This window comes from Magallana gigas, chromosome 3 (genome assembly GCF_963853765.1).
Source record: "Magallana gigas chromosome 3, xbMagGiga1.1, whole genome shotgun sequence".
In the NCBI taxonomy this organism is placed as follows: Eukaryota; Metazoa; Mollusca; class Bivalvia; order Ostreida; family Ostreidae; genus Magallana; species Magallana gigas.
The window spans coordinates 14,283,144-14,341,748 of NC_088855.1; the positions used below are offsets into that span (position 1 = coordinate 14,283,144).

The window sequence follows — 58,605 nt, forward strand, 5'->3', positions numbered from 1 at the left end:
TTAAAGTTGCCCATCTCCTGTGTGAGATGTAAAGACTCCACAGCAAACACACGCCTCCTTCCCTGTAAACACAAGGTACTCTGTGTGGACTGTAGCTTCAAATGTCGTGTTTGCCCGGTACGTTCCTGCAACGTTACTATCTCCGACAGATGCAACCTGCGTGGCTAATACTTTAATATTAATCACTGCCTATTGTTCATATTTGGCTGTGCATTTTTACTGCTTAATTCAGAGACGGATTTTTAAGAATTAACTAGACTTTGACCCGTGCGTGCACGAGTTGACATTGCATACCGGACATTTACGATATAGATACATAGACACACCGTATTGTTGACATTTAAATAACAAAGCAATGCTATTGATTTCACTACACTTTTCTTAGTTAGAATACATCTAATCTAACTGTGTCTTAGGAAAGGCCCTCACCATGGACAGTTAGAAGGCCTCCAATATTCCCGTAATATAACAGAAAATTGCATAATCGCCCCGAAACGATTTTGGAGAAAATTAATGAAGTTGCATTGAAAATAACAGTCAAATTAATCATGATAAACCATTTTGAGACTGACTGTAAATACCTTTCATCTAAACATTTAATCCATATTATGTAAAAATTCAACACTTCTTCAACAACGTACATGTATTTTCTTTGCTACAGAGACAATACACAGAACGCATTCTATCTTAAAACCGGGTCCGTAGGAAAAATATAATTTTATCATTTTAAAGATAAAACATTCTATATATAATATTTTCACTCTCCTAAGAAATATATTTTATGCATGAAATCAAATATGTTTTTGCCACCACGAAGTCAAAAGTAAGTACTTAAGTAGATATGTTTAATTGTTATTTTATAATTTCTCTCATAAGAAACCATAAATATATATGAACAGAATATATAGCAAATAAATTTCCAATGAAAATTTACAAGTATTTGTATTACCGTTTCTGAGTTTATTAATGCAAATATGATATTGTGGAAACATAAACTAAAGATCCCATTAGCGTGAATGTATTGCGCAAGCGCTAGATTGTAAAATCCAGATGATATCCGGGATTTTTTGAGGAATTCTCACTGATTATTAATTATTGAAGCTTAATTGAGAAAAATACGTACGGGGGGATGTTTAGAATATATAAAACAAAAGGCAGCACTCTTCCGATTTATCGGTATTTAAGCCCAAGAATTCGAGTCTATTATTCTTATATAGTAGTTAATATAGTAGTATAGATTATTAATTGGACCGTTTTATGTCTAATACTGTTTCTGTTACAGAGGGTCGGATTCTGGTCGAACTGTGCAGGGTTCAGTGAACAGTCAGTCAGTTCCATGAAATTAACTGAAGAGTAGATTGATTCTTGCATAACTTTCGTATGTGATGTTATTAACCCTATGTGGAAGAGTATAATAGACATTCATACAGTGTATATAATATCTTGTGAATTTTATATTGTCTTGGGAGGGCTTGATTTTTAGACTAATAATCTAATCTCCTATAAATGAAGAGCTTTGTATAAAGATATAGGAAAAACAAAAAATTCAAAGCTAGAAGATAAGAATTTTCCTTTACTTTGTTATTCTTAAATCAAAATACATTTAACCGTATTTGAAAATCTAAGGTAGATCTCATAAAAAAAATATTGAAAATACTACTTCCTTAAAATTTGTTAAATGGTGGTGGTCAAGGTCAGGACATTCATTGAAGTAAAAAAAAATATTGTATAATATTTCATTTTTGCAATGTTATAATAATACGGCATATCTTGGCTTGTCAAAGATATGCAAATTTATCCAAGGACCTATAAATAGTGTTTATGTTTTTCCGGAATTTTTCCGGTTGAATATACTCGCTTTAAAATTAGGCCTCTTTTTGCATCATTTCTGGATTCTTCTTGAAACTGGTAAGACATGTTTTAATTCTCTGTAATAAAGTATACTCTTAAGATTAATTTAATCGTTCAAATACTTTTATCAATTTTATTAAGTCGAGAAAAGGCATATATGCCACCGATTTCTGCTCGATGGCCACTGAGGTCCTTTGATTGTATGGATTTAGATGCAACAATCTCTCGAGTGCAATCTTCAATGGCGCACATTATTTTAGCTTGATCTTAAATTTACTGCTTTTTTCGGCTTAGTTACCAATATACCAATAGAATTTTATGAAATTGATTAACATTAATTTATTTACAAATTAATTAGGTAACAATTTTCGCTTTTGTTTTAAAATACCACGAGATCAACGGGGTCAATGCCAAGGCCGAAGAGACAACTTAAACGGGCGGCTGCCCGTGATACTCAAGATCCAGGACAAGCACGCAGGCCAGGCCGGCGCAGGGCTCAACGCCAACAGACCAACAATAACGAACAAGATGTCCAGGCTCAACTGGCACCCCCTCAGCCCCAGGCAGTCCAACTACCCCAGGCAGCCCCACAGCATCAGGCGGCACTGTTACAACAGGCAGCCCCACCACAGCAAGCCCAGGATCAGGCGGGTAATGTGATTTTTAATCCCCCTGTAGCAACATTACAACAATCCACCACTCTAATGCCCGGCCTCATTTCGCCTGTCAATTCTAGTCTCACATCTACATGCACAGATACAGGGATAACTTCCATTATCACCTCAACCCATCAGCCTACTCCTGAACCAATCAACTTTATTACAGTTCACATTGGGTATCATGTAAACCAACCAATTAAGCAAAAAATCATCAAGGGCGAATTTGTCAATCTGGGAACATTATTGGTAAGGGACCCCACTAATGCCCATGCAACATCTACTCTCACAATTGATGCGCAGGGTAACATCATATCACAACCAAAACCCACAACCAGAATAACATCTATCGAAAAATGGACAGATGCATTTCTCATTTATTTTAGCATTTACACTGCAATGCAACCACTTAGATCGCAACAGCTTATTAAATATATGCACGACGTTCGCTTAGGGGCACAGAATTCTAATGGGTGGGTTTCGTACGATGAACAATTTAGGCTAAGGATTGCACACAACCCGTCACAGAACTGGGGAATCATAGATAATGAGCTTTGGTTATTATACATGACTGCCAATTCAAATAAATCTTCTAGTACCCAACACCACAAGTGCTTTGATTACAATCTCAAAGCAAACTGTTACAAGCCCCATTGCCCGTACATACACCGATGCCTTAAATGCAATGGCACCCATCCATCTATGTTGTGCAACAGTGCTAACCCACCCCCGGGTCATGCAAATAATTCCTTTCGGGCATCCACTCCAGTCCGCAACAACTCTTATGCCACATTCAGGTATCAGACACCAGCACACCAAACACGCACCAACCAACATTGGGCAGGAAACCCTCGTCAACCCCAGAGACATTTGGGTCCTAGGGTATTCTCCCATAATCATTAGCGCAATTAGCAATTATTTGAGTCAATACCCAGATAGGGTCTCGGCAAGGTATTTAGAGGATGGTCTAAAACATGGCTTTAAATTGCAATACTCTGGACCACGCATTTCAGTTTTCTCAAAAAACTTGAGTTCAGCTTCCGACAGCGAGGAGGTTTTCTTGGAAAAAATATATAGTGAAGTTACGGCAGGTCGAATGTCTGGCCCATACTTACTCCCACCCATGCCTAATTTACACGTATCTCCCATAGGTGTTGTACCCAAAGCTGACGGTGGATGGCGTATGATAACACACTTATCCTACCCACCCTCTTTCAGTATTAATGAACACATAGACCCACAGTTCACTACAGTTACCTATACATCTTTTGACACAGTGGTCCAAACCATAAGCACACTAGGTCCTATGGCTCTATTAGCTAAGGTGGACATTAAAAATGCTTTTCGTCTTCTACCAATTTACCCAGGGGACTTTGAACTTCTAGGAATTTACATTAATGGGGCTTATTACATCGACAAATGCCTCCCCTTTGGGTGTTCAATATCATGCAAAATATTTGAAACTTTTTCCACTTTCTTAGAATGGGCTGTCAAATTTAAAACACAACTCGATACAGTTCACCACTACTTGGATGACTTTATTTTTATTGGCAAGTCCAATTCAGATAACTGTTCAGCTCTCATGCACACTTTTCAGGACATTTGTTCAGAAATAGGGGTCCCCCTGAACCAAGACAAAACTATTGAGCCAACCACTAAGCTTACATTTCTTGGTTTAGAAATCGACACTGTGAATATGCTGGTCCAAATTCCTGTTAGTAAGGTTCAAGAACTTAAACTTTTGTTGCAGCATTGGGTCACACAGAAAACAATTCTTCTTTCCCAGTTAGAATCTTTAGTGGGCAAGCTCAATTTCGTTAGTAAAGCCATCCCAGGTAGCCGTGCATTCAATAGGAGATTTTACAATGTTATGTCCGGGGTGCCCTCTCCCTATCATCACATCAGAATTACGAACCCTATCCGTGAAGACATGTTCACATGGCAACAATTTTTAGACAACTTTAACGGCGTTGTATACTTCCCAGACACTGAATGGGTTACACTAGATACTTTGCAACTTTACACGGATAGTGCAGGTTCTGGCCACCTTGGTTGCGGCAGTTTCTTTCAGGGTCAGTGGGTTCATTTTACCTGGCCATCTTCATGGTTAAACAAGCCAATTTTGCGGGACATAACTTTTCTCGAATTAGTACCTATTGTATTAGCCTTCATGATATGGGGATTGCGTTTGCAAAACAAAAAAGTCATCCTCCATGTAGATAATATTTCCCTTGTACATATTCTCAACAAACAGTCAGCCAAGTCCCCAAGAGTAATGGTACTTGTCAGATCGTTAGTCTTAATGGCTTTAAAACACAACATACAATTTAAAGCACAACAAATTCCGGGAAAATCAAACATTATTGCTGATTCTATATCTCGCAAACAGTGGGAAGTCTTTCGAGCAGCAGCACCTTATGCAGACCTTCATCCGCAGGCCATTCCAGCCCTATTCCAGACATTACTCTCACAAGTCACATCCAATCATTGTTCAACGCTTCAGTTGCTGTAAACACTAGGCAAACACACACAGCAGGCATCAATTCATTTGAAACATTTCGCCGGTCTCATAACCTGCCCAGTCTGTGGCCACCTCTCGACACTCACATTACAAGGTTTATCGCTTACCTGTCACTTTCAGGTTACAAATACTCCACAGCTCAGTCATACATTGCAGCCATCAGTTTTTACATCAAAGCAATTTACAATGTAGATCCTACTAATCATTTTATTATAAGAAAGCTACTTCAGGGCATGCAAAGAACAACACTACACAAGGACACTCGTTTGCCTATTACATTACAGCTCTTAAACAAAATTATACCAACATTGCAAACTGTATGCAACACCATATACGAAACCAAACTATTCACTGCAGCTTTCACTTTAGCATTTCACGCCCTCTTGCGCATAGGGGAATTCACAGTGTCTAAAGGCAACACACCAGCAACTATCATCCAATTTCATGACATAACAATGCAGCAGACCAACATTCAATTGACAATTTGTCATTCAAAAACAGACCAATTAGGTGTGGGGGCAAACTTGCAGATTCTTGCTTCAAATGGTGTTGCTTGTCCTTTTGCCGCCATGCATGCCTACTTACACATGCGCACATCTCAAACTGCCCCATTGTTTATTCATTTTGAAGGTCAACCATTGACCCGTTATTAATTTATCACCATATTGAAGCGTTGTCTTAATGCAATAGGGGTTGATAGCTCCAATTATAATTCCCACTCATTTAGAATAGGTGCAGCTACAACCCTTGCTATTCAAGGCGTTCACAGTGACGTCATCCAAGGGTCAGGACGATGGCGCTCTAATGCATTTCGTACATACATTCGGTAACCTTATCATTCCAACAGTATCTATCTTACTAACCATAAACAAGATAATTCTAGGTCCTGTCAGAGTTTGGATTGTCGGATCTTCTATCATCAAACGAGCAGCTATGAGTGCAGTATCAAGACAGGGGGGGCTTAATCTCGAGAATACTTCAGTCTTATGGCAGGGATATAGTGGCATGAAGCTACAAGACCTTAATACTAGGCTATCAACGTTGCTAAGGTTAGAAGATCGTCCTGAGTTTCTCATCATTCATTGCGGAGCAAACAATGTTGGCCAGAAAACCACTGAAGAGCTGCTGGAGCTCCTTTCCACAACCTTGTCACGAATTTGTGACATGTTCCCTACCACAACGATAGTTTGGTCCTCTGCCCTGCCTAGATTAGCTTGGCGCTTTTCAGAGAATGTTAAAGCAATGAATGAAATAAGGGGTCGAATGAATAGAGAAGCGATAAAATTTGTAACATCCAGGGGCGGTCATTACATCAAATACCCTCAGTTTTCCCAAAAACCACCTACGTTGTTTGACCCTGATGGAGTTCACCTGTCCCAGCTGGGTAATGATATCCTTTTAAATACCATTAAAGGTGCGTTGCAAGATTTATTAAATTGTGGCGGTGTTGGCCTTCCGGACTAACCACATCACAATTAACTACTACTGGCTCGTGGTGACCATTGGAGTTGCGGTCCTGCCGCCGTCACCAATGTTACTTTTGGAAAGTGGCGCACTTCATTGGTGGCGGTTGCAGTGTCATAAACAAACGTTCATGACCCTTGTAAGTGGCGCTATCGTCGCACCCCAACTCCAATGGAAGAGTGCAATCATTCAAATTATCATAGGATACAGTTTTTTACTGTCAATATAATGCTGTTAATGTGTTTAAAATGCTGTGTATTCATGCTTGTGCATTCGCGCACATACTTGCTGCACAAGAACTTTGACAATTTTAATGTGTTTTGAACTTTGAAACTTGTGCATTTGCGTTTACCCATTCGCACAAACATTGTGTATAACTTTGTCATTTGTATGTCTGTGCATTTGCACTTACCCACTGTACAGAATATTATATTTTGTGACGTTTGTGCATTTGCGCTCACCCACTGCGCAATGAGCCTATTGATGGGCCGTCACGTATTGTTGTATTGTTTGAATTGTTGTGAGGCAGCCCATTGGTAGCCTAAAGTCACTGCGCCCAGTAACGCCAAACCATAATAAAGTATTTCGTCCTAATCAATCTCTCTTAGTTTATTCATCAGGTATCTTGGATAATTATACAAAACATGATTTACAAGCTGCTTAGAGTCGCTCTTAGCTGTACTGTGATATGTGTTTCTAATATCAATCCAAATAAAATGTTTTAATGTACTTGACATTTTGATGCATTCTTGATTTACTACTATTATTGCGTTTTGTGTGATGTTATTATGTATACGTTTACAATAAAATGTTATTTGTTTGAGTTGCTTGTATTGTTTCTAGATTGAACAGTCACCAGGAATTCTTCAATTGCAAAACAAAATACGAGATGCAGTAACTAGTCTTTAGATCTCAGGTCGTTGGTGATAAAGACTGATTAAAAAACACTTGATGGTTGTTTGACACAAAATATAGACCTACATATACGGACCCGGTATTAAGAAAAAGTTACATTCGCCAGCACATCTTTATAGTAGTATATTGATGTAGGGATCTACATGTAGGTAGATTAAGAAAAAAAAATTACAAGCGGGATACATTCATCGTTATGTAAATAAAGCTCAGTCATATTTGATAACGATTAAGGTATGAAATTGGTATTTCTTTTGACAAAATGACTGTGACAAACGATTTAAACTCATCTCATGTGTTCATCAATGCTATTATAAACAAACTTGAAAATTATACAAATACAACGGATATGTAGCAACATATATAGCTCATACTTTATTTCAAAAACAAAGAATTCTATAGCATGTATGTTGCTTGTAACACAATATTTGCCTTTCAAATTTTGATGAAACATTTAATACCCATATAAGGCATTTCATACATAAAGCTCAAATCCTGTCTAGGTTCCTTTAAAGCTGACATAAATTAATAAATACGCATTATTTCCCCTTTATCTTCGACTGCCGTCATATTAGTTGTCGATTTCTATTGTTCTGCTCATCGCTATACATCCCCTATATAAGGCTGATACATGTAGCACTATTGATGCTTCACCGCATTCAGGTACCGTATATCCGTTTTTTTCGCGTGTCACAAAATTTGCGAAAATAGTGTAGCATTTTCAATTTGCGTCAGTCATTTTTTGCGATTTAAAAAGTTTCCCATAGAAAATGATACAGAATGTAATATCTGCGTATTCTATAATTTGCGGTTTAAAAGACACTGTGGTAAAAGCGAAAATTACATAATCGCGAAAATTACCGGACATCTTATCTTATACACCCGAAAATAATATGACAACCACTGCACTGCCAAGGAATATCCAAAGAACGACAAAACAAGACAAACTGAAATCCAGACAAACATACTAGTATCTCAAAAATCCTTGATAAATGTAGGCTCGACTGTTTTCCTGTGTATGTTTTAACATCGTACATGCGCAAACCACACACTGTGGCAGATCGAGTAATGTCATTGATCACATGCATTTTAGAAACGAAGTGTTTTTGTACAAACCGATTGAAACGATGCAACGTTGTTAGTTTCTTGGATTTACTATCATTTCCGGTGTAATGAAAAATAATGACCCCCGTAGAATAATGACCGGGGGTCATTTTTCGACGTAGAATAATGACCCCCCTAGCTGAAGAATAATTGGATTTTTCTGAAGAAAAAAGACCCAGGGGTTATTTTTCTTCATGTTAAACATGAAGAAAAATGACCCCCATAGAAAAATGACCCCCCCTCCCATAAATAGAAATTGGTTACACCGTATCCGAGATATGACTTTGAAATTACTTAATTTTTCACTCTGTTCAACTGATTTTGAAGTTATAACACCGAATTTGTAAATACATCGCTGTATATAGTTTTTCATATCCGTAACAAAACACTCTTACATTGCCACAAATTGATTGTTAATAGTTACGTCACTTCTCTCATTGACATACGGCGGGAAATGACGCAAATAAAGAAAGATTCATCCACAATGAGGATATTGTGTTATAATTAACAAACAATAATCATGAAAAATTAATTGTTGTAATAATATTAGCAATATTCATTGGTGAATGAATTGTCATGATACATGTATATATTTTTATGGAAAAAGACTAAGGGGAAAGGTAACGTAGGAATATGAATTCTTCATATTTACATTTCTTGAGGAAAGTGATTTTTAAAAAATCATTTTGCGTTAGTTTTTTTTTCTTCTACGTAATACATGAACATCAATATTCTAAACATTTGTTGTAATGTTGTATTTGTGATCATGAATAGACTTTATTATTTTAAAGCAAATGTGGGAAGAGTACCTGACTAAAACAAATTTTAATAGATAATATCACTGATCGATTATAATAAGAAAAGATTGTTTCTAAAAGCGTTGATAAGAGGTTAGGGCCCATGTTAGGGGTTTATATCCCCCTTGATTTTGATCACACGATCTTTATTGTATCCAAAGTTATTAATGCTCATACAAACTATTGATGCATTATTCATCTTGATATTAACTAAACTTACTAAAGTATGCCGACGATAAAGTAAAATATATTTTCTGTACGAGTACTCTCAGTACTTTGAAATATTCATTAAATTATTTCTTATTATCTTCTATCGCTTCTTCGCCTTTGCAACTTAACACTCTCGCCTTCGAATCTTCGCGCTTTCGACTTTTTAGCTCACCTAGACGAAGTCAAGGGGGGCTTATGCTATACTCCCGGCGTCGGCGTCCGGAGCTGGTTAAAGTTTTTGGTGCAGGTCCTGTATCTAAGCCATTACTTGTCCTATCTTCACCAAACTTGCTAACTTCACCTAACCTGAATGGGTGATGAGTCTTATGATACAGATGCACCTGATAGGCATGGATGCTGAATCAGAGCCATAGGTTTGGGATGCTTGAGGAGGTAAAGGTTTTAATTGCTGGTGCCCTCTCCTGATGATATCTTACTAGTTATTACTGGTCCTAAATTCACCAAACTTGCATGGATGGTGCGTCTTATGATACTGATGTACCTGACAGGCTTGAATGCTGAATCTGAGCCATAGGTTTTTGATGCTTGATGAGGTTTAGTTTTCCGGAACAGGTCAAATGTTTTATAGATGATAGCTTGCATAGTTGATTTAACTATATTATGAATGAAACGCAGGTGTTGCTTCAGCTGCAGAGCCTGATCTCCATTATCAAGGATGTTAAAGAAATCTCCATCCTCACTCAAACCTGCTTGATAGATAGATGTGGTTGTTGTTAAATGATATAACATGATTCCTATTATATAGTATTGTATGCTATGAAACACTATCGTTTAAAAGGATACAATATAATACCATATGTTATATTGTAAAACATTATATGATTCGATATAATATTGTATCATTTTATTTTATTGTATGATATGATATATCATGATATTGTTCTGTATAGTATTGTATTTTATGATACAATATTGTATAATATTATATTGTTTTAGTAATCAATTATTTAATCACATGATACTATTACATATGATATTGCAATTTACAATATTGCTACCTATGATATAATATCTTATATTCTATGATATTGTATCATACAGTATTGTATGATATGATATTGGTTTTTGTAATATAGAATTATATAAAATGAAATTGTGTATATGATATTGTAATATTATGAAATATCGTATCATACGATATTGTATAATATAATATTGGTTTATAGGATATAATACAATATCATACTATATTATACAATATAATAACACATGTGTCAATGTTATGATGTTTTATTGCAATATGATATTGTTTCATATAATACTATATTGTATTATGTTTAATGATATTGTATTATACGTTACAATATCATATCTCACAATTTTTGTACGGTATTTTATGGAATTATATGATATATATTGTAAGTATGATAGGATGCAATTTTTAATTTTATATTATTGTATTGATTAACATATGATCATATGATTATCATACAATTTTTAACAGATGATATACGATAATGTGTCAAAACAGAATCCATGAATATCCAAGATCATAAAGGATGGTTTTCATATAATATGATAAAGGTGGTCTCATAAAGGTGATGCCTTATTAAGGTGATGCCTCGTCTCGGTGAGCTTTGTAATCTGTGATTACCTATGTTTTATAATTACGGAGTTCTCTATCGTTTAAGTGTTCCGAGGCATATTTTGAAAATTTTATTTTTATAAAATTATTAAAATAAAATTATCCAGGGGGATGGGGTCCGGACCCCCCTCTCCCCGTTTACTGCTTGAAATTATCAATTTTGAATTTTCCCAGGGGACGGACCCCCTCTCCCCCTCTAGATCCATGCATGAACAAGAACTGTCACATAATGAATTTTGAATGTTACTGTGCTTGGTCCACGGTAAACAGACGGCTGGTAAGTGACAGGAGTCTGGAAATGCATATGTACACATTATGGTGGACATTAAATTTTGTGTGGAGTATATAATGATTAGGCATAGCCAGCACTGGTAAACATATATGTCACATGTACACATTAAAATATTTATAAACATTCATAGAAAGCTCGATGGCCTAGCGCATGCGTACCAATAATAGCCTGGATTAATCGAAAAACCTTGGCGAGTACGGTGCCTGCATTAAATTCTATGTAATCGACCGAGACTTGCTGAATGCAATCAAAAAAGGCGAAGGCGAAAGTGCGGAGATGCGAAGGCAAGAGTGCGAAGTTGGGAAGGAGCGATAGTTTGGGCATCACATCTTCGCGCTTCGTCGTCGCATCTTCGCACTTTTGCTCCTTCGCACTATCGCCTTTGCAACTTCGCATCTTCGCCCTAAGGTCGGAGTGGCCCTATCGGAACACCATAGATATATGTAAATGTAATTGTTAAAGGGGAATGGCCACGATTTTGGTCAAATTCTATTTTTCTGTTTTCATTATTTACAATGCTTAAGGAAAGCATTTCTACTGATCAAATGAAATTTGAGGATTAGTTGTAAAGTTATGAGCAAGATACAAGGCTCAGAATTCAGAATCGGAAATTTTTTTGGACTAAAATCGTGACCATGCCCCTTTAAGATGACAACCATACCCCGATGCAATTCGTCAATGTCTTGTTATAATGGAAGGATTTTTATTTTCTAAGCTATACCCCTTCTTTCACTTTAAGTTTATTTGAATATGAATTATAATTTCTGTTACTTTCTGTAAACTGCAGCAGTGAAAATTACAATAGTGTAAAGACTATTTCACAAATACTAAAAATATACTGAAAAACTTTAATCTACAGGGGGTCATTATTCTACAGGGGTCACTTTTCTTCACGTGGAGTGTGCTCTTTTTTATGAAAATGACACTTATTCTTCAGGCAAAGGGGTCATTTTTCTACGTAGAATAATGACCGGGGGGTCATTTTTCTGCGTAGAATAATGACCGGGGGTCATTATTCTACGTCGAAAAATGATCCCCGGTCATTATTCTACGGGGGTCATTATTCTTCATTACACCGGCACTTTCAAAAAGATGCAGAAGTTGTACACTCAGTATGAACAACACACGTGTTCTATGTGCCTGCGAAGTAAGGCAGCACTATCTGCGCAAAATAATACAGATACCATGGAAATTCTTTCAAAGAACATATATATTTTGTGTTTTATTGATTGTAGTTTCCTTTATTCTATATTACAAACTTTTTACTACAATGTGTAGTTTATGCATTTAGAAGTCCGTGCAACCTAAATACCTCGATCGGAATGCAACTGGCCGTTACTATCTGAAGCGGTATATATACCCCAGTGGTAGTAGAGAAGCGATCAAGACTAATAAGGCGATCAAACGCTTTTATGAATTCATGTCAGCTTTAAAGCTTGTTTACGTTAAAATTTGGTAAATGAAATACGAAACAAACAAATTGATTGGTGCTGGATGCTTTGCCTATGAAAAATAGCTTGGGAAACCCACTTTGTCATAGACAACGACCTTGGGTGGACCCCGAACCCCAGATAACTTCCATAATATTGGATGACCTTCATGATATCTATTTCTGTCTATATAAACTAAATACGCAATGGTCTACTTGATATAAATGTCTCATACTATCAATACAAATTATGCGCACTAGAGATTACAAAGGGATTTTAAACCTCAGTAGTATTTTAGATAATGACTGATAATTGTATTGTAATAAAAAATGATTTTACTGATAAGTTTGCACGCTAGGGCGTGGTTTTTTTTAAAATGAATAATATCTATTGCAAGATGGAGAAGACCGAATAATTTTTGCAAGTCTGTAAAGATTGAATTTTCGAGGATCAAAAAGTCCGATTTTGTGATTATTTTTACTGTCAAGCCAATTTTAAAGCCTCTGAAAAGAGAATAATGTTACTTGAAAGATTAGTATCTTATTTTTTGAATGGGTTTGACAATCTGAGTAAACATCATACTTTGGTTTCCAACTGTTGGGTGGGGTGTAATGGTGAGAATGTTACAATCGACGCTTCGCAATGAACAGATAAAAAGCAAATAAATAAATTGTAAACAACACAAATGTACGAAAGCCAAGTTTGTTCGTTCGATACAAACATATTCTACATAATTTAGAAACTTAACTTTTACCTTTTTTCATTTAAATTTAATATTATATTCTATATTATATATCACAAATATAAAAAAAATTCCAGATATTCTTCTCCATTCGATCCTTTATATGTGCACATTTTACTCTACACATGTAAATGTACCAAATATTTCAGATGATGATTATAAATATGGATAAACTATTTCACGTTGAGCGAATCGTACATTAAATAGAATGACATCGCTTCAACTAAATGTTTTAAAATGAAAAGCAGTTTAGAGATAATTGCTTAATCTCTGAATTAAGAATTAAGTTCAATGTTTCTGGTCAATCATTTTTTATTTTACCAGCACTGAGATTTGTGTAAGACAGATTTGCAAAGGGGGGGGGGGGGATTGGCAATTTTTTTTTTAGCAGCAGATGTTTGCTACATGTATGACCTTGTCAAGTGAAATGGAAAATTAATACAGGATCACTACAAACTTCTTTTATAACTACAAATCTTTTATAAATATCTACGCAAGATCTGGTGAAGAGGAGGAAAATTATGGTCAAAAATTGGAATTCAAAGAGATCTGCTAAGTCAATATGACCTTGACATTTGACCAAAAACTTTGTTCAAAGAACTTCACATCTTTTACCTAAAGACACTCGATCAGTGAAATGCAAAATTAAAGGAAGGGTATAGAATATATGACTAGTTTGGCAAGGATTTTACACGTACATGTAAGTATGATTTGACTTTAATTCATATACATAGAACTTACGTGCAATTAATTAATTTTACTGAAAGTTACTTTATTATGGGTATAGAATTACCCGGGAATGGGGACAAGGGTAGAGAAAATATGCTCCAGAAAGATAAAAAAAATCATCTCTACCCTAACAAGGCTACGTGACAGCCTCTGAATAAGCACAAGGTAGATGCTTATGAACCTTCTGGGTTTTTGTAGGACATTTGATCTGCAGTTTAAAATCTAAGATACAAACAGCTAGTCCATATCAGCCATTGTCAGCCAAGAGTTAACATATCTCACTTATAAACATGTGGAACAATAGCAGCTTTCCTGCCGACATTGATTCAGCTGTATCAATAAGCCTCCCTGATTCTGTTGTCATTATACCCCCCGCAAACAAAGTTTGGGGGGGGGGTATATAGGAATCACCTTGTCCGTCCGTCCGTCTGTCTGTCTGTCTGTCCGTCTGTCCGTCTGTCTGTGCAATCGTGTCCGGTCCATATCTTTCTTATGGAGAAACATTGGAAGTTCTTACTTCACACAAAGATTGCTTATGACCTAAGGGTGTGTCATGACCTTGACCCAAGGTCATTCGGGCAAGGTCAAGGTCACTGGCAGAAAAAGTGCAAAATTCGTGTCCGGTCCATATCTTTCTTATGGGGAAACATTGGAAGTTCTTACTTCACACAAAGATTGCTTATGACCTAAGGGTGTGTCATGACCTTGACCCAAGGTCATTCGGGCAAGGTCAAGGTCACTGGCAGAAAAAGTGCAAAATTCGTGTCCAGTCCATATCTTTCTTATGGGGAAACATTGGAAGTTCTTACTTCACACAAAGATTGCTTATGACCTAAGGGTGTGGCATGACCTTGACCCAAGGTCATTCGGGCAAGATCAAGGTCACTGGCAGAAAAAGTGCAAAATTCGTGTCCGGTCCATATCTTTCTTATGGGGAAACATTGGAAGTTCTTACTTCACACAAAGATTGCTTATGACCTAAGGGTGTGTCATGACCTTGACCCAAGGTCATTTGGGCAAGGTCATGGTCACTGGCAAAAAAAATATGCAAAATTTCGTGTCCAGTCCATATCTTTCTTATGGGGAAACATTGGAAGTTCTTACTTCACACAAAGATTGCTTATGATGAAAGGGTGTGTCATGACCTTGACCCAAGGTCAATTGAGAAAGTTCAAGGTCATTGTTTCGAAAAAGCTAAATTCTGTCTGTGTCATATGTTGTATTAATGGAAATATTAGAAGCTAAAAATTAACAGTTTTCAAAAATAAAGCAGTTGTTATTTATAGAAAATGGACAGTGAAATAGATTCATCCAATATTTTCTATAATAGCAAAAATACACGCGTTATGATTTTTTTCTTAGCGGGGGGTATCAATTGTGAGCTTGCTCACAGTACCTCTAGTTCTTACTACCATCAGCAGTGTCTTGTCTGTTTTTGGAGCCATCACCATTTTCTTGTCTTACCTCATTGTTCGTGAAGCTCAGAATTCTACTAGATTGCTGCTGGTTCACGTAACAGTTGCGGACCTATTCACTTGTGTTGGTACCCTCGGAGGGTCCATAAGGTACTTCTTACGAAATGAAGACGATTACATAATTAAAGAGAAGACTTTGGCAATCAACTGTACTGGGACCGACAACGTGTGTCTTGTACAGAGTTTTGTCAACACGTTCTCTGCTATGGCGTCTTTCTTCTGGACCGCAATCATAATGCTTCATATTTTAATGACGCTGCACAAAATGGAAGACTGGACGAACCGTTGGAAAATAGTTGCTTTTAATATCATTTCCTGGGGAATACCAAGTAAGTATCCATTGCATAGATATACATAAGGATTTGAAATAAACGCTTACAAGTTACCTGAGTCACAACCGTCCAAATGTTATCTGCTTTTGTATTTCGTCCACATGTTCATTTAAAACTCAAATCTGCAAGAGGCCTTAAGTTTGATGCAGTTTTTCTTAAATACTTTTGCCAGACGTGATTGACTGGCAGAAAATTAAGTTTTTGATTATAATTAACAACTACTTGAGTTTTGAAAATGTGTCGTTTTAATATGAAGGTCGCAGTTGTTTTTCTATATTTCGTGTAATGATATTTCTACCCTTAAATTGAGTAAAATCATATGCAAACTAAGGACATTATTTTAAATCCCCCAAGTCATTTTTTAATTTTTTTTTGGTCAAATTGCTTGCAGACTCTTCAGGTAGCTTACACCAGCCATTACAATTTTAGAATGCATTATGCTTTATCTGATTTTTTGTTTGAGACAGTCTTTTCAAAGATTATCATAATATCACATATTTTCGCAAATCGTACAATATCCTAAATGATAGGTTATGCAAGAATCAAAATTATATTTATTTTCAATATAACTAACCAAGATTATGTATGTACATGACAAAGCTGTGATTAATTCACGAGAGTTTTAATCGTTATGATACATGTAATATTCTATTTTCTTTACATAACTGTTTTGCCTTAACCTTGCAGTGGCAATAACAATAGCCGCCGCAGCGGAGGGAGCTTTAGGGGAGGATTTCTCAATAAGTACAGGCCCGTGGTGCTGGATCAAAGGTTGCCTTTCTCCAACCACAGTGATCATGTGGATGTCCGTGACGGGAAAGTTCTGGGAAGTTCTCACTTATCTGGTATCGATGCTTTTTTACCTGGGTTCCAAATATCTAATATGGCGAGGAACAAGAACACAGGTGAGTATTTTATGATTTTTGGAATTTAGTTTAATTTCCTAATATAGTATTGGGGAAAAATCGCCTTATTTTTGCAAATATCAATGATCATAGACAAAATGATGCACCATCTAGGTTTCTAGTCTGTAATACATGATTAAAGAAGTGTTATACTGAAACTAGGATGACTAAATAGTGAATCATCTTTATCTCTAACCAGAACAATATTTCTGGTTTCTTGGAGATTCGATATAAAGAAGTTATTATTAATAAAAACAAAGAAGTTTTGACTTTTAACTCATCTCGACATATTCAGTGTATCGAGATAACAATGTTTGAGAGACAGAAGGAAGGCTGTATTACCGTCATTTGTCCTTTTCAGACGTATTCTTTTGGAGAAAACAGCAATTACAACCTCCGTGATGAGGACCAACTCTATACCATGATCTTTTTGGTTCTTGTTCCTCTCCGAATCTTTGGAACCATTAGATTCTTTATCGCTGTCCACAAAAGTATATCAAACGACAATTTGGTTATTTTTAACCATATTGATCATGTTTTGCTGTATTTCCAAAGCGTTGGTGATAGCGGCCAAGCATTCTGTAATGCCATTTTGTTTTGTTTAAAAGATCAGGTAGTACGTAGAGGCTTGTTAGAAAAACTGAGGCGTTTTTGTGGAAGACCAACACATGGCGAGTCAGAAAGACTTTTATCAAATAATTACGTCAGTTAGTTTTATCACGCTTTATAAAAAGTCATTATAGTTGTTTATAGGGAATTATTTATGATAAAAAAGGAATGTGTTTTTGAAATGTAGTATTAACCAATGCGTTGCTGTTTTATTTAAGGAATAAATTCAATAGCAAAACAATTTATACGAATATAAGATGGATACATGTAAGAACAGTTCACGTTTATAAACCGCGTTGCGGTTTATAGAAATTCCTTGTTTAAATAAATGCTTAAACTGCACAAAACTCAAACGTAACGTCAGGCGGGTGTATACGGTTATGACGTTAGTCTTACTGTGACTTAGGCAGCACTCTTTATACGATATAGAATATTTTTTCAGCCAATCCGAAAGCGCGTTACAACAAGAATTAAATTATCCGGTAATGTTTCACCCGAGCGCCAGTCAGCTGCAGGCGACTACAAGGAACAAATATGAAAAGTGTGAGCTGTTGTGTGTTAGTGTTGATTACATGTTTCTATTGTGAGAAATAGAACGAAGCCATAAATGCATATGGTAATGTGTTTGTCAAAACACTTTTTAAAGCATTACTGTACATTCCTGTTATCCAAAAGAAATTTTTTAAAGAAAATGTTTTACTGTGTTAATGCATCAATACCGAAACCGCCACACAATAATACGATACTTCTAATAATATCTGGATATTGTTTTCTTTCTAATGTTTTATAATATATCTTCATTTGTCATTTATATCAATTTTGCAGAATACGATATTTTTACTTTTGTTTTATTGCTTTTTAACATGCTATTTTGCATTAATTTGTTATATAATTCCTCATTATTCAAACTATTTAAACATGTATACATGGTTGTAATAACACTCAAATGAACATAAACCTAATGTTTGGACTGTGTACTTAAGCTTCCACTTTGTGTGTACACTTCAAATTTTCTACGGAAGATCAAACAAGAAATGCACTTGAAACTTATCATTTAAACATTTTCTGGTGGTATTTCTCTCTCTTACAACAAAGGCTTATCTTTTCTCGGTTGCTCTCTCTTTATTAAGAAACCTTAAATGTATATTTTGTTATTATTTTATGTTTGAAAATACTTCAGAAGAATCTGAGTTCGAAATATTTTATTTTTACATTTGTACAGCAGTGATATATAAATAAAAATTAATGTTTACAAAGATTTTTTATTTGACAGTTTTGTATGTTGACAAAAATTCATACTGATTTAATTATACATCTACGAGTATAATATACATACGATATTCATAAGAGCAAAAAATAAACAAATTATATATATTCAAATCAACACTGTTACATAACTGGTCTCCAGTTAAGCATGAAGGACAGCATCTTGTGTAAGACGTCAAGATTTTTTGATAATCGAACAATAGAGAGGCAATGTTAGAATACACAGACGTGATTTTAAAATGTTTGTCAGCATTCTGTCTTAAGGTTTGAAATATTTAGCCTTTTTTAACTTTTCTTAGGGATTTGTTAATATTTTTTGCATGCTTGTGTCTGTACTGTTTTTTAAGATTTAAAAATTAAACATTTATTATCTTAGTAAGAATAACAACTTTTTTCTTCCTTAAATATTTTTTTTCATTTTGAACATAGCTGATAGGAAAAACGTACATGCACTTTATCTACCGTATATTTATGAAAAAACGTTTATATTTTGTTTCAACCAAGCACAATTGTGAAAAGTTATATTAATGAAATATATTTATTTTTTATAGAGGACTCTCTTGATAAAAAATGCAACGCATTCTATATTTAAGTCTAGTACAAACTGTAACAAAAGGAGAGCTTATTTTATATATTTTATTTCGTGGAATTAAACAAACCGTTTATTTCATAAGAATCAAAAGATATAGTCTAGGAAAGAAACGTTTTACAAAAAAAACATACAAGCTTATCAACACACACTGGAACAAAATTGGTTCACTTAGGAAGGAACCTGTTGGATTGAAGTAGCATCCACGTGGTAGAAGCTACCCGATGTGTGTGGCCTCGCCACAACGATAGTTGTTGAACCCAGCAGGGCATGTGACAAAGGATGGAAGATCTACGAGGTAGAATTTCGTCAGTACGAAAATACTGAGACGGACTGAAGCTTCAATATAACAGGTTATATTTACCACTGTGATATTTTACGACTTTTGGTTAAAGGTCGGACGATTTTAATTTTTACGCATTGTATTTTTACGAATTGGATATGTCCGTAAAATTTCAAATCATCAGAGGTGAAGTCCTGGTCGTGGCAATGTTTGTAAATGTACACATTCATTGCGTTTACATACAAATCTTATGTTCAGAAAATCGTCTTCGTGTTAACGCGTTCATGAGTTATGATATTTTTTTATTTACCTTTATTTGATAAAAAAAAATGTGTCCATACTTATTCTTGTAAGTCTAGGTAACATCATTATTGCACGGTTTGAACTCGTATTTAAAAACCAACCACTAATTCTAAAGCTGGACTATGTTGAGGGTCAATTAACCTTACTCTCATACAGTAACGCGATGTTAAAAATTAACGCGCGCTGTTGCTACGCGCTTAAATTTTAAAGATTTATAAATCTCGAAAAATTTAGCAACCCGTAGAAATGTCTGTCATACTGTAAATCTACTACTTGCCGCATGACGCCAACCGACTTCCGTAGAACGACGAGTAGTTACTGCGTTGACCGAAACCGAAAGTTGACTTTATTTTTACAGACATGTCTTCCAATAATTCTAGCCCGGTGAACATTACTGTCTCCGACCGGGTCTCGCTGCTGCCACAGTCGGTGCTTATCTGTACATTTGTGAGTAGTTTTCTGTCCATTATTGGTGCAGTGGTTATTTTCATTACGTATTGTCTAGCCACAGTTGCCAAAAACCAGACGAGGCGGCTTCTGGTGTACTTGACTATAGCGGACTTAATGACTGCGGTGGGAAACCTTGTTGGAGCATTGCGCTACGTCCTCAGAAATGAGACGGAATATCTCACAATCCGCCATCAAATACAAAATACTTGCATTAAAACAGATGCAGTGTGCGAGGTACAAAGCTTCGTTACGACGTTTTCATCCTTGTCTTCTTTTTTCTGGACGTCTATCATCATGATTCACATTATGATGACCCTAATCACCCAGCGAGAGTGGTCCACTCTCCGTAACAGGGTGATCTACCATTGTGTATCGTGGGGAGTACCACGTAAGTTTGTTTTATTGAGTGGGGGAATGGGAATTTAAGTTAAAAACAGTTTAAGTTTAAGGTTTGTTTCTTGGTATAAAAAATGAGACACGGATCTCGAAAAATTCCGAAATGGCCCATGGAATAATTTTATTTGTCGGGAAAGGGGGTGCAATGCCTTCTTTCAGTATTTTAAATAAGTAACGTTAATAAGTTTGAATTTTCCATGAGAGGTTGGGGTCGGGATCACCATCCTCTTTTTGTTTGCGCATGGTAATGATAATTTTATAATTAATGTATATAACACATGACATTTTTTATTACAACGATAACATCTAATGTTATTGCTCTGTCCACAGTGGGTATAACCTTTCTAGCTCTCTCATACGACGTTCTTGGAGAAGATTTCTTCACTAGCACCGGTCCTTGGTGCTGGATTAAAGGTTGTCTACCCAACGTTTTCCTATGGATGACGTTGACCGGAAAAGGCTGGGAAATCCTTACCTATATTCTAACCATGACATTTTATATAATAATGAAAATCTACATGTGGAAAAAGGTACCTCTTTTAAGCTCTTTGATTTGAAACTTTAAAAATACACTTTTTAGTGATAAAAATATTCAAGCCAAAAAAAATAAATTTGTAATATTCTGTAAAATCTTCTCTATGCTATTTTCTCTTGAATTCTGGCATAATATTGGAACAGAAGAAAATGATCATGATAAGTAAAATGTGAACATTTATTCGAAAAGATGAGTTTGAATTATCTGATAAAGAAAACTGCGTTTTGAATGCTTACGAAGTATAAGGATTAAACTGTACTGATGATACAAAATTGAAATATATTTAATTGATTATTTACAGCTTATCAAACATTATTTATATAGATTTTACTCTTATATTTTTAATAATAAATAACTAACCTATAATTTCCCTCATAGCGTTTGCGCTTTAGAGATCGAAGCCACCATCATCTGAGGGAGGAGGACGAGTTGTATATTATGATCTTCTTCGTCATCATCATTCTCCGCGCAACAGGAACTATCCGATTTTTGTACGCCAGCGTCGAAAATATCAACGACTCGCCAGGTACCTTTGATATGGTTCTTGTTCATATCCAAAGCTTTGGAGACAGTGCGCAGGCGTTTGCTAACTGTATCCTTTTTTGCTTCCGAGACACAGCAGTGCGTCAGGATTTGTGGAATCGAGTACGTGGGATAGGTCAACCTATGCGTGGTGAGGCGCCGTTACTTGCAAATACGATGAATTAATATTTAAAGTCGCGAAAAGCAAGAGGACAAGACAGTACTATGACAGTATTTGGTGTTTTTCTAGAACTCGGTGCCAATTTAAAAAGTCGGTGCTTAAAATGCATTTTTTGCATCAGTTTTCAAGATGCTTAATCATGACATGTACGTAAATGATTGTCATGAAAGTAATACATGTATCAAATGTCCAACGTGTAACAGATAATCAATTTGTTATTACAAAGTTCTTAATCCTTTTTGACAACTATTACTTTGATATAGATTAAATTTCAATCTATCAATATAGATTAAGTAAACAGTTACCACTCTATAAAAAAAACAACCCTCCTTACAAAAATAACCACCTCAATTAAACCGGAGTGTCAAAAACATTTTAATCCTCGAAAAGCACATGTAAACACTGAAAACATTTTGATTTTCGTTCTTGAATTCAAATATGTTCAAATTGCTTTACTCATGATTATAAAGGGTTATAAAAGCACCATAATATCAAAATCTCAAAATGTGCAAAGAGGATAAAAAATGAAATGTAATAAAATTATATGCACTTTGTTTATTTAAAACTGGTTCATTATACGATCGTTATTATTAAAAAAAAGGAGAGAAATTAAACCAATCTTCGGAATCTCAAACTTCAAAATACATGAAAATAGTTTCCCGAAAAAGATATGCCGATGAATTTTTCATGTATTTTCTTACTAAAGTTAATGCTTGAATCTCGAAGTTATTTTTTTAAGCATTTAACAGCAATTTAACTAATTCCACCAGTTGGTAATAAAAAGAGCTTTTTAAAGATATTTTGTGGAATAATACAGTCCTGAAGATATTTTCTATACATTAGATACTCAGTTTATACTCTTTGGCGAGGTTTATTTTTTTTTTACTTGTCAATAAGTGAAAATTAAGTCTTTATGTCCTCAAAATCAATACTTTATTTTTACTGTGTTCAAACGGCGATCTTTATTTTTTGCAAAGACTTTTATAGGTTACCAAGTAACCCAGCCTATAACACCCTTTTCCGAAAGTGTTCCTAAGTAGTTTTTATGAGCAATTTATATTAAACTAAAAAAGTTGTAATAGTATGCAGAGATTTTTAACAGTACTGCTTGTGCTCAAAACATGAATGTTACAACTGTAATATTATTTTTTCTATTCATGATGAAATTGATTTTAGTCTGCATTTATTTTTACAGATGCAATTTTGTTTTATTAAAGTATTCATAGTAAATTGTAATATGTTATATTCGAAGGTTAATGAAAATTTGTTGATTTACACACATTTTAAATACATTGATAATTTAACTTACAAGAACAAAAGTTTTTAAATCGTTGTCTTTTCCAGCATATATTGAACTGGAAGCAGGACAACTCGCCTCTGTGACAAGTTGCCCTCAGTAAAACCGAAGACACCTCGCCCCAAATTTAGGACAACTCGACATTACTCAAGACAGCTCGCCCCAAACATAAAAATAACTTGCTCCCAGTATTTTTGTTTGTATTACAACAAAATATCTAACGAAAATTTCATTTTTTCCCTCATATACCACAACCCGATTTTTTTTCTTCAGGTTTTTTTTTCAATTTTTGATATATTTTAATTTGAAATTTAATAGACTTTCAAAACTTTCGATCACAGTGTTACTTGAACAGTTTTATTCAAATGCATCTATAATCAGCAAAGGTTGTATGTATTGTGATTAAAAATATGTTTTTCATTTTTAATAAATTCTGTTTCCTCATATCAACTCGGTCAAATGAATGTAAATGTACTTTAAAAAACTATGATTTTAGAAACCAGAGCAATTTAAATTAAGCACATTGTTTTAAGTTTTAAAATTACTTAATTATGACCAACGTAATTAAAAAATCAGCAATCAAACAATCGTGTTATATTATTCATGTGATAATGATAATTAGTTAAAATTATGATGAAACCCAAGCTGTAAAAAATTAGAGTGACATGTACACGTTTAATTTTGATTCTTATTAATGTATGCAATCTCTGAATCTTTCTATGTATTTAACAATTAAATTGAGTTTAGGTTCTAATATTTGGCTTCCTATTAATATTTTCGAAAATCATTGAAAAATAACACTATATGTCGATTAAATATGTATAAAATATATCTTTTTCATTGGGGGCGAGTTGTCTCGACCGAGGGCGAGTTGTTCAAATTTGAGGGCGAGTTGTCTTGAGCTGGTGCCGAGTTGTCTTGGGGGTGAGATGTCTTGGGGCGAGTTGTCCAGCATTCATTAAACTTCTTCAACGTAAAACGTCACTTTGCTATCTTACAGGATATTATTAATATATAACCTTTTAAGATATCCCCCTAACGGTTATGATTTTTATTGACATTTGTTTTTGTCCATTTTAAAAGTTTTAAAATTCATAACAAAGGTTAAGGACATTTGTCAAGTAATAACCTAGATATATGACTCACATTTTTTGTTATGTATATCTCGTGCCATGTTTTGTTTACATTTCTGTTTTACGTCAGTTTTTACTTTCTGCTGAATGACTATGTATGTAAACTTTAAACGATTTGTAGTTGTGTTAGTTTTGTATATATATTGCTTATGTACCAGATTATTTGGTTTTAGTGAATAAACTTAACTTGAACTTAAACATGGGTTGTACATTCTGGTAAAAACATTCATTTGTTTTCTTTACGTTATTTTATTTGCAAGGTAATTATGAATATAATTAGCTTTTAATGTTGTCACTTGTTATTTTGTTATGGATAATATATTTTCCATTCAGCAACTTTATAAATATATGTAAACAAAATATAACAAAATCCTTTTTAATATAACAAAATTTATCGTCAGACTCTTTATCTCAATTACATTTTGATAACTGACTGAAGAAAACAGTTACATGTATCATAATAGGCATTGTAAATATTTACATTGGGAAAGTAAACTTTGAGGGAAAAATATTGTGAGCATGCTCTTCTAATTTTGAATTATACGTGTATATAAACAATGAAAATATTTTAATTATATAAGTCTGTGTTGTCTTTTATGTTTCATTATTAAATTGCGCTTAAGTTTTCCGTCTTACAAATAATGCAGTTGTAACGAAAGTACCGTGTTACAGTATCCGCTGGCACAAAACTGAAATTTTGACAAATGCATAGATCTCAGTTCATACCTCGTGAAAATACTGTTTCAATATGTTAAAAAGCTTCATCTTTAAAAATGAAATACCGCTTTTGAAATAGATAATACACTATGTACAAAATGACAGCCCTCTAATTTTCGGAACGTCTTCCCAGATAGAGAGACGAAAAGCATTTCTTTTGAAAGTGGGGGGGGGGGGGGGGGCTAGAGTTATCATCAGAAACTTTACAAGCAAAAATGAAATAAATGAATAAATAAAAAGGATAATTGCCAAAATCATGAAAATCCTAATCCGTGGGGGGGGGGGGGGGGGGGGGGTGGGGGTAGTTGTAGTATACCTATAACTCCAAAAAAATCTTACCTACCAAAGACAAATCTTCCAAATATCATATTCCTAATTCGTTGCGGGGCGGGGGGGGGGGGTGTTTCCTGATACTGTATTTTAAGGAACAAGTTTGTTTGCTGCAAGAATAAACTGGGGGCTGCCCCCCCCCCAGCCCCCAGCCCCCCCCCCCCCCCGATGATATATGTGCCTCATGGTTAGGTCTAACTTTTGCAAAAAAATTGTGGGCCCCCCGTTTCGACGCCTAGTTATTAGTTATTAACAAAACATGCAGCACTGTTAAGGCATGCTATGACATTGTTCGTTCTATTCGTGTTGAATCCATCAAATTCAGCTAAATATCTCTGCATAAGCTGAAGGTGCAAGCATTTTGAATAATGTTGCTGTTATTGTTGTGTATTCGTATGCGCCGCTTCAGTTACATTAATTACATATTTGATCAATGACACTTCATGTTTTATGATTTGAATTTTTTTTTATTAAACAATAAGAAATTAATTAATTTTTTTTTTCTTTTGATCGACGAATCAAATTAAAAAAAAAACCCAGAATTTTTTTTATAGATACGGTACGCGCATTATGAAGGTTTTTTGATCATTTTTTCCTTTTATACGTCGATCAAATGAAAAATTATTTAATTCATTCCTTAATTCAAAGGTTGTTTTGGAATGAATAACAGTTTTGTGGTTGTACCTTTCAACATTGTTCATCATTATGAAATAACGCCCCTATAATGTTAATAATAATACGGAACTAAGTCATTATCTTGATCCTCCACTTATGTATTGTCAGAACGGAAGGAATAAGGATATTGATACAAAAATATCTTAATATATTTGCGCTATGTGGTACCTTCAGGAACTATGTTTTATTGATATAATTATACTAAATAAATATCTGACATTTGCGCTATATGATATATGCAAAAACTTGTTCGTAAACATTCACTTCTTGTGTATATGATAATTTTAAAAGTTTGTTGTGCTTTTTTCCCATAAAATTTAAGCCAAATTATTATTATCATTAATTAAATTTTTCCTGTTAGATCACTTTTGTCGCAATATTACAGATGTTCTCCATTGCATTGTAGCATCTTTACAAGAATTCAAAGATAAATCCTCGTTGTTTTCTTTTCGTTTACTTCAACTTCATTTTAACCAGAAAATCATATTAGAATTTGAATAACTCATTCTTCCCAAATTCCCACAGACAGATTATTTTTGCGAGAATGTTTACAGACCATAGCTTACTACAGTCATACATATTTGTTATGTTGTAAGTTTTTAATGTGTTTTAAAGAAGTTTTGAATAATGAAATCTCTCTCTCTCTCTCTCTCTCTCTCTCTCTCTCTCTCTCTCTCTCTCCGGATATTATGCATATATATATATATATATATATATATATATATATATATATATATATATATATATAAAACATCGATATCCATTTTATGATTTTGATCGTTAACATTACCTCTTTTGCATCCTATTTTGTGATTACAATTTGTAATGTTACAGTTGCATTTAAATAGACATCTGTGTCCATAGTACGGGTATCTACACGGAGAAACACAGTCCTTCCCGTATTATCCATCTAAGCATTCTTTAACACAAAACAGGAAAAAAAAGCCTTAATATTTGTAAAAGCTTAAATGTTGGGAAAAAATCTAAATTATTCGATAACTAAATTGGTTCTTCTGTTTATGAAAAACAAAACAAACAGATTCTGTCAATTCTTTTTAAAATGTATACTTTAAACACATTACAATTTTATCAGAAAGCTTTGTTACATGTAATACATTTAAGTCCGACCAGTATTTTAGATTTGTGTTAGATTTGAATAAATTGCATATTTCTAAAAATAAATTAATATCATATGAATACTAGTAATTGGAAAAAAGTAAATGTTTAGAGAATGAAAATGTTGTACCTTCAACCTGCTGAAAACACCCTGTGATGTGGTTACACAATTCATCTGTGCAATTGCAGATATGTTGACATAAAATTCCATAGTTCGGATGTCTGCAGGGTTCTAAACAATTTAAACCATGATAACCAACTGGACATTCTGTGAACACTACAAAGAGATTCACGTCTGTTACAACAATGTACATGGTACCTGTTTAAGCATTTTGATTTACCTCAATTGTAGATTTTGGCAATGCCATAAAATATATATTCTTATAATGAAAAAAAAATAAAAAGAGAATCTATAATGTAGAAGTCAAAGTATTTACCGTTTATGAATCTCGTGGCAAAAATGAATACACATACATACTCAAAATCCATTTTGAAATATGAATAACTCATTGCGGAAGGATTGTAAACGACCTACTTCTGGTAGTTCCTGTTAATCTGTTTTTAATCACGTGTTTTTTTATTCGATGAACACAGAATTACAACTCATTACTAATTTAAGTTAGCATTGTTATGTAATTGTTTGCACTCGATATTAAAATTTAAGCTATTGTCAATTAAATTTAGAAAAAAACTTTATTTACGGAATCTTCCGAGATATCACAAAAACATGTATTCTAATGTGTTTTATGAATAAATCTGCACTCTGATCACGTGATTTACATATTAGTTATCATAAAGTTGATATCAACCAGGAATTATTACACTTCATTTTTTGCACTACACTCGATAGTAAATAGTTCATCATAAAGCAATTGCGCAATGTGGTACATACAGGAACATTCTTTAATTCTGATTTGTTCGACACGCCTGGTTCTTGGGCGTATGATACTTTTAAACTTGATATGTGTGTTTTCCCCATAAATTCTAAGCTAACATTTCCCCCTGTTCAATCACATTTGTCGCAATATCAAGGATGTTCTCCATTGCATTCCGTCATCCATAAAATTAATATATTAAGTTATATACCTGTAATTATTTTTCGTTCAATTGAAAAAAATTTAAATATATTTTGATCAATCAAAAAAGTTAATGAGAATCAGCAAAATTCATCATCTCTTTATGACACAGACAGGTTTCATTTGCGAGAATGTTATTCATTTTTGAAATATCCCTCTTACAGGATGTTTGAAATTTGTATTAAGAATTATACAACAAAAGCATCTCACTTATAAATATTCATAAAATATATTTGTTACGCGAAAGCAGAATTATAAGTTTCAATGAAATGTGTTTTATATCTTTTTTTAAATGCACAAAAAATATTTTTTTAATGTGCTTTACTTCAAAATTACCACGTTTCTTAAAAATTTTAATGTTGTTTCCGTTTTGGTCTAATTATAATTTGAAAAAATATAAATAAGGAAACTATAGAGAAATAAATCTGTCGGGCAAGAATTAACAAGATACATTTTTTTTTCACAGACAAGGTATCGAAAGGGTATTTTCCAATCAATGTGAAACGCTTTTGCTTGATTGTAGAACCAGATACTACAAAATTATATGCAGTTGATAACAGATTGGGACCTTTTTATGATTTTTTAAGAAACCACAGTCTCAGTAAAATCTCTATTTTCAGTGTTTTGCGCATGTGCGACGGCATGGCTTTAGTAGACAACAGAATGACCTAAATTTTAGTATGTGTTGTTTGGGGTTTCGTTGGAAACTCCATTGTTATGTTTCATTCGAAACGATTTATATATCTGTGCGTGAAGTTCTCCTTCAGAGTTGGGCTATCTCAGGTTAAACAAGCAACTCTAATTCAATGACAGGGTATTAAGTACGATATATGCTTCAAAAAGTTCTGTATGAAAAGAAAAATAGACCGTTCTCGCCCCTAACGGGTCTCGAAACTGATATTTTTCTCATACAGAACTGTTTGAGGCTTTACTTCTACATGTATGTGCGTAGTGTTATATGAATAGGTTAAAAAAAAATAATTATTTGACCATATAGAGAATTTTAAGTTATTATTAAAATATGATTGTAATTTACATTTAGAATTTAGAAGATAAAAGAATACCAGCCGATAGTCTAGATAGTCTCCCGTCGATATTGTACAGTCACCCCCTAATACGAAATCTACAATTCACAGTAAGTATATACAGTATCACTAGGCGGAATAAAGTCTTTTAGGCCGCCTGAGTCACTCAGAGGTTCATGCCCTAGGGCGCGGCCAATTTAGCCGTATAGTACAAATGTATTTAAAAATCTAATGTAATCTTCTTCACAACTTCCACATAGCTGGAGATAACTGACTGCATAAATCTGATGTTTATGAAGACCACCACTGAAATTCTGAAATCCGTGACTTCTGGGCGGGGCCAATATATATGGAATAAGGAATCATTCTTTGAGTATTATGAGGTGTTAATTTCGGTCGGGGTGTGATCAAATCCAATAAAGCCCGAAGGGCTTTATGATAGATTTGATCACACCCGACCGAAAATATCATCTCATAATATTCAAAGAATGATTCCTTATTACTTATATTTATATAATATTAAGCCATCGTACGATAAGATATTTAAATATTAATAAGCAAACTCTGCTGGCGCCTCGATTTGGCGTCATTTGTATTATGGGTTATATAGTACAAAATCGATACGTAGTGTTATCACAGGCAAAGACACTGGAAAATGTAAATATAACCATATAATGAACTTGTATTAAATCTTTTAAAATCGTCTTCTCTATTTTCACACAAGTTAGAAAAATACAACATGCATGGTTATGATGTCCATGAATGAAGCCCTTTACCATAATTGTGAATTTGGTGGGTACATATTAGCTCACAGTGAATATGTATTGAATTTTATATTTTCTTCTGTACATTTAAGTCGTTTTTATTTACATAATGTCCTGTTGTTCACTTGTAAAATTCGCTGCCCATGGGACAGGGGTTGGGGATTTTGTTTGGAGGTAGTGACATATATGTTCAGTGGATATGTATCTTTTCAGGTCAAGTGAATCACTGTGGTATCCTATTGACGCGATTGTCATCCGTTAACAATTATAATTTTTCAATTATTCATTTATGTAAACAATGCTCGAGTTTTAATTTTATTTCCAAGTAATGTAAAGTATAAATAACTATTTTTTTGACAAAATAACTCGTAAGAAACGAGGCAAACGTGTTGAATGTATTTATAAAATATATTATCAATCAAAGATAGCTACATTTGATTGAAACTCATACCAATAAAACACATATGTAAACAATAACAACGCTCGAGCTTTGTTTACAAAACAAAGAATTCCAAACTCTGTATCTTGCTAATAACTCAATATCTGACTTTCAAATGTTGATAAAGCATTTAAAATATCCATATTAACCATTCTAAACATTAAAAATGGAAAAATAATATTTAAAATTTTGAGCTCAAATCGTGTCCAAGTCCCTTTAAAAACCACAATGTAAATTGTTGTGAGTCAGACGTATTGTTTATCAAAATAAACATGAACAATAAAATCAAGTGTAATTATATAAGTTGTTTCTTTCACAATATTGTCACCTAACAGCGTAGCGCAGTGGGTTAGAGGGTTTACTACATTATGAGTTCGAATCCCGCTGGTGGTTCTACAATTTTTACCTCTCCAAATATTTTCAAAGGCTATTTTTTTTGGTTAAATATTGTAAAATTTGGAAATTCCTTAACGGTGATGTCCCATTCCTCTTTACGAAATATACTTTTATTTCCTGTAAAATTAAATATAAAGCTGAAAATGCAAAAACGAGACACTTTTACTGGTCAATCTATGGGTTATGGTACTCAGATGACCGCCAGGGCCAATAGGCTTCTTGCTTAAATTACATTGTTTCCCTGGGCTTTTCATTGCTTCAATTTATATTGTAAAGTGATGCATATTGTATTATCAAATACTTGACTTTACAAATACCGTCAAATTTTTACTGGGTATATATTTCATATTCTTGAACATACTTAAACACAGAAAACATTTGTGGTCTAGCCTAAACAGTCTTTAATAGTGTGGACTATTAAAGCTGTCGAACCGAAATACACACCGGAATACTTTCAATCGCGGATCTCTGGGGGAGTCGATGAGGAGAGGGGAAAAAGACCCCCTCCCCCTCTGTGAAATTTAAATATCGTAAATGAACATAGTAAAATTATTGAAAATTTGCCGTGGACCCCCCTGGCAAACCTTGATACAATGCCAACCACAGGTTTTCGTATCTTATTTTTTATGTGTTTATGCTTAAGATTTTTGTACTTCAACGACATTGGAACCGATATAAAAAACTATAATAAACAAACTGATCTAATAAATCGTCGATAAGTTATCCAAAACATGCATTTGACTTTTTAGTTTACGATGTAACAATGTATTTTTTTCAGTCAGACATATCAATGAGAACAATATACATAAAAGACTAAGAAAAGTTTACAATATTTAAATGTTTAATATTCAAATTTTTTTCAAAGTTTTAATCATTTGATATTTAAAATGTTTTATCTCATCTTAGCTAAGATCTCAGTTAGCTTCTCTGATAATTTTTTGTTCGCTGTGCGTGCGTCCGTCCGTCCATCTATCTGTCTTTACGTCTTTAAACTTAATATGTTTTCGACTTCTCAAGAACCACTCAGCCATTTTTAACCAAACTTTGTTTAATGCATAACAAGTATTACGTGAAGAAAATTGTAATTTCTTAAAATAAAGGAACACGTCCTCTCTTAAAGGGAGATAATAAAGAAAAAATAAATAATTGTTGGTATTTAAACAAATTATTCTCAAAAACCATGGAAAAAATGTAAGGGGGCCCACTACACCTTAAAATTGTTTCTTAAATCAGCAGAAAATTACTTGATTATGATAGATAGCATAATGGATAAGAAATGTTTAATAAAGTCAAATAGGCGAAAAGATATTAAATTTCTAATTAAAAAATTATTTTTAAAATTTGATTCAGTTAATATGAATAGATGTCCCAGGCGGGTTCGAACCCATGATCTGCGGTTCGCAGGCCTGATACTTTAACATCTGTTCTATGGTGACATTCAACCAAACCGATTATATAGTACAAATAGTTAAACAAAACATCGTGTGTCTAAAAAAATATTGATGTAATGAGGTACTCGAAATTATTCTTAAAACTCAAGTATTATAATATATGGTATTACTTGTGTGCAAGAATTTTGACATTTTGTTGATACTAAATTGTTAAGACTACACTACAGAAGTCGGGGCGTTTTTGGACTATATTTATCTCCTATGAAGAAGAGTTTTATATAAAGATATAGAAAATATTCATTTTTATTTACAAACTAAAAAACTGATTTTTTCTTTAATGAATGATAGTTGATATCTAAACAAATGATATCTGAATATTTCTGGAGGATCTGACGGTGAATATGTTGACCACCCAGTATCCTAATGAACATGAAAATATCGGGAAATAAAACTAGAAATAGTTTCATACTGGAACCATTCTACTACTCTGTCATGAAATTTAGTATATTACTCAGCTTAGCGATGTGGCTAATGTGCCCTTTTATAGTACTTGTATTTGACATTCTGGTTCCATGTATCAAGGAACGCCTACGTACACGAGCATCTAATTCATTAAGATTAAAATATCTGGCTACAGCTATTTTTTTTTATTTTCAGGACCAGGCAATAAGTAAACAAACTTTGTAAAACGATTAAGTATGATTCGATCTAACTTCTTTTGTCTTTTTTTTCTACAAAATTCATAGAATTATTAACATATTCTATTTATGTTACAATGCGTTTATACCAAAAACGTTCTGGTTATATTATAAGTAGATCTTAAGTTGTTCAACAGTATAAATATCTTTGAAAAGGAAAAATAAACTTCCGCAATTGTTGTTCATCATCAATGTTTGCGGAAATTTCTAAGGTCAGCTTAGAAGCTAGCGAAGAATCTAGCTAAATTGAGAAATTATTCGTCAACCACCGAGAAAGGTAGGTTTAATGCAATTTCAAAAAAATGCTATTAAATTTACTAATAGAACATCAAAATAATCTGTCAAATTTGCATGATGCAAATTTCAATATTATCGTTTATACTCAAAATGTAACCGTTTTATTTTTGACTATATGTACTTTCAATTTATAGACTATGAAATTTAAATATAATAGTTTTTGATAGTACGATATTTAATCAAGAGTATTTCATTGAATAGATTAATTACTAACATTAGAGTTTAACATGATGATTAAAGTAAATTGTTACTCATTACAATATATGGCAAAGTTCCCAAAAGTTTTACTGCATTCTAATAAGTTAAACATTTATTGTATGGTAGCAACATAGAACATATTCTAATAATTCATATGTAATGTAATGAAATTTCTAAAAAGGCCAAAAAGAAAATAAATAGTTAGCGTCTAAGCGGAACGTTAGATTGGTATGCGTATACATAATTTTTTCTGATCAGGAAGATAAGTCAAATAATTTAAAAGTAGGTATATCCGTGCAGTTGTTATAAAATATTTCGAAATATTCTTCATATAAACCGGAAAATTTCCAAATGTATATAGTTAATCCTTGATGATTTTTGAAGGCATTATTTCTCTAGAAACAGTATTTCAGACAAGTGTAAATACAATAGAAACTAAAGTCAATGTACTTGAAACGGGAATGTGGTAATTCAAATTAATCGCTGTCCTTAGGTAAAGACGGAGCAAGGAAAATGGCCGAGGGATTATGGGTCGTGCGTAGTCCTGACTTGAACCTTGAAAATGACGATAAGGAGGAGGATCACGTGGGCACAGTTGTCAAGGACAATGGAGAACAAACGTATGACGTTTTCTCGGACATGGTTGGAAAGTCCACATATCGAGTCGGTGAAGGCGGGAAATTTGACCTGCACAGTTTAGACAATGCACCAGTTGGTATGTGGGTTTTTTATATCCTGCATGTACATGTATAACTATTGCAAGCAGTTCAATGGAATAAACTGAAATATACATGCACTCTTTCGGCTAATTAGATTAACGGTTTTAAGTATTTTGAGATATACTTTTAAAATGACTTGGTTTTGACAAACATGACAAATAAACAAACCTACATGTAAGACCTACCCACTGTACTTATGAAAAGGGGTTAAATATAATCATTATATTGACACTTGTAAAGGATTTTGCGTTTTGTCTTTTTTTAAGAACAAGCTAACCTCATTTTGAGCATGCATATTAAAAGTAAGAGAGACACGCCAATACTTGTATTTTGTGCAAATATTTTCATATCTTTCACTGCAAGATTACCCTTTTCCCTGAATTTTTTTTTTTTAAGTTTTAAAAGTGTTGTGGTCTCTCATATTTAACTTAATGGTTATACCTCAATATTGTAATAATCAATCCCTCACCACTGACCTAAACCTAAGGGGAAATTTTATAATTAACCAGTGTGCCTTGCATTTAATAGTAATACATTTTTGTACCTCAACTTACGACCAATAAAAATAATTTTGAAAGTGATTAACCAATACCATAACCCTTAACGTTTAAATAGAGAGGAAAATTTCTTTAAAAAAAACTGTCCACTAGTATCAAAATGAAAGCACTTGGGATATTCAAATAAACCTTGGGCAAAGGTCATAATTGGGTTTTGGAACACAGGATATGCCTACAATGTACCTTTAAATAGTATGCAAAGATAAAAACGCTTATGACACATCTCAAGACAATATATACACTCACACTATCTACGCAATATGAATCATTATTTAAGGTGGATCTGGAAATACAGGAAAGGTAGAAGACCTCCGAGAAAATGGATCAGGTGTAGGCGGAAGAAACACAGTGCGCATGCGTTTGGAAACATCAGGGGAGGCAAACGTGAATCGTGTTGGGTGCCACGGGAAGGTTGACCAACAATGTGTAGAAGAAGTTCCTGGGAGCTCTTATTACCGAGAACTTTCCAACTTTTCGGTTGTTGGTAAAAAAAAAAAACTCTTACCAATGAATGTCGTTTTTTAAAATTTTTCATAAGGCTTTAAAATGTTTTATGATATCGATTCTTAACCAAATGTAGGAAAAGTTGAAAAGAAGAGGGAAAAGTCGATATCTATGGAAAAATCACCTGAGTCATTGCTAAATAAGGGAGATAAATGTGTTATCGACATACCGGAGGAGCCATTAAAAGAACTACAGCGGGGACATGGAGGATGGTCCATTAGAATGTCAGAGGTGTTGAATCAAGTTCATTTTTATTGACCCAAAACATTGAAATTTCGCAGAACGATAATAATATAATAATATTTAGAACTTTTTATAGTGCATAGGCGAAATTGGAGTAGTGAAAAATTTCCCCGACGACAACACAGTCGAAATTGAATACAAAGGAAAGACTTACCAGTTTCACGCAGGCGCAGTCAAAAAGGTAACGGCTCTGGTATTTAATTGATTGAACAATTATCAAAACAAGCTTATTTTTTGATAAAGTATACATGTATATGTAACCTCGCGAAGTTGAATAAAAATCACGGAAAAGTTAATTTGATTTTTAAAAAGAATATTTTCTTGCCTTTGTTTTACCTGTATATATCTAAACAACACAAAATCACGACAGTATTTTGCAAAAAGGTAAGAAAAAAGTATTTTTTACTAAACTAAGTTTTAGAATACGTATGAAACTTTATAATAAATTTGATGAAAACTTTATCATAGAAAGTTGTCTAACTGCACGGTGCGTCTGTTTGTTAATTGGTCAATATTAGGTGATGCAAAAAAAAATTACAATTCACGTTGAAGACCAACACATTGAGTCTAACTAATTTACATGCAATAATCGTATGTATTTGTATTTGAATAAAACACAATAAACAAAAAGTTTCGGTCACAATGTTGATGTCTAAAGTCAACAGAAATAAAATTTTAAAAAATTAAAAAATGCAGTTTTTTATCAGTACCATAAAATAAAGTCTTAGCTCTGCCTTAAATGAACGTAAGGTTGACATAGCATCCATTGTTTGGAGCGATACAAGACAAGGTTAGCGCGACATTCCTATCAACTTTTGCTGTGTTATTACCCCGTTACATGACAAGGGGTGGGATAAAGCCGGACCAAAAACAGGATGAAACTCATAGTTACGAATTCCTCGAGCACGAGTGCATGTTTCCAAGAATTTCTACTCTAAATTCTTTGCATGCGTAATTCAAGTAAAAAAAAACAACAACAAAAAACAGCGAAGAATCTAGCACCAGAAGGCGTTAGTAATAATAGGTGATGTTATTAAATATTTCATGAATCTTAAATTTTTGATATTGTTAAACAGGTTTACAAAGTCAAAGTGGGAGATGTGGTACAGGTTCTGAAAGATGAAACAAAGGCAATTCTCCTCCAAAGAAATCATGGTGGTTGGAATGATGACATTAAAAAAGCAAGGGACTTGCAACGTTGTTCAAATCTTGAGTTTTCTTATAAGAATTGACTTTTATATGTATACTTTTCACATTGCACATACGCAGTATCTCAATAGATATTTGCATTGTTATATACATTTTAGTCGCTTGGGAAGGTGGGTAAAGTGATGAAGATAGACTCAGATGGTGACGTAGCTGTTGCCTTTGGTTACCAGACTTGGGTATATAACCCTGGACTGCTGATCCCTGTTACAGAGGTCAATGTTGATGTTTTGGATGACGAGACTGACAAAGAAAGTGATGAGGAGGATGAAGATGACTTCAGTGGTAACTTTTTTATTTATAATTATTACAGGACTACACAATTTCTAATGACGTCTTACCACGTCAAGTCACTTATGCACGTTTAATAATTGGTAGGTTCACAAAACCGTGATGAAAAACTCCAGGAAGGGACAAATCTTACAAAGCTGGTGGCACATTTGTTACTCAGAAAAGCATCGGGTGCTCAAAAGCCGACTGTCGATCCAGAGCAAATGTTCAATGCTTGCGCAGATGGCAATACCGGGGCAGTAAATCAGTTGATTCAGAGAAACAAAGATCTGGTAAATTCATAGAATTTATGTTGCAGTAAGCAAGATCTGACCAAAATTCCTTGCTCACAAAATTAGACAAAATATCATATGAGTATTCCTGAATATATTCAGGATTATATTATATAATGAATTCCTATATAATTGGATAACTTATCTCAACCTGAAGGTTAACAGCTGGCATGAGAATCTGAGTCCATTAATGGCTGCTGGACACCAAGGACATGAAAACGTTGTCAAATTATTGTTACAAAATGGAGCTCGTATAAACGCAAGCAATAAAGACGGCATGACACCTTTGATGGTATCAATAGCAGGGTAAAGACGAATGGTTTGATCTGTCTCGAATAATACCAAGCTATATTGTCAAACACATATGATTTGCATGTAGTTTTTACACAATGATGCGATTTTATACATTCTTATTGTAGTAAAGAGACGGACAGTTCTATTTGTTTGATAAAAAACAAAGCCGATGTTAATGCTTGCAACAAACAAGGACGAACTCCTGCACATTTTACAGTGCAGTTTGAACTTTATTCGGTTTTGAATACAGTTCTGGAAGCAGGGGCAAGTCTAAATAAACAGGTCAGAATTGGCAAAGCACAAACACTTTAGAATTGGTATTTACATGTATCATAAGTACGCAACTCAAAAGTTTTCATTAATTAATGCTTATATCATTCAGAAAATTATTTCTTACATTAGGATGTTAAAGGCAACACCCCGCTACATGACGCCATTGCAAAGAGAAGTGACAGGGCCGTCAATATATTTCTGAGTCATCCCCAAATAAACCTGAAGTTACCGAACAAACAAAAACACACACCGTTGATGTGGGCGGCGATGAAGGGCCACGAGTTGTAACTATCAGTTTATAGAAAGACTACAAGATATCGATATTAGTTAAATGATGACCGTCTGATGTTTTTCAATTAATGTATTTTACAGCGCGGTTGAACGTTTGATCGAAATGAAGCCCAGTCTGGTAAACGCCCAGAAAAAAGATGGATACACCGCTCTTCATATTGCTGCAATAAACGATCGCCAAGATTCTGCTAATATCTTAACCTTAAAGGTGGGACAACTGCCTCTATTCATTACTGAGTCACTTAAGTTTTATTGCCCCAGATATCATGACTTTGTTGGGCCAACGTTGGCCCGATGCTATCAGTTACACTGGCCCATTATTAGCGAATGATGTCCCAATGTAATTTTGCTAATTGTTCCAACGTTGGCCCCACATCTTGGGCCAATATCGACACCATGTCACATTTGTCATCTTCTGATATTGAACCAACGACGGTCCAAAGTGCGTAGAATATGAGCGTTATTGGACCAACGGTGGGCCAAGGTACGTACCATATGACTAACATTTTACAGTTAGTATATTAAATAATACTTACATTCTGTTTTATTTGCTAGGCTATGGCTAAAAATTTAGCAGACTGTTTAACTCTAGATCTGTCCTACAAAATGCTAAATAGGAGCAGATTTGGTCATCCCAACATTTGAGATATCACAACAAACATGGAAACTCGCCAGTCTAGCACTGTGAAAATTTTGTTTTAATTGCTTTGGGCAGTATATTTGCTCATATCGCAGGATCGGCAACTTAAATTCTTCACTTTAGAACAAATAAGCAGCAGAATAGATTAGCAGAATCTCTTGATGATAATTTTAGGCTTTTAAAAGCTTCTTTAAAAAAAATTAAACTTATCTTTAATTTGCATATTTTACATGGTTCTGTTATTTTAAAAAGTGTATAGATGTAACTATTGACATCATATATTTAGCTTTAAGTAATGATTTTATTTCTAAACACGGTAAAAACTAATCAAAAAAATATATAAACATTTAAGCACTGTATAAAAGTTAATCGCGTTTTAGCGGATGTAATCGACCAACAGACTTTTCAGTAAATAAAAATGTAATTTACATAAGTTGCATCCTTGTTTTGCTATTATCATGGTCTCAACTGACATTGATGGTTTTACAAAATGTGGCCCAACTTTGTTTGCCAAACTAACATTGACCCTCAAGTTAGATGTGTCAAGTGTACATTGGTCTCAACTTACATTAATGGTAAATTTACAACATTGGCCAAATGTTGGCCCAACGTTGTTTTCCCTACTAACATTAACACTCAAGTTAGATGTGTCAAGAGTACATTGACACAATGTTGGCCGAACGTTGTTTTCCCAACTAACATTGGTCTCAACTTACATTGATGGCAGATTTACAACATTGACCCAATGTTGGCCCGACTTTGTTTGCCAAACTAACATTGACACTCAAGTAATATGTAAGTGTACATTGACCCAATGTTTGCCCAACATTGTTTTCCTACTAGCATTGACTCTCAAGTTAACTGTGTCAAGTGAACATTGGCCCAATGTTGGCCCAACTTTGTATTATAACATTGGTTCTCAAGTTAGATGTGTCAAGTGAACATTGGCCCAATATTTTCAGCTAATGCATGTATACATAGCCAATGTTGGCCCAACAAAATCATACTATCTGGGACAATATTAGGATAAACGTCCGATGCAATTTTATTAAAATATCCAGGGAGAAGCCCAAATTAATTTACAAAATCGTCAGGGATTATCACCGCTTCACATAGCAGCCAACGAAGGATATGACAAGATGGCTAAACTTTTGATTGAAAACGGTAACTGAAAGAAATTTTGATTTCATTACATCGTTACATAGAAAATACAATATTTTTCATCCATGCGTTTTTTGTTCGTTTTGAAAAAATGTTATTTATTCAACACAATAGTCGATGCTTATTGTCAATATGATTGTTTCTTTAAATTAAAAAAAATGTATATATTTACCTCGCATTAAGCAAAATAAAAAAAATGAAGCTGTTTAAATTATTAGAGCTTTTTTGAACATCAAACTCACTAAAATATATGTGGCATGCGGCTATTTTTTTATTTTTTTGGAGAGGGTGTAAATATATGGTTAACAAAATTCATTCAATGTTCAGGAGCTGACATGGATTTACGAGATAATGACGGAGACACCCCCTTACATCTGGCTTTGAGTGGACGCCGACAGACGGAAGGAATTGGCCCAGTATGATACTGTGTATCTAAAATCATAGCATTCTAGAATGTATCAAATAGGAAAAGCGCTATACTTGTTCATCTACATGGGTTCTTATAATAACACAACCAATTTACAAAAAATACATATTGTATGTGTGTTTTTCTTTTTGATTCAACAGCTTTATGGACTTAGTGTTAATCCAAATGCACAAAACCAAGAGAGATATAACATAGCTGTCTCGATGCTTCAGAAGGGGGCCGACTACAACATTTACAACAAGAGAGGTAACTCTCCCCTCGAGGTGTGCAGGAACGGCCAACTGAAAATTGACGTTACCAACTTTATCCAGAAAAAGTAAAATTATGTTTTAAAAATTTTACACTTGGGGATTGATTGCAAAGAATACCTGCAGTGTGATTAAAATCAATCATAACTGGTCAAGGTTCTGTATATCCAATTTCAAATATTTTAAAAAAGAATCCTTCATTTTGCACGGATAACAAATTGCAAGCTGTAATAAATACCGATATATTTTAAAGTAATTTTGATTTTGAAGTTATCTTTCATTCAAATTTTTTCATCATTACCATGTTTTTGAAATCTTTTGCATAGATCATGCCGCCGAGTCATTTTTTTTTTATTGTACATGCATATCCTAAATTTTGAATAATTTTAAAGCAGATCAACTAGTAGACCATCAACCAGGTAATGTTATATCATGTCGGCTCTATTTTAAACGTCTGTTTTCGACTTTCATTTATATCCATCGCACATCTTTTGAATTAATGACTTTATCGTCTTGAAGATTTCTACTTTGGTAATTGATAATCTAGAATTCTAAATGATATAAGACATGGTTAAGCGTTGCATGTAGACTGTCGTATGACCAAAGCTTACATACATCAACATTTTTCTTTCATGTAATTGCTTGGATGAATTTACATGGAATTTTGACATAGCTTTTATGTATAAATAAACACATCAACTATAATGTCACAAGGACATTAAGCAAAAATATTGTATATTTGCTACAAATACAATTTTCATGCTGACCATTGCAATCTCCAATGTATCCCCTGATAACTTTATATCTATTAATTATCATGTAAATGCAATAAAAGAAAAAAATAATATTTGAAATGCTATTCCGAATTTTAAAAGATGTATATTTGCTTTTATTGCTTATATATAAAAACAATCCCTCGATATTCCTAATTTTATTTAATTTCCAATTTGAGTTAAATCTTAACATTCACATCCTAAGCAGATTTAAACTAAGAGTTTTAATTCAGTTTGGTGCCCAGCAGCTGAATTGGGCAATGATATTGTACACAGTTTGTTTTAGATCTTATTTTTTTTATCATACAATATTGTAGCAGACCAAATTGTGAACAAACAGCAAAGTAATATTACTTAAGTTCGATGTTAATATCGGACTCATTGTTCATTCTTTCGTTCCTTTCCTTACTCTTTTTAAGCGTATTTGGAATACTGTTTAAAAGGCTTTCAATTCGATGAATGAAAATCAGAAATCCACAATTACACTAAAATCCGGTATGATTACACATATCATGTCTCTTGATTTTTTTAGACATCCTAAGTTAATTTTTATGGCAATGCTTTTAATCATACATTTTAAGCTCGCATATGAGCATAGAAGATGTTATATGCCAAGTACATGAATGTAAAGTGATGCACATTTGATTAACCTCTGACCAATAAAGTTACAAATATGTTCCCTGATGAATTTGACTATCACTACATGTAAGCATGTAAATGTAACACGAAAGATTCACTATAATTTGAAAAGCTATTGAAAATTACGACACACACTTTCTTTAAAATCTCAAAGCGGAAAGCTTTCACTGCAAGTAAATACATCATAAATAACTTTTTTTTCTTTCAAACTAACAACTTCATTTACAATGTCTGCGGATCGTGATTTTATATAATATTATTAGTTTGGTGTCTGTCAAACTTAATTTTACTGAAGATATAATCCTTTTCTTTTCATCATATAATTAAAATTGTATGATGTTTGTTTTTTGTTAGTAATAAAATATCGATTTTTTAAAATTTCATTATGATCATTTTGATGTGTGTCAAATAAAATTTCCCCCCAATAATCTGTATTTTGTGATGTGAATTAGAATGTTTAAAAATATTTTGAAATTCAGTGCACTTAGCCACGTCATTTATTATTTACGTTGTTAGCTCTCGTATGTTTTATTTTCAGATATTTTGTAATAAATTTTATCTTCAAAATTTATATCTTACTTCAAACAATTTTACAGCAGACAAAGTAGCAGACCACCAAAAGGGTAACGTTTCGTCAATTCTGTTTCATTTTCGTCTTTCGTTATGGTTGTTAGATTTGTTAAGCTTAAATATGTTCGCAAAGACTTTATTCATACTTAAATCAAATATGGTAACGCAATGCATGGGTGCAAGTGTTATCTGGTTACATACACCAAAGAACTGCAATTGTCAACTCAATACATCAAGGTACAAAACATTATGATTAAGACGTGGTCTTTTTTCTTTCTTTTTTTTTTTATCAAAATAACAATTCAATCCTTCACGACCGCGAAGAATAAATCATGTAAAAATTGTAAAATCATTTAACAATTTTTTTCCATTATCTCTACAATCTTGCTGGTATGAAATTTCAAAACACAGGTTAAGTTAAAATTAAGATGTTAATTGACTTCTTAAAGTATAAAATTAATTTGTATAAAATTATCTTATATAATATGAATTCTTTTTATGATATTATTTTTAAAAAAATGTTTTACCTAGGACACATCGCCACTTTAAAAAGTTCTTGTATATCTTATCTTGTTCTTTTATTTTGCACAATTTTAAAGCGGACGAAGCCCTAAACCACCCAAGAGGTAATATTACTTCAATTTCAGACTCAGGACCTCCGTCTGTCAAAGCCGTTTTTCATCAGCATGTTTTAAAATCTCAAAATAGTTATCTCAAAGATTTATAAGTTTTGTGTTCGAAATACTGGAATTAATAATAAAATTGGATATAAGTGTGCAATGCATGTGACGCCCGTTTTAATCAGATATAAATCACAAATTAATTTCTGCTCTGGGAAAACTATATGATGATCTTGTTTAACTCTTTGATTTGAATTAATTGTTGTTAAATCTTTATATTTGCACTGTTCTGTCAAATTAACACTATATAGTATTGGCCCTGTCATTAATTGAACAATAATTCCACTAACTTTATATTTACTTGTATTCAGTTTGTGTTAAGCAAGGTGGAAAATACTTTTTAACGAACACTCGCCATCAGTAATGGTCGGATTGTAATTCATTTCCAAAAACCATTCATAATCAATTTGTCGATTCGAATTTGACTCAACCATTTTGAGAAATTTCCTTCATTTACTTTTGACACAAAAGCTCATTAAGAAAACTTTTTTAATAGTAGGTCCGGGGCTAGCAGACAGTGTACTTCGGAAGCCCATGCCCTCCATAAGCTGTTAACAGAGCTGCCCATCCTCTGTGCTAGATGCAAACACTCCATGGCCGACACACGCCTCCACCCCTGTAAACACAAGGTCGTCTGTGTGGACTGTAGCTTCAAGTGTCATGTTTGCCCCCTGTGTAAAGTTCCTGTCTCGAACAGATGTAATAGGAGTAAGTACTTTGAGGTTGATATAAATTATTGTATTAAATTGCTTAAAGTTTTCTTCGTTTTTTTTTTATTTCTTATTAGAGTTTCAAGATTTTCTAAATATAAATTAAGAATGTTTAATAAAAATTTGAACCGTTTGTTTAACATATCTAATACTGATTATGTTGCAGAGGGTCGAATCCAGACCGATCCTTGCTTTGTGCAGTGAACAGTCGGTCAGCTCCATGAAATAAACTATTGTAAATTGATATTCATTTTACTTTCTTATCACGTGATGTCGATGCAACCTATATGAAACTGTACAATAGACATTGGTATAGTGCATAGATTATCTTGTTAATACAAACCTGTCCTAAGAGGGTCTGACAGTCGTGGCCATTCTTGACCAGTCCATCATATTATTTTTCTTCTTGAGATGAAGAGCTATGTATAAACATATGCTTGGAAAATATTTAGATTTGAAATCTTAAATATTTAATTAGATATTTTAAACTCAATTATACTATATGGCCAAAATGATAAAATCTAAAATTTCAGCCTAATCTGATGGATAATTTGTTGAAAATACAGCTTAACAACTTATTTTAAATGGTGATGGTTATTAATGTGTGAGACATCGTCAAAGTCAGAAAATTCATTTATCATTTTCGGTAAACAAAAGTTGTAATTTTTTTTAATTTTTGCAATGGTATGATATACAACACATGATATGCAAGTCGCTCAGAGTCGCTCTTGGCTGCATTGTGATATGTTACTATCAAACCAAATGAAATGTTTTCTGTTAACTTGAAAATTTGATACATTCGTTAATCACTTTTATTATTGTTTTTGAGATGTTATTATACATACATGTAGGTGTACATTAAAATTAAAAAAAAAATTGAACTGTTTTTAGTTGAATTGTCACTAGTGACTCGTCAATTTTTTGTACAGATTTTAAACTGAATGAGATCCAGTAATAAGCCTTTCTCCGATTGCTAAAGATGAAGATGATCAAAATATACTAGGTGGTTGTTTAGCTTCAGGCCCGTATGAAATACAAATTAAAGTGTATTTTACGAATAGTTTTTTTTTTTCATCAAGATTGTTCACGCGTATGTACATAATAAGTTGGTATATAAAATACAAAACAAACTGCTTGATTGGTGCTGGATACTTTGCCAATAAAAAGTAGTCTGGGAAACCCAATTATCAAATGTTCAGATAAACTGCGCCATTAGGTCGACCGGTGACCTTTGATAAACTTCATGATGACTAGTATCCTGTCTAAATATTTTGATTAAATTCGTAGTAGTGAACTCGATACACATGCGGCTTAGTACCAATTAAATTAAGTTAAATAAAAATTTCAAAGAGAAATTATACATCAGTTTTTCTTTTTTGATCATGAATGATGATTATTTTATTATGAAAAAACACATTTTTATATTTTCGACGAATTCAAAAAGCTTGATGTTACCCTTTTCATTCAAAATTTAATTTCTGATTATAAACTAATATTTTTTTTAAGAATTACAATATGCTTCCCTGCATTTTACAATCAGCAAAATTGATCCTCTACAAGTACATTTTACCCTCACACATTTGCATGCACAACTGTTTTCAATATGATATTTATGATAAATTTTGATAAATTATTTCCCAGTGAGTTAATCATACATTAAAAAGAAGGGCCCGCTTCAAAAAAGGGCATTAGAATAAAGCACTGTGCTTTTAAAGAACATTGTTTTGAACTTAACCTTTGAATGACAATTTAGTTCAAGATTTCTGGACAATCATTGTTTATCCAACAAACATTGCTTGGGTTTTGTACTTATATAGACAGATTTGCAAAAGGGAAAAATTGTTCGAAAAGCATACTGTATCTAACAGAGGTTTGTTAAGACTTTGACATTAAAAAAAAAATTAATGACAGTCACTACAAACTTCTTACCGACAGTCTATCTCTTACTCGACTGAGAAAAAAAACTTCTTGGTTTCACAGAGATTTAACATAAAAAAAAAAACCATTGCAAGAAGTTTAAATGCATTGAAGCAATCGTTTGGGACCTTCAACCCAGCTTTACAAATCCGTATGGATGGTATTCGAGATAACAGACGTCTAACTGTATTAACGTCTATTTCCTTTCTAGACTTTTTTTTATAGATAAAACAGCAACAACAGTCTCCGTGACGAGGACTAACTCTATACCATGATCTTTTTGATTCTTGTTCTTCTGCAAATCTGAATTGAAATGTTGTCATCGCTTTGTATAAAACTATATCAAACGACAATTTTCAACCTGATTTACTATAGCATTGAATGATTTATTTTTGACGTCGTCGTGTCAATAATTGCCGTCAGGTGAGCAGACAAATTGAATAACGCGCGTTAGCGCGTTATGATAATTTGTCTGCTCACCTGACGGCAGTTATTGACACGACGACGTCAAAAATAAATCATTTAATGCTTATATTTACATTCCCTTACTGAAGAAATCTATTATTTACTTAAATAAATCGATATAAAGTGCAGATCACGGAGGGAGTGAATAAGTAACAGCAAGAACAGCTGTTTTGTAAAACCGGTTTAAACTGGTTTTCACATAAACTGTTGAGATGAGATCCACGAACATGAAAATATAATCCACGATAAATAACTCTTGAAATGTTGCTTTTAACAATAAAGTCAAATTTTTTGTTGAATAATTATAAAACATGGTGTTTTGACAACATTCATGAAATACATTTTTAACCGATAACATAGAAATCACTGTTTGAGAACTACTTATGTAAATTACTCGTATATTCATACACAGTGAATAGGTGTTGCATTTACATGCATTTAAACATCACAGAATTTAATGAAAAAACACAGTAGAATGTAAATATAATGTTTTACTCTATTTTCAAAGTGGTCAAGCATCCCGTAACGTCATTTTGTTTCGTTTCTAAGACCGTGTTGTACGTAAATGCTTATTAGAAAGACTCAAAAGTTTCTGCGGAAGACTCCGAAAAGGCGATACTAAAAGGATTTTATCTTATAAATACGCCAATAAGTGGTATCAATCTTTTTATAAAATAAAATATTTTCTACAGCCTAAGTCAAGTGTATAATGAACTGTGTTTTGCTGTTTTATTCGGTAATCTTTAAAGCGAACGCTAGTTCGGCGTTTATAAAGTACGGGGAAATTAAGCAATGGCGTGTAAGTGTGGAGAAAATGTGATTGTTGTTTAAAAAAAACCCTGCCATAAACGCATAATTTTTTATGATAGTAAATCGTTCGACAAAACATTTACTTAAGTATTTATGATATTTATAAGGAAGCGTTTTTACAACCCCATTTTAAAGTGACATTAGTTTATTAATAACGAATTCTGCACGAAGTGCAGTTAAGAGGAATATCTATATAATATTTAAATTCCTTTCTTCTGTTATATAATCTGCAATGGTCCTCAAATAAATGTTGTAGACGTTTGTTTAATTGCTTTTTTATGATACAACATTTTTTTTTTTAAATGTACAAAATGCATTATGTATTTTCTCACTATTCAAATATTTATTTGTATGCTGCGCTAATTGCACGTAAACCTTTGAACATAACCCTAGTATTCGGACTGTGTACTTGTTGTAAGGACACCTTGTGCAGACACTTAAGTTTTATACGGAAGACTGAAAACCGAAAGTAAACTTCATTTTGCAAACATGTCTTCAAATAATTCTAACGATACGACCCCTACTAGCCAACTACCACCATCAGTGCTTATTTGTACATTTGTGAGTAGTTTACTGTCCATTGTTGGTGCAGTGGTTATTTTCATTACTTACTCTCTAGTCACTGTGGCCAGAAACCAGACGAGGCGGCTTCTGGTGTACTTGACTATAGCAGACTTAATGACTGCGGTGGGAAACCTTGTTGGAGCATCGCGCTACGTGTACATTTACGTCATCAAAAATGAGACGGAATATCTCTTTAATCGTCAAATGCAAAATGTCACGACAGATGCTGTTTGTGATGTACAAAGCTTCGTAACGACGTTTTCATCATTGTCTTCTTTTTTCTGGACGTCTATCATCATGATTCACATTCTGATGACCTTAATCACCCAGCGAGAGTGGTCCAGTCTCCGCAACAGAGTGATTTACCATTTTGTTTCGTGGGGAGTACCACGTAAGTTTGATTAATTGAGTGGTGAGTATATGAAAGATTATAGAAGTTTGTGTTGTATATATATATTGTTAAGCGCAGATCGTAAAAACATTTACGATTGGACAAGGGATAATTATATTTGCCAGGGGAGGTGGTCCAATGCCTGCTTTCGTTAAAGATATATATGCCGTTCTGAATAAAAATTTTAAAAGAGACAAAAAAGGTTTGCGTCTTTCCATTAAGCTACAAAAGTTATAACCTTTTTTCAAATTATACAGTTTAAATCAAATGCATTTACAAGTATCGAATGTTAATTCTTATTTATTTATTGATCGGGTCGGTTAGTAATTGCCTAACTTTGAAAAATTCATTATCACGTGATGTGACAAGCTAATTTTAGAACGTACACAAGATGCGAAAACAAAAACGTAAGCAGTTAGAAGAAAAAAAAAGAAATTGTTTAACAGAAAATGTTGTAAAGTGAGAGTCTATATTTGAGATCACTTTGAGCTGTGTACACGTGTTAGAAAGGAGTTAAACTTCATGTTGAACTATAAGCTAGACAGGTAGGTCACACATACAGCGATGTGTTTTCTTTGTTTGTTTGTACTTGCACTTAACTAGAACAGTAAGCACCAAAACAAAAACAAAAAATTTAATTTTTGCATTTACGTTCTTGCATTACAGAGAGTCACTCAGAAAGAATCTGCAATATTTAACTAAATATTCTGCAATATTCAACATCAACCATATCTTAAAACTTCTGAAGTTTTCATTTGACAAGCAGCTTGTCATAATTATATGCTCAAGAGTATTACCATTATACCGGTATACTATATAAGAACCTTATCAAGTACTGATTACCACAACCATACACTTTAAACTTTCCCGTGTAAAGTTTGAACGCCAGAATGAATACATATCGAACACGAATTACATACAAAACCTTTAGCCCCGCCCCTTACTCATATTTGCGTTTCCGCAAAAGGAAATAATTTTATTTTAATTCACCGAGTTTAACCGAAATAGATTATATTTTGTTTGTTTACTCAGAAACAAAAAGAGGCTCATGTGTGTGGTACGATATTCATAGTCTGAAGATGATAAAAATTTGTACTGCTTTCACCTGAAAACTTTTTAAAAAAATTATTAGTTGTAGATGGTTTGAGTCGAGGGGCCCCAGAAGGGGTAATTTTGACGTTCTTTTTTCTGATTGGTATGAAAATAACGGTCAAATGCAAAGAAGCTCTCATCGATTGTCATCGACACCCATATACAGCCATCCTCAAAAAATGCAGATGACAATATCTGATATTTTTCTGTTTACAGCACAAAAACCTGTTTATATGAATTCAAACAATTGTAAATCAGTGGCGTCGGAAGCAAATTGAAAGTGGGGAGGGGGGGGGGGGCTATTATACTAATCCTCGGAAATCTTGACAAGCAAAAAAAAAAAAACCTAATTCCCAAAATCAAAAAACATCCTAATCCGGGGGGGGGGGGGGGGGGGGTAAACCTATAGTTCCAAAAAAATCCTTACCTACCCAAAAATTTTTCCCAAATCGTGAAATTTCTAATCCGTGAGGGGGGGGGGGGGGGGGAAGTATACCTATGACTCCAATTTCTCAATATTCCCATCTTTCAAGGTAAATTTGGAAACAAATACGTTTGCTACGATAAAAAGTTGGGGCGGGGGGCTGAACCCTCTATGGTGCTATGAGCCTAATGGTTAGGTCTAACTTTGCAAAAAAAAGTGGGAGGCTAAGCCCCCCCCCCCCCCAAGCCCCCCCCCCCCACTCCCCTCCCCGGTTCCCATGCTGCTTCTCTGAATTATTATTCCCGCGCTAATGCGTAAATCAACCTGAATGAATATGCATAGTCAATCGTTGTTATTCATTTACAAATTATGGCTTTTACTTCGTTAATACTTCGTAAAAATGCCGTTAAAACGGCATATATACCTAGAAATATTATAATTTTATGATGTATTTTCCAGGTGGTGGGTGGGGTCCGGAAACCCCAGGCCTCATCTAACTCAACGCATGACTATTAATCCTATGTAGTTAGTCTTTACAACGCATGTGATTTGAAAATGCTACGTTAACTTTTAATGTTGTTGCTCTGTCCATAGTGGGTATAACATTCCTAGCTCTCTCATACGACGTTCTCGGAGAAGACTTTCTCACCAGCACGGGACCATGGTGCTGGATTAAAGGGTGTCTTCTCCAACCCAAAGTTTTTCTATGGATGGCATTGACCGGAAAAGGCTGGGAAATCCTTACCTATTTTCTGACCATGGCATTTTATATAATGATGAAGATTTACATGTGGAAAAGGGTACTTGTAAAATTTGTCATCCAAATCAATAAATGAAATTCTGCCAGATTTTTCCTTCTTTTCCTCTTATCAACTGTAGTATATTATTGAATAAACATGAAGAGATCATGATAAAAAGAGTGTGCATATTCGTTGAAGAAGAGGAGTTTAAATTATCATCATAAAAAAGCGGCAAAATATTTGAACTCAACTTTGTATTATTGATACAGATTTTATTTTTTAAATTGAAATATATTTTAGGATTAAAACTTAACAGATTTGTTTTATTAATACATATTTCATTCTAATACATTTAATGATAAATAATTTTTTTCCTTCCTAGCGTTTGCGCTTTAAAGATCGAAGCCACCATCACCTGAGGGAGGAGGACGAGTTGTATATTATGATCTTCTTCGTCATCATCATTCTCCGCGCAGCAGGAACTATCCGATTTTTGTACGCCATCGAAAATACCAACAACTCTCCAGGTACCTTCGATAAGGTTCTCCTTCATATCCAAAGCTTTGGAGACAGTGCGCAGGCCTTTGCTAACTGCATTCTGTTCTGCATCCGAGACACTGCCGTGCGACAGGATATGTGGAATCGGATACGAGGAATGTGCAGACCAGTACGTGATGAGGAGCCGTTACTTGCCGTTACTTGCTAATGGGATTATTTAATTTTGAATGCCGCATGAAGGACAGTGTTTAGATAATGTTAAGTATTTTCTTAAAACACAGTGCTAAATTATAGCGCCGGTGCTCAGGGCACATTTGTGCTAAAGTTTTCAAAATACTTGACCCTTACATATGATACATGTATGATTGTCGGTGTTAACTTATTTTCAACAAAATACCAACGTACAAAAGTATTTAAAAAATAATCCCTTTTAAGTGTCGATTTGATAAAAATAAGATTTCAATCTATTGATATTTAAGATCAGTAAAATAATTTCCTCTAAATAGAAACCCCACTCCCCTCCCTTCAAACAATACCAACCAATCCCAGTGAAACTTGAGTGTCGAAACAATATTCTAGATCTATAGTGGCATATTTCTGCCCCTATATGCAAGATAAATTATGTCTACATGCAAGGTTATTATGACAACATGCAAGATAATTATGTTGACATGCAAGTTACAAATCTCTAAAGAAAGCCAGACTTATGTGTGGATAAAATGACTTACTAATGCCATACTCTGACATCATAGATGCAAGATGCAACATAATTATGACAACATGCGACATAAATATGTTGACATGCGAGATAATTATGTAGACATGCAACATATTTATGTCGACATGCGACTTATTAATGTCAACATGCGACTTATTTATAATAAAACTTGTCAAACACATTTTTCATCAAATGTTTTATGTCTATCATTCATAAAAGTTTCGTGTATCAGTCACTTACAATGACTAAAATCTCGCGGGTATCAAATCGGTAAAAAGGAAAGCTACATAATATATTTGAGATATCTCACCGGAAGTAGAATTTGTTTGCTTACTTAACATTGTATAGATGACATATATAGATTTTATACTCATATATTTATTACATGTTTAAAAAGAAAGAAAAGAGAAAAAAAATATTTTTGAAGTGCTTCCGGTGACGACCGGAAGTTACGAAGAATCAAACAAAATAGTATAAACACATGAACTTACATAGGGCTATCATCCCACAAAAATTAGTTGTTGAAATATACTGTTTTTGAGATCTCGTGGAGTAACGTTTTTTTGTCTCGGGAAAGGAAACGGACAAACGGAAGTGCTCAGTGAAAAGTAAAGTTAGTAATTTTTGACCATTAAAGAACACTTCTTTATTACTGATCAATTTCACAAAAACTGTTTAAGTAAAACAGTTCAACTTTTAAACAATTTGATTTGTTCGAACCCTTCCGGTGAGGACCGGAAATGACAGTTGACAAAATGAAAGTGGTTAAACACATTTTCTATCAAATATTTATCATCAATGTAAGTTTTCGGTGTTATTATATGAAAGACTTAACTCTGAAATAGCTCAGTTAATTATAATTTAGTATAAAAAAGTAGTATAGCTAATAGCTGATAATAATTTAGTATAAAAAATTGTTAATTAACTCTTTGCTGTTTCAAGCTTACATGTAATTATTATACAAAATTGTAACGTTTTTTGTCTATGCCCGCATTACTTTTTTTACAAGTGTATGTATGATGTTTTTGGTAAATTATAGTAATAAAATACAGTAGTTATTTCTTTTAAATATCAGAATTTGTAGATATTGGAAATACAACATTACAACTACTAGTATGCATTAAACGAAGTCATCTATTTTCTTTTATGTAAATCTTTCATCTCTTGTATACCTACATGCAATAAATTACTTCATTAAATTCGACCTCTGCCGAGTTGGTTAATATTACTTCGCTGAGATACCTACATACGTGTTGTGTGGGATTTTCCCTATAGATAAGCAACAATTTCCGCCTTTGATCAGTTTTGTTGCAATATCAGATGTGTTATTCACTGCATTGTAGCATTTATACAACGAAATACTGTATAAAGGGACATATTCGCCCCGTTTAATTTTCGACCTTTTCGCCTTTGTAGTCAGGGGCAATTTTAGACGGCGAATTCAAAACATTTTTTTTAAAATTGAGTTAATTAGAAAGAGCATAAATTTTCATCTATGTTTGGGCGAATTCAAGACAGGGTGCAATCGTCTGCAAGTGAAGAAGGGCGAAAATAACATGTTTTGAAAATTACCCAGTATTCATTAATATATTTTATTGTAACAAACAAAATCATCGTTCTCATGTAACACCGGTTATTTTTGTGGGAAGTTTTTTTTAGGAGCGCGAACTACCTATAACTAGTATCATTATAATTTTGTTCTAATGTTGAATCTTAAAATAAGTGAGTTCTAAATAAAGAATGATATATTCAATAGATTCATTTGTATCGAATATATTGTTATAGCTCTCTCTCTCTCTCTCTCTCTCTCTCTCTCTCTCTCTCTCTCTCTCTCTCTGCATTGTATCAATTACTTAATCATCAATTACCATATTATTATTTATGCTTTTCAAAAAATGTTCATGAACCACATTAAATTTTAAACAACACTATATATTTTGATATACACTTAATTCATTTCAAATAGAAAATTCATTTTTGATGAAATATGTTCATCTTATAGTTACACTGATTGTTATCAATTATTGGTAAAGTTTTGTGGTATATAATTGAACACACAAGGACATCAAATTGCTTTCTGCAGTTTGCTTTTACTCCTTAATGTATTTGATTGTAGTCTCTCAGCTGTCGATCTCTTTCTCTCCAACACAAATTTCTCCAAATTCCACGTCGGACAGTTGTATCCTTGACACAGAAGAGAAGACAGTTACAAAAAGCCTGAGCGCTGTCCCCGATACTCTGTAAATGCATCAGCACCATGTCCGTCTCGTCAAAATTGTACACATCTTTTCCATGGATTACCCTAAAAACAAAAATTCCGTATCTAGCAGTACCCCAGATTCGGAGAAGATAGAGAACGAACCACAGAAGGACGTAGTTCTCGTCGTCATCTCGAAGATGCATCGAGATTTGACTGTATCGCAGATCAGGGGCATGCTCTCGCCGGCGCTGCAAGAAAGGAAAATTGAATATTTATAATAAATTTTAATTATGTTATATTTCTCAAAGATTATGGCAATTACATTTTAAATTAAAACCAGTTTTATTAATTTTGAAAACTAATAAGGAAGTTTTTAAATTTTCTCTCAAGACATTTAAAAATTGACATAAAAAACATTCTCATTAAAAAGAAGCTTTCTAAATGTTCTCTTAATATAAATATTTGAAAAATGGTTGACATATTTTGTCACAAATTAAGCTCCATACAAATACTACAGAATCTTAAAAGTGCATGTACACATGCGGGAACAACCATACTTAACTCGATTACCCTGTAAAACAGAGCTATAATATCATTTTTTTTTAAATATACTTATTTTATGTTGATGGAAGTCTGCAATTTTACAATATGACAGCTTAAAATCTATTGTACAATTTTGTGATTGATTTCCAAAGTAAGTCAGTTTCTCTCGCCAATTTTGAAAAAAAAAGATACTTATCTAATCTCAAATGCAATCATCTTTCTCATTTATCTCATATAAACAAAGTGTTAAGCATGTAAAATCAACTGAGAGTAAGAGCGTTTAATTTTAAAATAATTAAATGTTTTAATTGACGCAAATTAACTTTTTAGATAGGCAATTTAAGATTTACCCTCTTAATCATGTAGTATTTGAGATAGATGTAAAGGAAAGCTGTGACGATGTAAGTAGCAATTTCCCAGCCCTTTCCCGTGATTGTCATCCATTTCACTATTTCCATATTCTTCAGGCAGCCTCTGATCCAGCACCAGGAACCACTGCTGATAGACAGGTCCTCTCCAAAGACATTCTTAAAGGCACCCACCATGGTGATTATAACTGTAATGTTTACGAGTAACTTAAATTTATTCATTTCATTGATTCCTGAATTATATAAATGCTACAAGATGTTCGAATAAACAAACATGTTTACGTAATACATGTACAAAAAATCTAGAAGAGCAAGGCTAGACGATAGCTTAATCAAATATATGTACTGCTTAAAATGAACTAAAAAACAAGAGGCCCATGGGCCACATTACTAATCTGAGGAAAAATAGGTATGATAAAATCAGCTTAATGGAGTCATAATTCAAACTATCATGGTTTTCACCGACTGGAATCTACACTACATAAGGATGCTTCAACACAAGTTTCAGTCTTCCTGGCTGATACGTTTCTGAGAAAAATGTTAAAGATTTTTTTTTATTCCTATGTAAGAATTTCAGCCCCCCCCCCCATTGTTGCCCCAACCTACCCATTCGGGTTATGAAATTCACAACTTTGAATTTACATTACCTGAGGATGCTTCCACACAAGTTTCAGTTTTCCTGGCTTATTAGTTTCTAAGAAGAAGATTTTTAAAAATTCTATACATTCCGATGTACAAATTCGATCCCTAATTGTGGTCCCATCCTACGCCTGGGGTCATGATTTTCTCAACTTTGAATCGACACTACTTGTGGATGTTTCCACACACTTTTTAGCTTTCCTGTCTGATTAGTTTCTAAGAAGAAGATTTTTAAAGACTACCTTTTTATATTTCTATGTAAAAAAAAAAAATTGACCCCCCCCCTTGTGGGCCCCAACCTACCCCAAAGGTGTCACGAATTTCACAACTTTAAATCCACACTACCTGATGATGCTTCCACACAAGGTTCAGTTTTCCTTGCCGATAAATTAGTTTTTGGAAGATTTTTGAAAATTTCTAAAAAAAAATTTTTTCAATATTCCTTATTTACTCCTCTTCAAAAAGGGCGTGGTCCTTAATTTTCACATTTGTTTAATCCACTTTGCCTAAGGATGCATTCTGTAAAATTTAGTTGAAACTGGCCAAGTAGTTTTTGAGAAGATGTTGAAAATGTGAAAAGTTTACGGACAGATAGAATGCCAGACGGACAAACAGGCGACAGACAAAATGTGATCAGAAAAGCTCACTTATGCTCTCAGCTCAGGTGAGCTAAAAATAATGAAACAGAAAGATAATACACACTAGTTTCGTTCGCAACCACATTAAATGAAGTATCCATATATTTATGGTGCTGTCTGTTGCTCATATTAATACTGGACTTAAACTTAACCCTCATTATTTACAATAAATATACCCACACATTCCCCCTATCGTTATAGTTTTTGATGAAATAGTGGGTGAGGTAGACAGTACTTGCCCCCATCTCGTTATTTACTCGTTATATACTTAGCGTTTAACCCTTGATCTCCGATTTCAAAAACTACAGGATGTTAATACATAAGTAGTTACAAGTTGTGTATGTAAACATTTCCTCGTTAAATAACTCTTTCTTAATGGGTGTTAAAAAGACAAATAAAAAGTATTTTAAGTACTACACGTATTATTTATGAAATTGGAAAACCCAATATGTATTTTTCTATTTCAATCAATTAATTACAATTTCTGTTAATTAATTCTAACTCTATATAGAATTTAAACTCGTTTATCTATACAAATGCATAAAATCATATTATTTCTAACAAAAGAATTCATCGAAAATACAAAACTATAAAACTACTTACATGGTAATCCCCAAGAAACACAGTGGGCAAGGACCTTTGATATTGTCGTCATGCACCATTCCGACTGGTAAACAAGAGTAAGTAGAATATGAAGTCCAATGATAATGGTCCATGAAAACGAGGCAAGCGATGAGAATGTGGTGATCAGACTCTGTACGGTGCAGATGTTGCCTGGGTGATGGCAGTGTTCTAGGATGTCTTCATACGTAAGTAATCGATGATGTCGGTGTTTGACGGAATACCGTATGGCGCCCATAAGATTCCCCGATGACGACATAAGGTCTGCGATGGTTAGGTATAGAAGCAAGCGGCGAGTTTGATTCTTTGCTTGGGGAACAGTGCAGTACGTCACAAAAATTGTTATTGCGCCACAAATGGAGAGGGAGCAGCTCACATAGGTACAGACTAGTATTGAAGTAGGTAGCTCGATATCGTTAAATGATGAAGTCGTATTTTCCAAAGGAAAGGTAGTGGTGAACACAGTTGTGGCCATGGCTACAGAACGAGGCCAACTGCTTTATGCCCGCCGCTCTGTGTAGTAGAGTTTCCGGTTCGTTGATGGGATATGGGTTTTTTCTCATTCATTGCATGTAGTCATAATATTTCTTTACTTCCTTAATTCATACTTCCTTTACATTTTTCTCTATTGTTGAATTAAACTTTTAACTTTATTTCAATAAAACAAAACTGACGAATTTTTAAACAGAATTTGGCCACCAGTGATAAATTGATTTTTTTTTTTCAGATTGTTGCAAAATCAATTTTTAAAATTTTTAAAAAAATCATTAATTAAAATTTTGAAAATCTTTAAAAAATCATATTATTTGTACTTCATTACCAAAGGGTTTGTTTCTATAAAACATACTTGTCTTGAAAATGTTATGTAATTTTTATAACTCTTAAGTAACATAAAACTTAGATCTTAAGAATCAGGAGAGGAACATGACTATCAGGAACAAATATAATTGATTTTATTTTATAAAAGTCCTGATATGCCTGTTACAAATAAGAAATTAGGAATATCAAAAGTTGAAAACCTAAAATGGTTGTTTCTAAATATATATATAGTATCATGTGATATTGCAATATTGGGGTTTTTTGTTTTGTTTATGAAACATGTCACTATTAACATGCGTCCTCCAACTCACAATCACATTAAACTCTTAAAGTAGTCCTCAAATTTACTATTTGTACAGCAAATTATTAAACGGCAAAAAGATTGTAATGGGTCTTTTAATCGGTTAGATTGATTTGATCAGATTGTTTACTGTATAAAAACATATCAAACAAAAGATGTGACCGCATGCTATTAAATACAATTTATGGGGTGTTCACCTTAAATACAACTATACAATACAACAAATATAAAAAAATCTGTAAAAGATAATTAAGGAAATATATACACCCATATCAACACCAGGATACTGCGTGCATTTTAGAACACATTTGCAGGAAGCGACAATCTGAATTGCAAACAAATGATAAGGAACATTTGGTCTATGTAAATATACAATACATCAAAACGCTTGAATAAAACAGCAAAAGTGTCATTAAAATGAAAACTCGAATGGTGTAGGTTATAAAGAATCGATGAAAATGATTATCTCGTATAAAGTCATATTAATTAGCTGACGTGCATGCACATAGAACCGCAGGAATTGCTTCGTCGAACATCGTACCTCCTTAATATCATTTTTAAAAATAAATTACAAGTTAACAAACTAGATTTTTAATGATTTTGCTCAAACACTTGTGATAAAAAACATTCATCTGGAGTATCCTACT

The 58,605-nt window shown here is 33.6% G+C and overlaps 4 protein-coding genes and 1 non-coding gene across 10 annotated transcripts; 4 read left to right on the forward strand and 1 right to left on the reverse strand.

The window, feature by feature from the left end:
• Positions 1-1,756: 1,756 nt before the first annotated feature.
• On the forward strand, positions 1,757-6,110 carry LOC136273646 (uncharacterized). The gene is made up of 2 exons (XM_066078605.1): positions 1,757-2,502; positions 4,897-6,110. The coding sequence occupies exons 1-2, from the start codon at positions 2,259-2,261 to the stop codon at positions 5,679-5,681; spliced, it is 1,029 nt and encodes a 342-aa protein (XP_065934677.1). The 5' UTR covers positions 1,757-2,258; the 3' UTR covers positions 5,682-6,110.
• Positions 6,111-15,722: 9,612 nt separating this feature from the next.
• On the forward strand, positions 15,723-19,252 carry LOC105326495 (uncharacterized). The gene is made up of 3 exons (XR_010711834.1): positions 15,723-16,118; positions 16,809-17,026; positions 17,388-19,252. It is a non-coding gene; the product is annotated as an uncharacterized protein (transcript).
• Positions 19,253-20,357: 1,105 nt separating this feature from the next.
• LOC117692832 (G-protein coupled receptor 157-like) lies at positions 20,358-52,991 on the forward strand. 3 transcript variants are annotated; one of them, XM_066078611.1, is made up of 3 exons: positions 20,358-20,914; positions 21,253-21,452; positions 50,996-52,984. In XM_066078611.1, the coding sequence occupies exons 1-3, from the start codon at positions 20,437-20,439 to the stop codon at positions 51,317-51,319; spliced, it is 1,002 nt and encodes a 333-aa protein (XP_065934683.1). In that variant the 5' UTR covers positions 20,358-20,436; the 3' UTR covers positions 51,320-52,984. The 3 variants fall into 3 exon arrangements, with proteins under 3 accessions (XP_065934683.1, XP_034337930.2, XP_034337932.2); XM_034482039.2 differs by lacking the exon at positions 50,996-52,984 and adding an exon at positions 21,836-24,788 and having other exon boundaries at positions 20,365-20,914; XM_034482041.2 differs by lacking the exons at positions 20,358-20,914; positions 21,253-21,452 and adding exons at positions 47,841-48,357; positions 50,468-50,673 and having other exon boundaries at positions 50,996-52,991.
• On the forward strand, positions 33,386-44,454 carry LOC117692830 (E3 ubiquitin-protein ligase MIB2). 4 transcript variants are annotated; one of them, XM_034482030.2, is made up of 20 exons: positions 33,386-33,494; positions 34,206-34,427; positions 35,266-35,472; positions 35,569-35,723; positions 35,812-35,916; positions 36,812-36,916; positions 37,043-37,226; positions 37,320-37,504; positions 37,662-37,810; positions 37,924-38,080; positions 38,201-38,355; positions 38,444-38,570; positions 40,064-40,166; positions 40,491-40,579; positions 40,731-40,906; positions 41,231-41,257; positions 42,847-42,873; positions 43,420-43,446; positions 43,997-44,208; positions 44,377-44,454. In XM_034482030.2, the coding sequence occupies exons 2-20, from the start codon at positions 34,226-34,228 to the stop codon at positions 44,412-44,414; spliced, it is 2,430 nt and encodes an 809-aa protein (XP_034337921.2). In that variant the 5' UTR covers positions 33,386-33,494; positions 34,206-34,225; the 3' UTR covers positions 44,415-44,454. The 4 variants fall into 4 exon arrangements, with proteins under 4 accessions (XP_034337921.2, XP_034337922.2, XP_034337924.2 ...); XM_034482031.2 differs by having other exon boundaries at positions 41,234-41,257; XM_034482033.2 differs by having other exon boundaries at positions 37,043-37,223.
• Positions 52,992-53,497: 506 nt separating the features above from the next.
• LOC105328028 (G-protein coupled receptor 157) lies at positions 53,498-57,519 on the reverse strand. The gene is made up of 3 exons (XM_034482042.2): positions 56,821-57,519; positions 54,923-55,128; positions 53,498-54,277 (listed from the first exon to the last, which is right to left on the reverse strand). Exons 1-3 carry the CDS (start codon positions 57,311-57,313, stop codon positions 53,927-53,929), a joined length of 1,050 nt encoding a protein of 349 aa, XP_034337933.2. The 5' UTR covers positions 57,314-57,519; the 3' UTR covers positions 53,498-53,926.
• Between the last annotated feature and the right edge of the window lie 1,086 nt (positions 57,520-58,605).

What these genes read in the sequence shown, in the direction of transcription:
- LOC117692832 (XM_034482039.2), top strand. Translation starts at nt 20,437, where the DNA reads ATGTCTTCCAATAATTCTAGCCCGGTGAACATTACTGTCTCCGACCGG. An exon ending in TGTATCGTGGGGAGTACCAC is followed by an intron (nt 20,915 to 21,252) that starts GTAAGTTTGTTT and finishes CTCTGTCCACAG; the next exon opens with TGGGTATAACCTTTCTAGCT. An exon ending in AAATCTACATGTGGAAAAAG is followed by an intron (nt 21,453 to 21,835) that starts GTACCTCTTTTA and finishes TTTCCCTCATAG; the next exon opens with CGTTTGCGCTTTAGAGATCG.
- LOC105328028 (XM_034482042.2), bottom strand. Translation starts at nt 57,313, where the DNA reads ATGGCCACAACTGTGTTCACCACTACCTTTCCTTTGGAAAATACGACT. An exon ending in TGTTTCTTGGGGATTACCAT is followed by an intron (nt 55,129 to 56,820) that starts GTAAGTAGTTTT and finishes TAAACATTACAG; the next exon opens with TTATAATCACCATGGTGGGT. An exon ending in AATACTACATGATTAAGAGG is followed by an intron (nt 54,278 to 54,922) that starts GTAAATCTTAAA and finishes CCTTTCTTGCAG; the next exon opens with CGCCGGCGAGAGCATGCCCC.
- LOC117692830 (XM_034482030.2), top strand. Translation starts at nt 34,226, where the DNA reads ATGGCCGAGGGATTATGGGTCGTGCGTAGTCCTGACTTGAACCTTGAA. An exon ending in TTTAGACAATGCACCAGTTG is followed by an intron (nt 34,428 to 35,265) that starts GTATGTGGGTTT and finishes TCATTATTTAAG; the next exon opens with GTGGATCTGGAAATACAGGA. An exon ending in TTCCAACTTTTCGGTTGTTG is followed by an intron (nt 35,473 to 35,568) that starts GTAAAAAAAAAA and finishes AACCAAATGTAG; the next exon opens with GAAAAGTTGAAAAGAAGAGG.
- LOC136273646 (XM_066078605.1), top strand. Translation starts at nt 2,259, where the DNA reads ATGCCAAGGCCGAAGAGACAACTTAAACGGGCGGCTGCCCGTGATACT. An exon ending in GCAAGCCCAGGATCAGGCGG is followed by an intron (nt 2,503 to 4,896) that starts GTAATGTGATTT and finishes TCTCGCAAACAG; the next exon opens with TGGGAAGTCTTTCGAGCAGC.